Source organism: Macadamia integrifolia, unplaced genomic scaffold (genome assembly GCF_013358625.1).
Source record: "Macadamia integrifolia cultivar HAES 741 unplaced genomic scaffold, SCU_Mint_v3 scaffold22, whole genome shotgun sequence".
NCBI lineage: Eukaryota > Viridiplantae > Streptophyta > Magnoliopsida > Proteales > Proteaceae > Macadamia > Macadamia integrifolia.
Genome location: NW_024868566.1, coordinates 632,911 through 704,999, shown reverse-complemented (window position 1 = coordinate 704,999; position 72,089 = coordinate 632,911). Strand labels below are relative to the sequence as shown.

Genomic DNA, 72,089 nt, shown 5'->3' with positions numbered 1-72,089 from the left:
CATCAACGCCAAACCATCGCCTTAGCAGCGCTTTTGTCGCTTTAACGACGCCTTAAAAACTATGTTGTGCACATAACCCCTCTTGGCCAACTTCTACTTTCCTTGCTTTGATTTGGACAATATTCTATTTTATAAAGAAATTGACTTCTACTTTCCTTGCTTTGATTTGGACAATATTCTATTTTATAAGGAAATTGACTTCTACTTTCCTTGCTTTGATTTGGACGATATTCTATTTTATGAGGAAATTCCATTCGTGCCCCTTATCTTTAAGTGAGTGGAAAGAATCTTCAACAAAATCTCCTAAAATATAGGAGAGTGTAAATCGCACAAGGGAGGAGGAGAGAGAATGCAATACCCCATGTGGGTCCCTCCATCCTTGTTGGTGTCTTGGAATATTCCTTATACCCCTGGAACAACTGCATACGGGCTGGTTCTGCATCTTTGTTCTATTTTTGTCCATTATTCTTTTTCTGGCCCGAAAAGAATAATCGAGTGTACGGGTATCAAAACGAATGTGTACTTTTAATGCAACATGTCCATCTTGCTCAGAATTTTGTCCTCTTCGCAACCATGAAAATAAATGAGACCTCTTTACATGTAAAATTGGAGATATGGCGCCTGATAGTCCCTAAGGCCTTATAAATACAAAACCTGCAAAAAGAAAGAAAAACTCAAGGTAGCTTCATTCTAAGTATGTAAAAAATAAAAATGTATGCTTTATAACCTAGATTTCACACATAAATGTGCTCATCAGAATTCCCCCACACTTATTTCGCTAGTCCTCAAGCAAAATAAAAAGAATAAAAAATAAACAACAAAAAACCTAACTCACTTTCGTAGGAATCACGGTTGCACTTAGCATGTGCAACAAGCCTTTAAACCGCTAGGTCACCCCTAGCGGACGAGTTGTGTCTCGTGGGTGTTTGAAGTGAATATGCACCCAAAATTCAGAAAAAAGCAAATTCCAACCTTGGCTAAAGGTAAGGGCCATTCCGATTCGGAGCAAAGATAATTCCTCTTACACTTGATCTAGGGACCCCCACACTTGAATTTTTATTACCCCTTATCAATTCCAGGCACAAGCATATTTCTTAATTCGGAACTCACCTTGTCTCTTCCAAAACATCTTTATCTTAAGGCAAAACCACTTGTGAAGTAATAGGGAACCAAGGACTAAGGCGTTGGAGTGTTTTTGACCAAATATGTTACCAAGGCATTGATGACATTTGCACATACTTTCCTGTTGTGTGGTTTTTTCTTTTTTTTTTTACTTGAACTCTATCCTATTCCACTACTGTTGGCTTGAATGACATGGTGGAGCAAACACCAGACACCCAAGTTACACCTTGCCATTGCATTCTGTCCATTCCAATATTGCCCTCTCTCATTATACGATTCCCCCTTTCTTTCATTATTTTAGTTTCTCATATTAATGACCCTCTCTTTCTCCTCTTTATTACAGCCTGCCATTGAGTCTTCCCCCTTCCTAGTTTACCCTTGAACAATAATCTAAATTCCCACATGCGCCCACACTTCTTAACTGACCCATTTAAACATTAAGAACTTCCAGCTATTTACAAAAGTGCCACCCTTATGAACTTCAATCTAATTATTGGACTGCCACTCCATTGTAAACATCAATCTATTTACTGTTTTGCCACTCGATTCTAAACATCAGTATATTTACTGTTTTTGCCACTTAATCTTAGTCTTAAGTGCTAAGGTCTTAAGTGGGGCCACAGCATCCGAGCTTGGTCTTTTGGGGCCCACCTTCCCCACATTAAGGCCTCCCTTCAACATCAAAGCTTCACTTTCCAAGCAATGGAGGACTAGAGGCTGCCTGCACACTTACCTCCTTGGTAATGGTCTTTTAATCTTCAACTTCTCTGATAAGGACAACAAATTGAATTCTCATGAAGGTGGTTCCTGGAAGGCAGGGAGGAAGCTGATCTTTCTCCAACAATGGGAACATCACACTCAGCTCTACAAGATGGATCTTTGTTCAACCCTTCTTTGGATTGCCTTACCTAATCTCCCAGTACACTACTGGTGCGAGAAAGGTCTCAACTTAGTGGGATCAGTGGTAGGACATCCCCTTTACTCTGATGCTCTTACAAAAAAAATGGCCAGACATGCGTTTGCTCGAATTTGTGTGGTATATTAGCGGATAATCTTCTTCCTTTTATCACTCTCTTAGGAGAGGATTTTTTTGTTCCAGCAGGCTGTCTCATATGAATGGATGCCACCCCAATGTTTGATTTTCAAGGTGTTCGGCCACCATACTAGGATGTGCTCTCCTAAGGCCTCGACTGAAGCTTCCACCTCCAAAGACTTGCCCTCCTAGGATCAAGTAGTTGAGCTCCAGCTCATATCTAGAGCCGATATACCCAGACATTGCCATCTAGATGAATGTAATGGTAGTTCCCTAAGATCCAGAGTTTTTTCCAGATCTCGCGACCTAGTGGTGGCTGGAGAAGGCTCAGGCACTGTCAACGATAAAAAATGTAAAGTAGACCTTTGTTTCGAGAGCTTCGTCGGTCTTTTCCAGAGATTCTTCCTTAGAACCATTGGACTCTTGTGATCTTTTGTCCGTTAGATGCAACCGATTTGCCGTCCTCTAAGCCCTTTCGGACTCTGAGATGGACGAGGAAGATGCTAACTTTCCTGTCTCTGCGACCTATCCTCATCGTTCAGCTAGTCCACATCACACCAACCCTTCACCTGATAACCCTCTCCTTTCACCGACCATCCTTGCTACAGGTTTCCCTACTCTACATTCTGCCATCCCATCGTCTTCTATCGTCCCATATATCCCTCCAGAATATCCTCTCTCCCTCGATCCTCCCCCTCCATCGGTCTTATAACGCCCTTTTCTACCTCTTCTTATGGTGTGTTCCTCCACCTTCTCTCCTTCGAGTAGCAACCTCCCCAAACCGAATCTTCCCCCTTCTAAACCTCTCAACCATTCATCTAACCAAACCGACCATACTCTAACTCATCGAACCACCCCCATCTAAACAAATCCACCACTTACCCGACTCTTAAGACCCTACCTCCGACACCTAACCTAATTTCTATCCCTACCCATCCTATCATCAAGGATCCCTCTCCCAACCCGACTATTTCTCCCTTACTCGTCGCTATGCCTCATTCTCGAGATTTTGGTTCTCGCTCAGCCCTTCCGATCGGCTTTACTGCTTTTGGTTCTCGTCGGTTGGTCCCTTCGACCAAATTCGTAGGCAACTCCAATCGATCTCTGCCTACATCCAAGCCACGTTGTCTCACTCCATCAGCTTCCCCCAAGGTTCCTCTACGATCTCTGACAGCCACCTCATCTCGGTCCTCGCATACTTTGCTATCGCTCTCCGCCAACAATCTCTCCGCTAACAAGATCTCTGCCAACAACCACCATTCCACTCAAGCTACTATCTTCTCGGTATTTAGCTCATGAGGTTCTCTTGACTACATCCAGGTCTTGCCTGACGTCTGGTCCCCCCCATTTTGCCCTTTAGCCCCTGTAGTGCCTCCGACTGCTCCCTCCCATATTTCATGTTGATGTATCTACAAGGCATCTGCCCCATGCTATTGCAAGCTCCTCTTTCTATGGTTCCCAACCTACCCCTCTCAAGGAGTACAAAAGATGCCACAAGAGCCAGCCTTCTGTCGGCAAAGCTTCCAGTGTTACCAATATTGCTGCCTGCTCCCCTAAGCATCATTTGCCCTCTCTTTCAGTTTCTTAATGACCTCTTTGACAATTTGGAATGTCCGAGGCCTCAATTCCTCGACCTGGCATGCTAATATCCACTCATGGATCAAATCCTCTCACTCTAACCGTTGTTGCCTTCTTAAGACCCATGTCCTCAAGCTTAATGCCTCTCGCATCATCTCCAACATAGATCCTTCTTGGTCATTCACCTCTAATTGTGCCTCTTACCCTAACGGTTGAATTTGGATCCTCTGGAACCCCGCCAAGATCTCCATTTTGGTATTGTCCACCTCCCCCCAATCCATTCATATCTATATTTTGGATTCTAATGGCATCTTTAGTACTTTCTTTACTATGGTTTATGCTTTTAATTGTGTTAATGACCGTGCTCAACTTTGCCTTTGGGATGAGCTTGTCTACCTAGTGCCCTTGGTTGGATCCCTTCCTTAGGGCGTTGTTGGGGAGTTCAATGTTGTTAGGTTTAGTCATGAGAAGCATGGATGATCTTCCATTGACCTTGCTTCTATTGAAGCTTTCAATAACTATCTTGATGACATTGCTATGAATGAGTTAAAATGGTCTGGGGCCAAGCTCACTTGGTACAACCGTAAAAGTGGCCCCAATAGAATTGTTTGTAAATTGGACAGAGTGCTGGTCAATGAAGCCGGGATATCTTAATTTTCCCTCTCCCCATGCTTCTTTTGATCTTTCGGGAATCTCTGATCATAACCCCATTCTCCTCCTTATCCAACCTTACATCCCCTTTGGGCCAGAACCATTCAAATTCTTTGATATATGAGCAAATCATCATGTTTTCGTCCCTATTGTTAGATCTGCATGGGCGCTGCCAGTCCACACGTTTTCCTCCTCTCTTATTGCCTTTGCTCGGAAGCTAAAAAATGTAAAATCTGCTGTCAAATCTTGGAACTCCAATTCTTTCGGCAACATCTCTTCTAATGTCTCAACTTGTAGAACTAAGCTGGCTTCTATTTAGGGCAAACTCCAATCGGATGTCCTTAATTCCCCCTTGCTGAAGAGGTAAAAATTGTTTCTTCCGATCTTGCCTCCTTAATTTCTCAGGAAGAGAACTTCCTTCGCCAAAATCTAGGATCGAATGGCTTGAGCTCGATGATTTCAATTTGGCCTATTTCCATCGGTCGCAAGGCCCGTACTTATGCTAACTCAATTCTTAATCTTACTGATAGGAGTGGATCCCCTCTTCTTTGTCCCGATAACATTACATCAGAGGCAGTCTCTACTATTTAAAGGATCTTTTTAACCCTTTCTCCTCCCAATCCCCCGCCTCTCTTCCCCCTTTCTTCCCAATAAACTCATTTCTTGTCACCTCTTGCCTGCTTTCCAAGCTATCACCTCTAACGATGAAATCTTGTCGACTGTTAACATTTTCAATCCCAACAAAGCCCGTGGCCCAGATGGCTTCAACATGGGTTTCTTTGGTTCCTGTTGGTACATCATTCAAGAGGACATCATCAAGGTTATTCGTAGCTTCTTCCTTAATCTGGACCAAATGAAAAGAGTGAATCACACATTCACACCTTTTTGTGCTTCATCCGCAAAAAAGATAATGCCTCCCCAATGTCTGATTTTAGGCCTATCCCCTCTGCAATCTTCTTTATAAATTCATTGCAAAAATCTTGTCCAATCAGTTGGAAATCAAAGAGAATGAGTTTAGAGATGAGGGAGAAGTAGAGAAGACAGGAAGGAAGGAGAGAAGTTGAGTGGAGAAAGAGAGTGAAGAGTGCAAATCGTGAGTGAGTTATTTGCTCTTCTCACCAATATTAGGTTCAAGATAATATCTTAGGGAAATTACATAATCCCCCCTAGGGAGGTAAAAGGTAAAAAAAGGAAAAATACAATTTAGGACAACTTAATATAAAGACAGTTCCTAAAGGACCCCTATTACATAAACCCTCAAGCTGGAGAATATACGTCATACATCCCCAGCTTGCATAAGAGGGTATTGAACTGGTGAGGGATGAGACCTTTGGTGAAGATGTCTGCCAATTGATCACCTGTCTTCACAAAAGGTGTGCAAATGTTGCCAGAGTCCATCTTCTCTTTGATGATATGCCGGTCCACTTTAATGTTCTTTGTTCTATCATGTTGCACTGGGTTATGGGCAATGCTTGTAGCTACTTTGTTGTCATAATAAAGTCGCATAGGTCCTTCGGTGTCATGTCCTTACTTAAGAACCAATCGACGCAACCAAATGAGTTCACAAACTCCCTGAGCCATTACCCTGTATTTAACCTTTGTACTAGATTTAGCTACAACATGTTGTTTCTTGCTTCTCCATGTAACCAAATTACCACCCACAAAAGTACAATAGCCAGATGTAGATCGTATGTCAAAGATGGATCCAGCCCAATCACCATCGTTGTAGCCTTTTATCCTCGTGATTGTTCCTGGCATATAAAAGTCATTTTCCCGGAGAGGACTTCAAGTATCTGAGGACCAGTACACAGCATCCAAGTGCCCACTCTTGGATGCATGCATAAACTGGCTCACTACTCCCACTGCATAAGTAATGCCTGGGCAAGTCAGAGATAGATAGATCAACTTCCCCACCAGCCTCTTGTATTTCCTTGCATCAACAAGGGAATGACCACAGTCTTCTCCAAGCTTATGATTCTGCTCAATAGGAGAACTTTCCGGTTTACAACCCAACATCCCTACTTCTTTTATTTAACAGGTCTAGCACAAATTTTCTGATGCAATTGGGCGTGGGAAAATTTGGGGTTAATTCAGTATTTTGATTATTAATTTGTTTCCTTTTTGTTAGAGTAGGGTATCCATCAAGTAAGTTGGGAGATTTTATTTCAGTTGCTAATTTGGGTTAGTTTTCATGTTAATTAGTTTCCATTGTTAGGTTTTGATTTTCCCTTTTATAGCCATGTAACACAGTAGAGAAGGACATACTTGAATTGAAATTGAACGAAATAGCTTCTTTTGGTTGAAACCATGGCTGCCAAATCCCTTGTCCTCCCTCTTTGAAATTCTCTTATCTCTTCCTCTCCATTCTCCTACTTCCTCTTTATTTATCCTTCATCATCCTTATTATTCTCTGAGTTTCTTTCTTTGCCAGAGAATACTCTGTTTTGGGCGGTGTCTGCAAGCTAACAGATCCGAACCCAACTCCTCACATCCTCAACTGTTGTGGCTGAGGGTTGGTATGCTTGATTCTTATATAAGGGCGATTCAACTTGGAGAGTTTGGCATCCACTACTCAAGTGTGTGGTGAGAGTCGAGCTGCTATTGGAACCTGCAACTATTTCAGCTATATGATTTGATTTGCAGATGTTAATACTCCTTGTGCCCTTGACGTCCGCAACTAGTATTGCTGAGTTTGATAGAGTTGGAAGGTGCAACCCTTCGCCTGAAATTTCAGGCCAACCCGATGCCAAACCAGTGAGTCTCAAAGCCTTGCTGACTCCACCGCTGCTACCCTATTCCAAGGTTGAAGAAGACTTCAAACTCCTCTCTTAAATTATGAGTTTTCCTATTTCTTCTTTCCTTACTATTGCCCTTCCTTTAACCCTTTATCTAGACCCTGCCCTTAAGCTATTTGCCCATTCCTAGTTTACCCCTATCAAATAACTACTAATCACTTTTGTGTCCAACCCATCCCATATTTAACTAGCTAGACTCTGCATATTCTGTTTATTTACAAACCTGCCACTCCTTATTAGCAACTTTCCATTGTTTATAAGTTTGCCATTCCTTCCTAGACTTCCACCATTTACAGAATCGCCATTTAAATTTCAACTTGAATTATGTATTATTTTGTGGGTCCATTAGCGATCCGATTCCTTTTTTTGAAGTTTGAAGCCAGATCTGCATCATTTTCTCTGGCATATGTTGATTCCCTTCTTAGACCTTGACACTAAGAAATACTTCAAGTGTCCTAGATCTTTGATCTCATTTTTTTTTTTCCAAATAGTCTTTTAACATAGCTATTTCATCATAGTCATCTCCAGTCACCACGATATCATCAAAATAAATAATCAATGTTGTGATGGTATCAGTACCTCGCCGGGTAAATAATGTGTGGTCTGTTTGACTCTGGGAATATCCATTCTTCAAAATGGCTTTCCTTAACCTCTTAAACCAAGCCTTTGGTGATTGCTTGAGACCATAAAGTGCCTTCTTTAGAAGACACACGTTGCCATCAGTTGCCGGAAACTTGAAGCCAGGAGGGGGCTGCATATACACTTCCTCCTCTAAGTCTCTATGAAGGAAGGCATTCTTCACATCCAACTGATATAAGGGCCAATGTCTGTTTGCTGCCACAAATAAAAGAACTCTTATTGAGTTATGTTTGGCCACAGGAGCAAAGGTCTCCTGATAATCAATTTCATACACCTGACTGTACCCTTTGCCACCAATCTTGCGTTGTACCTCTCAATAGCACCGTCTGATCGATATATGATTGTATAGACCCACTTGCATTCAACTGGAATTCTTCCCCTAGGGAGGTCAACCAGTTTTCAGGTACAGTTCTTCTCAAGTGCCATCATTTTCTCAGACATGGCTTGTTTCCACTTGGGATCTGACATAGCCTTAGTAACAGTTTTGGGGATGGAAGCAAAAGAAAGAGCAACTATAAAAGCAACACCTATAAGAGAGTGAGCATAATAGGAAACAAACTGGGTTATAGGATTAATACAAGCTCTCTTACTCTTACAAACAGCAATAGGAAGGTATAACTCAGAGTGAGAAGAGGAGATGTTACCTGACTGAGGATGGGGAAGCTCAGGATGTGGATCCAAAGAGGACTCTTGGCAGGTCTTATTGGTCCTTATGTACAAAATATCAAATGCCTTCTCTGTACAAGGTCCACCAATATCAACAATATCCACAGTGTCAACATAATCCACCTCTTTATGTTTCCCAATATCAAAGGAAAAAGAAGTAAGAGGCAAGGAAGTAAGAAACGGAATGGCATCAACAGCCTTTTCACTTCACTTCCATTATTCTCCCCCTAAAGAGGATGCTGAGGAGAAGCAAAAAAAGGAACAGACTCAAGAAATGTGACATTTTTGGAAAGAAGACGCCTACGAGAAGAAGGGTGGTAACACTTGTAGCCCTTGGTAGTGGAAGAATACCTAAGGAAGAGACATTTGAGAGCCTTGGGAGCAAGTTCAATGAGAGGATTTGTTAACGTGCACATAATAACCATAACCAAACACCCTAGGAGGAAGGGAAAAAAGCTGAAGACTGAGAAGACAAGAGTGCACAAGGATTTTGGGAACCAAAGATTTTTGTAGGCATGCGGTTGATGAGAAAAGCAATAGTAAGAACTGCCTTAGACTAAAAAGTTTTAGGAACATACATGCCAAAGAGAAGACTCCTACCGACTTCTAACAAATGATAATTTTTTCTCTCAGCTGCCGCCTACCACATTCTATTGGGGTGTATCAACGCAAGCAAACTGATGAATAATACCATTGTCAGTAAAAAAGTCTTGGAGGCCCCCATACATGTTCTTCCCCCTTTATCAGACTGGACTATTTTGATCTTGGTTTCAAACTGGGTATAGACCATTTTATAAAAGTTTTTTAAGGCATCATAAACATCACTCTTTTGTTTCATAAGAATGGTTCAAGTACAATGAGAAAAATCAACAAATGAAACAAAATAACGATAGCCAAACAAGGAGGTAGTAGGACAAGGTCCCCAAACATCAGTATGTACAATGTGAAATGGAACAACAAATCTATTACCATGATAGGGCTAAGATGAACGGCAATGTTTTGCAAAAGTACATGGTTCACAATGAAATACACGAAAAGAAGGAAAAGAAGTAAATAAATGAGGTAACTATTCCTCACAACAACAAAAGAGGGATGTCCCAAACGTTGATGCCAAAGCATCATAGAGTCTATAGAACTACTATCACTATGGTCACATGCATAGGTTTGTGGTATAATAAAAAAAAGACAATTGCGGCTCAAATGGTAAAGTTCGCTCTCCTCACGTCCAGTTCCAATAATCCTCTTCATCACCAAATCTTGAAAAAGACTGTAAGAAGGGAAAAAAGTGATTCAACAATTCAAGGATTTAGTTAAAGTGCTCACAGATAGAATGTTCAAGGTAAGGTTAGGAACATGAAGAATGGAATTAAGTGAAATAGAAGGGGTAATGAAAATACTTCCTTTACTAAAAACAGAGGAGAGGGTTCCATTAGCCACTCGAACCTTATCCTTAACAGAACAGATGGAGTAAGAATCATAATAATGGGACATATCATGTGGGGGTGGTGACATGTATAGCAAAAGTTGAGGCATCCTGTGAGGTAGATAGACTATCAGACCCAGACAAGAATCAGCGAAGCACTGCAATATCATCCCTAGAGAAGGAGCTGGTATCTGTCTATGAGGGGCCTCTAGTATCAGTCTGTCATTGTAGCATGGGCTGTAGTCCCTCTTCTGTGGCCACCACGTGTGCCAGTAGATCCACCACATGTACTAGGAGGACGACCATGAAGAACCAACACCTCTCTCGAGTGTGCCCAGGTTTCCCACAATCACACTACCAGGGACACCTAGTAGAATCAGAACACTCTTCTTTTCAAGAGACCAATAGACCTTGGCTTCATTATCAGGATTGGACAATTGAAGGTCTCTGTAATGATTATACTCCTCCCAGAGTCCAATAACAATAGTATAGTAGTCAGAAATAGACTTATTCCCCTGCTTAATGGAGAGGGCTTGCTGAAGGAGCTGGTAGACCTTCACATAGTCACCTACCCTATCATAGGTTTTAGAGACACTATCCCAAATCCTTAGTAGTTTCCTTCCTGATAGATCTCCTACCTATCTCAGGCTTCAGGGAGAAAAGCAACGAAGTCATAACCATAGAGTTTGTAGTTTTCCATTTCTGGTAACCTGAATTTGCGACAATGGGAACCTTGATAGCCCTAGTAATATATCTTAGCGTCCCTCTACTCCGCAGGGATAGCTTCACAGAATGTGACCAGTCCAAATAGTTGGTACTATCCAACTTCACAAGAGAAATCTGAGTATTGGGATTATCAAAGAGAATCGAACTGGGGTTAGTACTACTCGATCCACTTGATGTAGCTTCCTTAGGTTCCGTGAAATCAGACATGATGTAAGGATACTCCTAAAATAACACAAATGTTGATCCAAATCAAAGGGGAAACACAAGTCCCAAATATCGTCTTCTCAAGACCTAAAAAATAATAATAATAATAATAATAAATAAATAAATAAATAAATGTATAATTCCAGCAAGCTAGTAAACCATGAAATCTTGATGGAACATCAATAAAATTCACTTCTAACCATGATTCTTCATCCCAGTAGCATAAACAAACATTAGAGGGTCAAGTACATCCATCATAGGCAAACAAATCACATAGTGTTAGCCATTATAGACCAGACAACTCACATAGAAAAATCGATACCTGGCAGCAAGGAGAGATTGTGGTTGTGTTCCAACACCACACCAAATCATGAACCAAGGTTTTGGGGGGTCAAAGAGGACCCTTGGGCGACTCCAACAAACTTGATTCCTACTCCAACCGACCTCAGTCTAGGAAGGAACAAGAAAAAAAGGTCCAGATCTGGGTACTGTTCATGGAGTTACTGTAGCAGCAGCAGAAAAAGGAGTTGAAGACCTTGGGCTTTCCTCCTTTGCAATCAATCTTTTAGGGGCGACTCCAATCGACTAGGTCCCAGCTCCAACAAAGCCCTGATGAGGAAGAACAAGGGCTGTTTCAAAATCTGGTTACTGTTCACAGGACAGCAGATCTGGTTGAGTTCTTCATGTATGGAGCATGAATAGCTTCAATCTTCACCAGCAGGCTATAGAATGTATTAATTCATCACCATGGCATGTACAAAGTATTCCCTGCTCTGAAACCCTCTATTATTGTTGGGTTCCAAAGCTAGGTTCAAGATCCTTGATCGACTCTCAAACCTGCACCTTCTGATACCAAGTTGGAAATCAAAGAGATTGAGTTAGAAATGAGGGAGAAGTAGAGAAGAGAGGAAGGAAGAAGAAGGAGAGAAGTTGAGAGGAGAAAGAGAGTGAAGAGTGCAAATCGTGAGTGAGCTGTTTGCTCTACTCACCTATATTAGATTCAAGAGAATATCTTAGGGAAATTACGTAATCCCCCCTAGGGAAGTAAAAGGTAGAAAAGGAAAAATACAATTTAGGACAACTTAATATAAAAACAATTCCTAAAGTATCACTATTACATAAACTCCAACACAATCGCCTCCTGACTATCATTGATCTCTTGGTTACCCTAATCAATTAGCTTTCATCGTCTGGAGGAGTATCTTTGACAACATCTTTCTCTGTCATGAGATTGCTCGAGGTTTCGACTGAAAATCTCACTCCCTGGCTACCCTTCTCAAGATCGATATTTATAAGGTTTTCGATTCCTCTCTTGGGAGTTCATCTCTGAAGTCCTACTTTAGATGTCCTTTCTCCCAGTTTTTGTACACTGGATTTTCTCCTGCATCTCCTCCCCCCTCTTCTCTGTTCTGGTTAATGGCAGTCCTGCCGTCTTCTTTCCCTCCTCCAGGGGTATCTGCCTAGTCTGCCCTCTTTCCCCCTTTCTCTTCTCTCTCCTTTGAAGCCTCTCTAGATTCATCCAATCAAGCATTGATCTCCGTTTAATCTCTCCCCTTCCTAAATGCAAAGCCCTCAATATCTCTCACCTGGCTTTTGGTGACAATCTCATGATCTTCTTCAGAGCTGACCCCTCCTACATTGAGATCTTCATGTCTTCTCTACGTCGTTTTGAATCCCTTTTTGGACTCTGCATTAATCTTCTTAAATCACAAACGTTTTTTTTCTGGAATCTCCTCTTCTTCCAAGGACCGTGTCCTTCAGTTGACTGGCTTCTCCCTTGGGTCCCTCTCGGTCAAATATTTGGGTCTTCCCCTCATCTCCTCTTGGCTCGCTGCCCATCAGTGCACTTCCATGCTTGATCTTATGAAGAAAAGGCTCCAGCTTTGGAAAGATAAGCTCCTCTCTATGCTGGCAGATTAGTGCTTGTCAAATCTGTGCTGTAATTTTGTTCTCTACTAGTCAGGTGTCTTCGCTCTTCCCCATTCTATCATCAAGGTTGTTGAGTCTCTCCTTTGCTCCTTCCTCTGGAAAGCGGTGGACTCTTCCAAATTTCTCCATCTCCTCAAATCTTCTGATGTTTATCTTCCTATAGCGGAAGGGGGCCTAGGTCTACATAGGATCAAGGATGTTAATTCTACAGGAATTCTCAAGTTGATTTGGAAGATTGCCTCCAAGTAAAGTAGCATATGGGTCTCCTAGATTTACTCCTATCTCCTCCATAAGGATTCCCTTTTGTTAGCTTCCCCCTCAATTGATGCCTCGTGGGCATGGCATAAGATCCTTTATGCCAGACCCACTGCCCTCTCTACTTTTTCCACCTAAATTGGAGATGGATCCTCCATCTCCCTCTGGCTTGATACTTGGCATCCCTCTGGTGTCCTCTCCTCCTTGGTCAATGCTAGATCCATCTATCTTTTTGGCATTCCTAGAGATGCCAAGGTGGCCCACATAATTTTGATTGATGGATGGTGTCCCCCTCCCTCTCCCCCCTCTGTCTGATCTCCAGTCTTCTCTCCCCGCTCTCCCCTGGTCATCATGGAAGAATGGATAGACTCTCTTGGATCTCCCCTTTGGCCTTTTTAGCTCTTCCACTGCCTGAATCTGGTTAGAAATATAGGCCCGGATATGGAAAAAAACTGTTTGGTTCAAAGGCCATATCCCTCGTCATTCATTTACTACTTGGCGTGCCCTTTTTTACTACCTCCCCACCCATTCCTTCTTATTTCACAGACACATTCAAGTTCCTCTTGCCTGTTGTCTCTGCTAAAATGGTACTGAAGATGTCAACCATCTTTTTTTCTCTTGCCTTTTTGTTCTCTGGCTAGAAGCGTGTTCTCCATTGCTGCTGGACCTCTAGAAGACTTGTCCTTCCCCTTGAGAGAGAATGGCTATAGGTTGATATGAATTTTTCAGGTAGCTCTATTCATTGTTGTCATGGAGTGCCTAGGCGGCGATTTGGCATCCTGGCGGAAAAAGAAGTTCATGGCAGTTCTACAATTTACGTGACTCACAAATGGCGGTCGCCATTGGCTGATAGGCGTCGCCATGACACTGCCATGGACGCCAGGTCACGCTTGATTCACTAGGTAGTCGATTTTTTGTAAAATGCAGGGTGATTTTGATAGGGCTATGTTAATTTTTGATGATTTGATGTTGCTTAATGTTGGTTTTATATGTTATAGGGTATATTTTGTAGGCTTGTAGCATGCTAAATAACTTTAGAAAATAGGAGAAATAAAAAGTAGCATACTAAATAACTTTAGAAAATAGGGAAAATAAAAAGACACATGGGCGATTTGACCGCAATGGCAACGCCATAACGGGCTATTCATCGCCAAATCGATTAGCCACCCTTCCATCGCCTTGAATCGATTTGATGCCGTGACAACTATGGCTCTATTTGTGACAAGCTAGTAAGCTTGCTTTTTGTGCCTCCATCAATCACATCTGGATGGAATGTAATCTTCATAGATGGACGTCCAACTCTAGATCTTTTGATATGATTTAGAAATCTATCTTTTTTCATGTTAGTTCCAAGCTTTATGTTATCCCCTCCCGCCCTGTAAGGGACTCCCTAAGGAACATGCTTATTATTGTCTCCTAGGGTCTGCCTCCTTCCATTTTAGTTTGAGTGCTGTGGCTGTGTGGCTTTGGGCTTTGTTCCCCCCCCCCCCCTCTTTCTCCTTGTATATTCTTCTTCCTCTTGGTAATTGAATTATTCATTCATCAAAAAAAAAAAACAAATAGGCTCATATACTTAGTCAACGTCCGTATTCTTTAAAGGATCTTCCTTGACATTCATATATTTCTTTTCTCCAAAATTTGAAATATGAAAAATCCTACTCAAGATATCATAGTTGAACTTGATGGTAGTACCCTTGACATAAAACTTGAAGACATCATCAGTTTCTTCTGTTTCTTTCATGTTGTAATGAAACGATTTCATCAGTCTTCGCTAGCACTTGTCACAAGTATACAGAATAATACTCCAACCTGAACCATCAGATCGTTCCCTGACACTAAAATTTGTGAGAGATTCAGCATTGACACACCTTCCTAACGAGATGGGTTTATTATCAAATGTGTCCCAAGCTATATCTGCAATGTCATCCTCAAACAACTCAGCATCGTCATCCTCAAGCTATATTTTGCATTTTCTAACAACGTGGCCATCTCTTATTTAACAACTAGAAGGAAAAGAAAATTTGAAAGATACAATCCATACGAAAAGAACACATAAGTAAATTAGTCAAATAAAGACATTATTTTTCAGTTTTTTTTTTCTTCTTTTTTGCTTTATGTCAAATTATGAGAAAATTATTATTTTTGCTTATATTAAATTTGTAGAATTGTTCTGGGCTTCCCCCTCACCCCTCCCCCCAAAAAAGAAATATCCCTGGTTCCATTGAGCCATTTCTGCATGTACCTCAGAAACTTAATGCTCTGAACCACATGGCATCTAGTTCCTCCTAAAGCTGTAGTTGGAATTTGAAACTGTAGTATATTTACGTGGCTAATACATGGGAGATCCTCAACCACCTTGATGGCCTGGCTAAGGTCCATATACATTTTATCTCCTTATAAAATAAGCCTAGCTGTTTCGTGGTGTGGAATCATGCACTTTAACAGGCTGTTGAGTAGTTGCTTATACAATTTGCATACTGAACCGTATCTTGGATCAACCTAAACATATGCTTGATAACAAAAAATATTTGTGTGCTTAGCAGGTGACGATTAAGATATGGAGTCAGCCTTGCATGAAGTGCCAAAATGTTCTCTCTATGCAGAGAAGCCAGTCTGAGTGTTTATGAGCGGCTGATTCTCATCTAAAATAGGCTTGCTGTCCAGCTCTTGGTCCTGTGATCATGTAAGGATTGATGCCAGTGTTTCTCTACACGTTGAAGTTTCTGGAAATGTTGGGTTTTGGAGGAGAGTCTTAACCTTTCAAGCAATCTTGATAAGATGGTCGATGTGTATTGGGGAGAGTTGCACCTCAACTTGGAGATCACTATTTTTGCAGTTTCCAGTATTCACGTCACTGTGGGTGGTGGTAACTCTTACATTTTGGTGGCCTCTTACTACCCAGTAGGGGGAACGATGTTTCTTCGATGTTTATGAGGATGTAAGCATTGAAGGATTTATATACAACCATTCAATGCAACTTCGTCGCCTTTAAATAGATCCGGTACTGTCTAGAGTAGAACGCATAGGCAATGTATTTGGCACAGTTACTATCATAGCCATCTTGTCACTCTATTTAGTGGTCATGATGCACTTGTTCATATCCCTGCAAATAATGTAGTGGGGCCTTCAAAAAGAAGCTCTTGCAATCTTCCACTGTCAGACCAGTGAACATTTGGCAGGTTCTTCGATGTTGTTAAAGTGGAGTAAATTCACGAGGATAGACATTATTTATTTATTTGTTTGTTTATTTTTATGTAAGAGTGGACATTATTTCAAGTTGGTGCTGTGTTGGGGCAAGCTCCTGAATTAATTGAGATTTATGATCCAGTAGACCTGAATTAATTGGTTTCACTGCCTCACCGCTAGTACCATAAATCTGGCTATTGATTGGTTGGATTTGAGTTGGATCACCCTCAATCCTATTTGAATCCAAAAGAGAAAATGTGTGGCCCAACAATGGCAGATTTTTCTTATATTGATTTAGATTCGAATTTGATAATCATGTCGAACATGCGATTTGATTGTTATAATGGTTTTCCGTCTGCTTCCTTCTCTGTAGCCGAGAAACAAATCCCAAAGTCTTCTAACTGACAATCCTGCTGCTTTTTTCTTTGTTAGAAAAATAATAAACACTGGATTGCCGAGATAGAGGGCATGTGAAGGGTGAATCTAATCTTTTCTCGCCCATGAATTACCAAAAAAAAGTGAATTAGTTTATGGTTTACCTGTTAAAAACTATTGATGAAGTCATTTCAAGTTGGCATTCAGAATTTCAGCCCTTGAGCATTAGAAGATGAGTTGCAGATCAAGGGAAAAAATCATTTTCATAAAATTTTTTCTTTTGCCAAATATAGCTCGAAAATACAATCACTGATGCCAGAATCATCATTGGAGTAATCAAAGTTGCCATTGATTTACTTAATGCTGACAAATTATAATATATGAACTCAGCAAATGCCAAGTAATTCGACTCAATCACTCATGGTATATACTATCAAATTATAAAAGGCATCACTCTGCCTATTATCCTAGCGGAAAACATTAAAATGACTATTTTTTATGAAAAAAATGTTAATAAATTAAAGAGGAAATTACACTCCCCTTCCCTGAACTATGGCTTAATATCAAGTTCCCCCCACGTACATTCATATATACCAATTCCCTGCCCTCTAGTTTGAAGATGCTTTCAATCGTCCCTTAAGTGATTGACGGTGTTAAATTGGAGTGTAAAAAGACCAATTTACCCTTTTGGTATCTAATCGTCCCTTTTGTTCTTCTAATCTTGAAGATTATAGAAGCAATCATAAAACCCATACAAGAAATTCTAGTAGCTGAAATGGGTTTTACTGGGATCTGATTTTGAAACAGGTGCCGGTTCGTAAATTCCTTGAAGAGCTATTTTTCAAGATGGGTGTTGGAGGTTTTTGAGTTTTGGTCATTTTCCTTGGCTTCTGCTTTCAAATTTCGGGTCTTGAATTCTCAAAACGTGACCTGCGACTCTATGGACCTCAGAACATTGGAGGTGAACGGCTTAGAATCAGGAATTGCTTCGTGGATGCAATAATGGTTCTTTTGATTACTGGGTTGGGGTCAATTGCTCTTCTTCAGACTTGGGAGTGCGAAATTCTACAAATTCGGGCAAAAGGGTTGTTAGTTTGGATCTTGGGAGAAATAAATTGAAATGGAATTAATCTGAATCCTTGTCTGGTCTTGGATCAGCTGAAATTCTTGAGTCTCTCACACAATTTCTTCAAAGGTACCATTTCTCAAAGAACTGCAATCATGTCTGAATGACTAAGCCTGTCCTCCTCTAAGGCCAGAACATCAACAAAATCACCAACACTCTCATCACTCAGAAACCCATTAACCCTTCTCCTGTGCTCTTCAATTATCTTTGCACAAAAATGTTTGCCTTCGAGACAAGATTTCAGCATCTTTTCCTCACTCCCTTCAAGCCCAACCAACCAGGAACAGGAGAATAATCGCTCCAGTTAAAGATCACAAGAAACTCATAGCCTTCAGTGACTAGTTTTACAAGCTCAACCCCATCTCCACTGTTCTTGAAATCATAACACCACCCGAACACACTCATCATCACGTTGTTGAGCGATCCATAATGCAGACCGACTTTATCTCGACTTCTCCCTTCAACACCATAGAAGTCTTAATCTCCTCCACCATTTTTAAACCGATTTCACACCGGGAAGTCCTGAAGCCAGCAATTCTCTTGGGACTGAACAAGTGAGTAGCAGAGATTCTCCTTAAATTCCTCCAATACTCACCGAAGGGAGTAAAACCCATGGCGTGGTGAAAGAGCAACCCATAAGCAGATTCATTAATGGGTCGATCTGAAAAGGCCGAACTTCCAATCTATTTCATTTGCAGAACTTGAAAGTCCTTGACTTCAAGCTATAATGATTTCTCTGGTGTGCTTCCTCTTGAGACTGATCTACTCTCTTGAGTATCATGACAATCTGAGAATCTGTTTGAGGGTCCATTGATACTGGTATCTGTAATAACCTAAGAGAGGGTGCCTTTGTGGATTCGTAGGGTTTCTACAGGTGGGTTCGTGCAACCTTTCCCTTCTAATTTTCTGTTATTTATTCTCTCATTATGAAATCAGCTATTCATGTTGGGTTCTGGTTCACCTTCTTCGTCTTCCTAACGTCTCTCTTATATATTGTACTTACCTGCTTTAAAGGTTGGTAGTAGAGGTTCTAGTTCTCGGCCTGTCGATGTCGTGAGAGAGAGAGAGAGAGAGAGAGAGCGAATTCATATGAGGGTAATTTTGGCATAAAATTACATGTTTGAATGATGATATCATCACTTGACATGGCTATCTAACAGAAAATGTAGGATTGAACACATCTTCAAACTAAAAGGGAAGGGATTGATATATATGAAAGTACGTGGGACACTTGATATTAAGCCATCATTCAGTGGAGGGGAGTGTAATTTCCTCTATGATATCATCGCCTTTTTTTTCTCTTTTTTTTTTTTTTAATTTTAAAAGCACAGCTGCTAACGCAGCCGGCTTTGGCTCCTGTTCAACAAGGCTGCACCCAACCATCGACCAACCAGTGTGTATGACAAGTTGGCAGCGAATTTAAATCCGACGGTTGAGAGGATTTTAACCCATTTTCCCAAACTAAACCCACTTAAACCCAACCCGAATACCCAAACCCAATCTGACGGTTGAGAGGATAAATTCAGACAAAAAAATATCTAGAATCTCAGACGAGATTAAAAATTTTCTGCATTGATAAATTCCAATGCTCCCTCTCGCATGTTAAAATTCAGTTAATGACCAAGTGACAAATAAGTTTCAAAAACATTAACTCCAAGAATCGGAGATTCCATCCCTCCCTACTCATAGACGAACTAAGACGACCGAGAGAAAAATTGGATGAACAGAACCCAATGCTTTCTTCTTACATAGTAACATGTTAAATTTCATGGTTGTAGCCAGGTCTTGGTACACTTCCTATAAAAAAATAAGTAAAGTTGGTATTAACCATCTTTGGCATGAAGTACACAACTCATGAAATAAAAAGCTTCTAACTACAGTCACAATTTGTTTAATATATAGTAGGGAATTACTATTAACCGGAGTTCCTTTTGTACAGTGTCAAAACTAGGATGCAGATAGTCTGACGACAACCTTAAAAAAACACTTGATTAGTGACATGGCAGCAAATAAAGTAATAAACTACGTGCTTGTTAAATCAAGCATATAGTCATTCCACAATTCAGCTGCAATAGAATCCCGCAATTGTGAAGCCATCTCTAATTGTTCCTCATCGCAAGCAATATCTACTGCTGGTGATTCAGTTGATGTCAATGGTTCCATCTCAACCTGCATCATTGGTTCTTCAACATGTAGCTCACCCTCTTCCTCATGCAATTTCAATAGCCAATCATCCCTTTTTTCCTTTTGGATATAATTATGTATTGCACATGCAGCTATTACCAGCTTCACCTGTGTCTGTAATGGGTAGGGAGGCACCGAAAGCAAAATAGGGAATCTCTCTTTTAAGACCCTGAAGATGCGTTCAGTGGTACTTTGTAATAATGAAAGCCGATGATTAAATAGCTCTTTCGCATCTTGTGGACCAAACCCACTTGGAAATTCATTCAGTGGGTAACGAACACCATGATATGGGGCAATGAAACCTTGCATATTAGGGTACTTCGGGTTGACAAGGTAGTATTTACCTACATCAGCAAAAGACCTCAGGCGCTAATAAAAATGAAAACTTGGAAGTTATGGTGAAAGTATAAACCAATATATAATACCTTCAGGGACACAAAGGTTGTTACGTCTAGTAAGTGCTGAACTCAGTACACGGGCATCTGATGCTGAACCTTCCCAGCCAGCAAGAACATAATGAAACCTCAAATCAAATGAGCAGCCTGCCAGGACATTTTGTGAAAGATAACCATTCTTGTTGCGAAATGGACCTTGCTCATCAACACCAACCATCACTGGTATGTGAATTCCGTTTACTGTTCCCACACAATCCTAAGTAAAGATATGGTAAGAGAATTTTAATTTCTTGGAAACATACAAACCAAAGTTGATTAGAATTGGATTACCTTGAAATATGGATAAAATCTGGGATCATTTAGGATTTCTGGAGGGATATTAGAGATTGGATTCTCAAAGAAATCTATAGAAATCTGCATAAGTGCATTCAAAACATTGTTAAAATGTCGACTAATGGTTTCACCAGAATATCGAAACCGTTCTTGAACTGCTCGAGTCCGTTGATTGTGGCCAATTATGAATAAGAATATTCCTAACTGCTCCTCAATCTTGATTCTAGTTGTATGACGTAGCAAACCTTTAGCTTGTAAAACATCACACAACTTATAAAAGACATGTTTATCCATACGAAAATTCTCACGACAAAGTTCATTGTGACCACTGAGTACTTCATCTATGAACTTGGTACTGTTGAGTGCTGAACTACGACAAGGCTCTTTTGTTAGGTGATTCACTATTACACCGTTCCTTTCATCATCAGAGCTGTCCATGACAACCGCACCCTCTGCACTCACATTACATAACAAAAATATCAATGCTATGGTGGAAAGAACTTAATATTTTTTCAACATCACCAAGATCACCAACCAAAATAAACTAACCAGAAATATGAATTAGGGAAAACCAAATTCAAACAGATAGTTCAAAAAAGTGATAAATCATTCAAAAACCATCCATAGAAGTAGTTTAAGAGAATTGGCTTAATGTATCACAATATCCAGCCCAAGCAAAATTCAACATCAACCATAAAATAGATACCAAAAAATAAAATAGAAAAGTGACTCAACAAAAAAAGATTCAACCCAATCAACAAGTGCATCCAAAAATCCCCATCTAGGCCACAACATGCTTAATGAAGTGCATAAATTAGATTACATCTGAAAAGCAATATTCAACATAACAAGTTTATAAAACCATACCGATTTTACAGATCCAGTCTAAAGACTCAGTTTCTCATAAACTTTTATTGCTTAAATAAATCCCATCCAAATAAATCATTCAACATAACATATTTAATAAGAACAAATGAACCATTCCAAAAATAATTAAAAAATTATCAAACTCATTTCATATAACATCCAGATCACACTAGCAAATGCAAGGTGTCAATCACCCAGGGTTTTTAAGTATATATCAGTGTGTATCGTATTGTATTGGCCGATACATGGGAAACAATGGGTATCAATACAATACTTTCCAATATGATATTCCTTTAATATATATATATATAAGGGTATTGCTACAATACTTTCCAATATGATATTTCTCTAACATATATATATATATATATATTGACTGATACTGGTAGATACAGTCCAATACCAATAACATACACTTGATACGCCGCTTTTAAATCTGCAAAACAAAAACCATGAGTGAGATACAAAACTAAGAGCAACCGAAGGCCTTGGAAACTTGTTTTTCTCTTCAATCTAAGTGTGGGGGGGGGAATCATCTAACATAAAATACGAACCTAATATTCACCCATTTCAACAAGTTTCAGGGGTTTTTAGTGCTCAAACCACGGATCGAAACATATTTGGGCGAAAAAGACAAAGTTACATGTAACCAGTGGATCGAATGGCATCACCAAGAGGGGGTGAATTAGGTGTGAGACTTTTCTCTACCATTGCTTAATCTCACAGCTTTGAGTGACCACTTGTTCAATGATCAACAAAAAATCCCATGAACAGAACCTTGACCCCTTGGTGATCAAACTGAAGTTCCAAGGAGATCAAAGTATTGAACACCTCTCTGAGGTGTAGATTGAATATCTTCCAGATATCCTTGTATCCATGTCCGGGAGATCAAAGTAATAGAAGTGGGGCAGGCATAGTAATCGACAAAGATCCAAAGAATGATATTATGGAATTTAAAAGATTTGGAGATTGGATTATTTCCATCAAGCTTGTATTGGAGAAAGAGGTTGTCAGCATAATTAGCGCTTATACGGCCAAAGTAGGATTGGATGAAAGTACTAAGTTACAAATTTAGGAGCACATGGATGGATTAGTGTAAAGTTTTGGTCAATGTGGAATGATTATTATAGGAAGCTACCTGAATGGACATGTTGGGAGGGATCGTACAGGATATTAAGGTGTGCGTGAAGGCTATAGAGTTGGGGAGAGGAATGATGAGGGTATATCAGTTTTAGACATTACGGTAGTTTATGACTTATCCATTATGAATACTTTTTTTGAAAAGAGAGGAAAATTTAGTTACCTACAAAAGTGGGCATCGAATCAGCCAAATAGACTTCATCCTAACTAGAAGGTCCAATAGACCGTAGTGCAAGGATGATAAGGTTATATTAGGGGAGAGCCTAAACACTTAACATAGACTGGTGGTACTGGATATGTGCCTCAGTACGCAGAAACGTAAGATAGAGGTACCTATTTTCCCTAAGATAAGGTGGTGTAGATTATAAAGGAGTTGCTTTGGATGCATTTTTGAGTGGTAAACAAGGAAAATAAGACTCTAAGGGAGACAACAATACAATGTGGAATAAGATGACGACCCACATTAAAAAGGTTGCTAAAGAAGTTCTAGGGGAAAACAAGGGCATGGTTTTAAGTATCGGTGCGTATCGTGCCGTATCGGCCGATACGTATCCGTGTCGGTAGGCATCGGCACAATACATACCGATACGCTACGGGGAATTTTGGGCCTCTTTTTGTGTATCGGCATATCGTACGTATCGTATTGTACCGTATCGGTACCAATACGTACGATACTCTACGATACGAACTTTTGAAAATCTAAAAATTCCCAAGAGTATCGGTACTTATCGGTACCGTATCGTGCAGTATCGAGCCGTATCGTACTGTATCGGTACGATACGGCTACTTAAGTGTGAATTTTTTGTTGTTTGAAACAAACACTTCACACTCTCACCAACAGTTTTCTAGATTTTTTATATGTTATGTAAAAACAAGTGTTCTACAACTTCCATGGAAATTTTTTATTTTTCTCAAAAAATATATATATATATATATATATATTTTTTTTTATTATTCCGAAATTAATTTAAAAAAAAGAAGAAAGATCCCCAAATTTTTTATTTTTTTTTTTAGAAAATTTAGTTCATTCAACGCTTAAAAATAATTACTAAATACATGATTTCAAATGAAACCCACATTTTTTCCCCAAAAAAGTTAGGGTTTCAATTTTTTTCTTTTATTTCTCAGATCTACTCAAATATATTGGTCCACACTTTGTTGATTTTTTATATGTTCTTTGAAAACATTTAATCTACAACTTCTATAAAAAAAATTAATTTTTCTACAATGAATGGGAGACCCACTACCATAAATATTTCGACTGGGGTAAATATTGTGCCTATATTCGACAAGTGCAGAATATCATCGTAGTTGCTCCTTTTGAAGAAGAAGGTCCTAGCCAATGATTTGAACCACCACGACACTCTTCACGGCACTCATCACAGTGGCAATGGCAATGAGGAAAGAAAAAACTGTAAGAAACTCAAACCTCATCATTTTGAACATTTTCAACTCAATATATTTGTCTATCAATACGATACCCTCTACATAAGTATTTATGCATTCTACATGTTTTATATAGCTTTTTTTAACTATTTTTTTATGGAAAAATGTATAAAAATGTGTTCCCTATCCATTTATGTGCGTATCTTTAGCGTATCTTAGTATATCCTCGATACGATACGATACCCTCCGATACGTATCTTAATTTTGATCGACCGATACGGCGACCAATACCGATACTTTAATCCTTGAACAAGGGTATTCGTCATGCCCCTAAGAAGACTTGGTGATGCGATGATGAGGTTCAGGCAACCACTAAGACTAAGAAAGCTAGTTTTAAGAAATGGCAAAGAACTAAAGAGATAAAGGATAAAAAGAGGTATAATGTTGCTAGAAATGAATTTAAGAAGCTTGTGGGGATAGCAAGGGTGAATAAATATGATAACCTTTATAATAATCTTTACACAAAGGGAAAACTCTATCTACATGATAGCTAAAATGAGAGAAAGGAAGAGTAGAGATTTCGATCATGTTAGATGTATTAAAAGTGATGATGGTAGAATGCTAATAAGGGATAAGGATATTATGAAGAGATGGGATGAGTATTTTTGTGACCTGCTAAATGGAGACAATTTAAGTAGGAATGGTCCGGAAGATTGCATTATTCATCAAGACACCACTCATCATAGATATATACGAAATGTTGGAGTGGCTGAAGTTAAAGAAGCAACCTTAAGAAAAATGAAAGTAAGCAAGACTCCAGGCTCAATATAATAAGTGTGGAAGAGCTTAGGATTATGTAAAATATCTAGGTTAACCAATATTTTTAACAAGATTATAAGCCCCAGGAAAATACCAGATGATTGGAGGAGTATTGTAGTTTCGATCCACAAAAACAAAGGAGATATCCATAGCTGCAATAACTAAAGAGGCATAAAACTAATGAGTCGAATTATGAAATTGTGGGAGAAGGTTAATGAAGCACACCTAAGAGGAGAAACTACTATCTCGAAGAATCAATTTGGTGTCCTACCACACAGATCCATGAAAAGCTATTTACTTACTCAAGACGCTCATGGAAAGATTTAGAGCTTACAAGAAGGATCTCCATATGGTATTTATTGACCTATAAAAAGCCTATGACGGAGTTCCTAGAGAGTTAATCTCTGGTATATACTAGAGAAGAAAAGGGTGTCGAATAAGTATGTGGATATGATTAAAGATTAAAGATTAAAGATATAAACGAGGGTGTGGCGACTAGTGTGAGAACCGCGGGAGGTTATGGCAGTGAATTCTCAATTACAATTGGGTTAAATCAAGGATTTGCTTTAAGCCCTTATTTGTTTGCGCTTATCATGGATGATTTAACTAGGAACAATCAAGACGAGGATCTCTGGTGTATGCTCTTTGCTGATGATAGTGATTTGGTGGATGACAAAAAAGCAGGGATTAACGCTAAGTAGGAATTATAGAGATCAACCTTGGAATCAAGAGGTCTTCGAACAAGCAGAACGCAGATGGAGAGTATGACGTGTAACTTCAATTAAACTAACATGGATGACGATGTGGTAAAAATTGAGAGAGATACCATAAAGTGATTATTTTAGATATCTAGGGTCAACTATAAATAAAGAAGGTGATATAGAGGACAATGTTTCACAGAGAATTAAACTGGGATGGATGAAGTGGAGAGGTGTGTAACCAACATATTTCTTTAAATCTTAAAGAACAATTCTATAGGACAGCCGTATAACCGGCTATGATGTATGGAGCGGAATTTTGTGCAGTTAAGAAGGGCAATATAGATAAGCTATGCAGCAAAGATGAGGATGATATTGAGATCATAGTTGATGTAGATAGGCAGGCTGGCCAGTATTACAAAAGAAGAAAGATGCCATTGAATCAGCTCCAATTGGCCTAGACTTAGGCTGATCAAACCAGCCCAATGCTGGTCTAATTTCTCTCCTGTGATTCTTAGTTTTGATATGATTTTCTTGTTTTATTTAAGTCAACTCCATGTCGAAGTCTTAAGTTTGTCTTTTAGGAGTCCTATTATGAGTCCAATTGCATTTTTTTTACTATTTTCTTAGGGAACAAGTCATTGTTTATTCAGTAGCTTAAGTCCTAAGCTAGGTAGGTTTCTTTGAGTCCTATTACATTTTCTATAAAAAGAGGCATTGCAGTAACTCAAGAGACAATTGATTATTAATGAAATTGCAGCTTTGTTGCTCCAAAATTCTGAGATAGAATTCCTTCAATAGCTGAGATAGTTGTGGGTAGGGGTGCAACAGGGCTGGGTTGGGCCGAGCTTCTTAAAACCCTAGCCCAACCCGGAGTCCCCTTAACTGGGTCCAAACCCGCCCTAACCCTGACTCCGGGCCACAAAACTTCAACCTAGGTCCAACCCTTCATGGTTCAACCCAACCCTTGCTTGCCCTGATTGGCCCTGATTTTTCAGGGTCGAGTCGGAATGACCCTGACCCTGGTTTGCCATCAAGGGTCAGGTATACCCTGATCTTAACCCTGCAAAATATAAAATAACTAAAATATAAAAAATATTCATAATAATTAAAAAAAAAAAAACACAAAGTCACAAATTACTTGTCATGAGGAGAACATCCTAAAGCAAACATTCAAATAATACAAATAACTCCAACTATTATGGTAAACAAAGAGAAAATCATCCTAAGAAAGCAAATAATCCAAAAAAAATCAATTATTTGTCATGATAAACAAAGAGATCATCTTAATAAGGCAAACAATCTGATGATCTCAAAACCCTTGTCATGTTAAACAAAGAGAACATCCTAAGAAAACAAAAAATCCAAAGTTAACATTAGGGGCAAAACCTATGCCCAGGTTAGGCCAAAATTCAAGGTATAAAAATCAGGGCCGGGTTCAGAGCGGGCTGGGCGGGCCAAAGACATCAACCCTTACCCACCCTGACCCTGACTCAGGGTCAAAAATTTTAGGGTCGGGCCGGCCCTCAGGGCCAAAATTTTTGGGTCGGTTCTTGTTCAGGATCAGGGCGGGTTCGGGCCAAACTTGCACCCCTAGTTGTGGGTGAGAGACCCAGGTTTGAGAGAGTCCACCCCACCCATATTTATCACACCTGTGCTCTTTCTCTTCTTGAGTGAGTTCTTTGAGTGTAAATTACTAAAAGCTTGAAGATCTAAGAAGCTCCAACAGATTGGAGTTCATAACCAGTCCAAGAAGCAGAATCGATCTAACTTTTTAGGGTTTTTCTGAGAAGAACTTTGAAAGGCTGTTTCTTCCTGACCTGAATCCTGATCACAGCAGGGTTTTGGGGTTTTGTTTGTCACCCTAAGAGAGAGACTTGGCCACCTTTGGAGGGCCATCTGAGGCCTGGATCTACCACAAGTTTTTCTCCAAGTTTCCTTATTTAAGACCTGAAATCAAGAACCTCTGTGATCTGTTTGAAGAGCCCTTTTAGGGCTTCATTCAGCACCCTAACAGCCTCCTTCGATCCAAGTTTAAGCCCCCCTCAGATTCTCCTACAGCCAACCACAGGTCTCCCTCTATTTTTCCCTGTTTTGGGTTTTGTTCCAAACCTGGTTTTCTATTTTCCCCTATTTGTGGTGACTTATTTGATTGGAGTTCTGGGATTATTCTTGGGGGTTAATTGTTCAATCAATAACCTTACACTGATAGTTATAAATTTTGACCGGAATTTCAAAGTTTCAAGCTAGGTCGAGACGAAACCAAGGGTTGAATAAAATTTGTTAATGGTTCCAACCAATTTCGACTTGTTTCGATGAAATTTCGCACATTTCGATTAGCTTTGACTGTGTTAGAAGTCCATCATGAAAAGGGGGGGATGAGTCCTGCACAAGCCGCAGGCTCCCCCCTTGGTGTTCTCCTAGTCCAACTAGAACTTGTGTCTAAAGCTAGTAAGCCTATGGTCGTTGTCTATTATGTTTTGGATTCCTATTCCTAGTAGGACTTTTATCTTACTTGTAATAGAACTTGAAATAGCTCATTTGAGCTCTATATAAAGGATAGAAGTGGGCAGCCCCAAACTAACCATTGGGACTCCCTTGCAGGCTTGTACAAACCGCAAGACTCTCTCTCTCTCTCTTTTTCTCTCTTTTATTTTACATGGTATCAGAGCCTTGATCCTCAAGCAAAAATCGATCAAAGTTCTTTCTTCTCCCATCAATAACAACCCCTTTGATGTAGATCCACACCTTGGGAGGACCTATCACAAGAGGAAAGCCCATCCCAAGATGTGGATCGCACCACTTAAGTAGTGGATCCAGGGGCCTACCGATTTGGTAGTTAGTGGGCCCATGTGGCCTACCAATTTGTTAGTCATAATTTAAGTTGTGTTTAATTAAATAAAGGGCCCAATGGGCCCATCGATTGTAAAGCCCATTAGGGGCTATTAGTTAAGTGGACTCACTCCATGTTGGAGTTTAATAAGTCCTAGTCTATTTCTAATTCTTAGTTCTAGTCTATTTCTAATTCCTAGTTGCGATAGGAGTTCATCTCCTAGTCTTAGTATGGCTGCTTGTAGCTAGATCTGCCCTCTATAAATAGAGGAGCTTATGTAACTTTATTTCTCAGATTTGAATAAAGAATATTTGAAGTCAATTGCTTAGAACAGCCGGGATAGCTGTGGGTGAGAAGCCCAGGCCGAGATAGCCACCTCCTCTCCCACTTTATCCATTGTTATTGCTCTCTTATTATCTCATTCAATCACCTCTTATTGCCTACTGTTACTGTTCATTAAAATCAGATCTGTTTTAGTCTTTAAACCAGAATCGATCCAGCTAAAGTGTAGAGACTTGAGGCCCACTCAACCGTCATAACTCTCACATCGGTTCTCTGATTGATAAGGCCTTTTCAGAGATTGTTTCTGACCTCCCAAGGAACACTCGATCCTCTTTGGAGGGTCATATGAAGTTGCTGAAGTTCTGCCCCTGCAGAATCCTACTTGTTCTCTCTCCTAAGGTCTAGAATCAAGGTGGTTTCATAACTCACAAACCAGCTGTCAGAATCCAACCAAACTTGGAGGTTTTTGTTGCCTTAGGAAGACCTACATTCGATCAGAAGCTCAGCTCCATCTAAGCCCAGATCAGCCAGCAGCAGGTCATTTTCTCTCTCCTATTGTGTTAGCTCTTTTTCTAGTTTTTGTTTATTGTTTTGCTTGCAACTTGTGGGGATAATTCTGGGTTGTTCCCTTCTGGTATTTCTATTCTTGTGTGGGGTTACAAATTGTGGGGGTTAGTTCCTTGTAATCTACTCCTGCATTACCCTTTCTCCATCACAGGTTGTTACTGGTTCTCCCTAGGCTCCACAATTTTTAGAGGGGGTGGTTTCATCCCCTAGTTTGCTGGATTTTTGAATGAAGGATTGATAAAGCTGTAATCAAACATATGGTGTGAAGGATTAGCTCTAAATAATTGCTAGTGGTTGCTGGTTTGGTTTTCTGGATTGAAGAATGAAGTATTCAAGAGAAAGAAAAATCGATTAAAGTTGTCAAGGTTTTGGCACTCTGCCAAAAACGGTTTTGGTCATATCTTTCTATTCGGAACTCAGTTTGAAAAACCCTTAAGAGGATTTCTTCCCCCACCTACCCAGCAACACTCGATCCATTTTTTAGCTCCATCAGAACCCTACAGCCCAAACCGCAAGATTGATCAATTACATAAGATCAATCGACTATGTGACTTATTTTCTGATTCTCTGTTCATTGGTAATTCTCTAACTCTCTTTTACTTTAATGGCTGACACTGAGCCAAAGAGTATTGTTACTAAGGTTATATCCTCATCCTCTCATAGAATTACAGAGAAGAAACTTGTAGGAGCTGCCAATTTTCAACAATGGAAGAAAATTCTACAGTTGGTGTCCGTGAACAGCAGGATCATCTAACAAAAGGGAAACCTGCTAAGGATGCTACGTGGGACACTGTCAATGCAAGTATTTTGAGCCAGTTGTGAAACTCAATGGATAACTCTATCGTTGATATTGTTACTCACAACAATATTGTGAAGGAGTTGTGGGATTATTTGAACGTTTTGTATTCTGGACAAAACAACATTTCCCGTATTTATGAGCTATCTCAGGATTTTTATATGGTTGATCGGAAGTGTCGACCTCTGTCTCAATACATTACTGATTTCAAGAGGATGTACGAGGAGTTGAACTCTCTACTCCCTATTAGTAGTGATGTTAAGAAGATGCAGAACCAGGGGGAACAGCTTGCAGTTATGGGTTTCTTGGGTGGACTTGGACAAGAGTATGATGTTGTCCTGTCTCAAATTCTTGGAGGTGTTAAAGTGGCCTCTCTTGCAGATACCTTTTCTCAAGTCTCACAAGTAGCTTGAGAGAATTCTCATGATCCTGCACCTACACCAACGGAGAGCTCCGCTCATGTGTCTTAGAATAATAATCGAGGCGGGGTTCATAATACTGGTAGTGGAACTTACAACACTTTAAATGGTTCAAGGGCAGCATGAACATGCCACCATTGTGGTAAACCAAGACATATCCAACGCTCCTATTGGAAACTTCATGGCAAACCTCCTCGGAAACAATTTGCTAGCACTAGTTACTGAGTCTTCTCAACCTGGACAATCTGAAGGAAAAATGGTCAAGATGACACATGAAGAATTTGCACAGTATCCTCAATTTCAGACTCCGTCTCCTCAACCTTCCACTGCTACTTTTGCCCAGACAGGTAATGCTACTATATGTTTTTCTTCATCTTCCTGACCCTAAGTAATTGATTCAGGCACATCAGATCATATGTCTGGTATATCAGGTATATTTTCCTCCTTTCAAGAGTCTTCTACTACTGTCACATTGGCTAATGGATCTGTTGTCAAAGTCAAAGGCACTGAAAATATTCGTCTCAACTCTTCTTTGTCATTATCGTCTATTCTTCTGTTACCCAGTTTTCTATTTAACCTTTTATCTATGAGTAAGTTTACTCAAATTTATAATTGTTCCATAACTTTTTCTCCTGATTCATGTGTTTTTCAGGATTTTACGATGAAGAAGACGATTGGTAGAGGCCATAGAATTGGAGGGCTTCATCTGTTTGAAGACAATTCTACTTCCGTTGCATGTTCAAGTATCCTCAGCCCCATCAAATCCATTGTTGACTAGGATATCCGTCTTTTGTAAAGTTTACAAAAGCTTAATCCTCATTTCCGTTCTATTTCCACTTTAGATTGTGAGTTGTGTCAGTTTGGGAAGCTTCACCGTATAAATTATCCACCTATAGTCAAAAAAGGTCTACGCACCCTTTTTCTTTGGTTCATTCGGACGTATGGGGGGTCCTTATCCCATTACTTCCAAATTAGGATTTCGATATTTTGTTACTTTTGTTGATGACTATTTTAGAGTTAGCTGGATTTATTTAATGAAGCATCGTTCAAAGTTACTTTCTATTTTTTGTGCCTTTGTTGTTGAAATTCAATATCAGTTTAACGTCACTATCAAGGTTTTACGAAATGATAATGCCAAGGAATACCTTTTTGGTCCTTTCTCTCAGTTTATAGTTGAATGTGCCATGATACACCAATCTTCCTATTCAGACACACCCTAACAAAATGGTGTTGTTGAGCGAAAAAATAGGCATTTAATGGAGGTTGCTCGGCCTCTTTTGTTTGAGATGAAATTGTCCAAACTATTTGGTCATATGCAGTCTCAAGTCTTAACTACTTGTTATCTTATAAATCGGATGCCTTCATCATTATTAGAGGGCGTTATTCCCCATTCTCTGCTATTTCCTTCTGACCCTTTATCTATTCTTCCTCGTATTTTTCGTTGTGTTTGCTTTATTCGTAATCATCATCCCAGTTTGTCAAAGTTGGATCCATGTGCTCTTAAGTGTATCTTCTCACGTACTCAAAAAGATTATCGTTGTTATTGCCTTACACTTCAAAAATATTTTGTTATTGCTGATGTATCCTTCGTTGAGTCTGTTGTTATGTCTGATATGGATGATGATCATCCCCTATATGTTATTCATATTTATTCTCCGCAGGTTATTGCAGATACAGTAGTGCCACCACCACCTCCACTAATGGTGCCACCACCTTCGACAGTTGTGCCTCCACCACTGATGCAGATACGCACCCGTGAAGCGATCCATACCCATCTGGGTTTCCGGATAGGGATGAACTAGATCCATATTAGTTTTGGGTCTAGTAAGATTTTAGAAATTTACTTTATTTAGGAAGATTGTCTTTGATTTTATTTTATTCACTTTATTTTAACAAATTAGGTTCACGTAGGATTTAGAGAGTCAATTTGCAATTTGTTTCCTAGTTTAGGCTAAATACTATTTCATTTGAGTTTCTATTTTATGTCTTTTATTTTTCCTTTAAATTAGTTGTAACCAATAGACAAGTCAGATTGAGGAAAAGATAAATTTAGTTGAGTGTTTGTCAAAAAAAAAAAAAAAAAAAAATTTGCAACAGTAGCAGTGCTCTTATCAACCCTGCTGAAACCCCTCCCTTTTGTTTCAGTTGAGATCCCCCTCACTGTTCTCAAGTTCCACCAGCCGGCGAAGAAAAAAAAAATTCTGCTGCAAACAAAGAAGCCGAACCAGAACCTCCCTCTCCAGGGTTCTGCCAAAAAAAATAAAAGAAGCAAGAAGAGAAGATGAGAAGAGAGAGAGACAGAGACATACTTGTTCCGAAGTTCTCCCCATCTATCGACTTCTTCCATCACCGCCTAGTATGCCTTCATGTAAGCCGATGCATCCCATCGACAGAAGCACCTCATCTGTTGGTGTTGGTTTCCATCTCCAAGAAGGAGACACTTCCCCCTTTTGTCGGTAACCCAAACCCCACCCCTAACTTTTTTTTCTCTTTTACTTTCTTTAGTTCTCTGATTTTCCCACTTTGCCCTCTCTATATCTTTTAACTCCTTTATCTCATATTTTTCCTTACTTTCAAGTATACCCCTGCCCATCATACGCTGCACACTATTTGTGTTTCCATTTGAATTCCCAATATTGCAATGCTACCATCCACTTAAGAATCTCAGTTATTTACCATTCTACCACTCACTCCATACTGTGACTATCCGACTATTGTAAAAAAAAAAAAAAAAAAAAGAGAAGCAACATTGGCTAATGGATCTAGACCTTTTATTAGATATCCGTCAACAAATGCAATTGATACGTGACCATAGTTGTCACGGCATCAAATCGATCCAAGGCGGTGGAGGGGTGGCTAATCGATTTGGCGATGAATCGCCCATTATGGCGTTGCCATGGTGGTCAAATCGTCCATGTGTCATTTTTTATTTTTCCTATTTTCTAAAGTTATTTGGTATGCTACTTTTTTATTTTCCCTATTTTCTAAAGTTATTTAGCATGCTACAAACCTATAATATATTCCCTATAACATATAAAACCAACATTAAGCAATATTAGATATCAAAAATCAACATAGCCTTATCAAAATCACCCTGCATTTTGCAAAAAAATCGACCGCTTAGTGAATCAGGCGTGACTTGGAGTCCATGGCAACGCCTATCAGCTAATGGCGACTGCCATTTGTGAGTCACGTAAATCGTAGCACTGCCATGAACTTCTTTTTCAGCCAGGACGCCAAATCGCAGCCTTGGCGACGCCATGACAACTATGTACGTGACAAGCTTGAGGAAATTCAATGACACTGCATGGACTTCAAATCCCAAGCACACTCTACCTTCAACCACGTGATCTCAGCCATTGAGCAACAGGTAGACAAGCCAGAAGATGAGCAATGAGATGGCATCATTGGAAATTGAAGATCAACTTGTGCAAAAAATTTCGGTTGATATCTTTAGTGAACCGATTAATTTTATTTTTCCGAGTCACTACTTCACCTATGAACTTCGCGTCGTGGATTTCATAGCATTCGTTCATGGTTTTGATGGTGAATTCATATAGACAAGGATGGATGTTGACCGATTGGTGTTAATTCTCCCATTCTACAAAGCCCGTGGACGAGTTTTTCTCAACACGGGGGGAATTGATGCAGATACGCACCCGTGGAGCGATCCATACCCATCCGGGCTTCAAGACATGGATGAACCAGATCCATATTGGTTTTGGGTCTAGTAGGATTTTAGAAATCTACTTTATTTAGAAAGATTGTCTTTGATTTTATTTTATTCACTTCATTTTAGCAAGTTAGGTTCACGTAGGATTTAGAGAGTTAATTTGCAATTTGTTTCCCAGTTTAGGCTAGATACTATTTCAATTAAGTTTCTAATTTCATGTCTCTATTTTCCCTATATATAGGTTGTAACCGACGGACAAGTTAGAGTGATTTTGATTATTGAATGAGAATTGGTTGAAGTTGTGCTTTGTGAGAGTGTGTGCTTCCCCCTCTACTCTGATCTTCCCTTTCTTCCCTAAAGCCCTCCATCAATCACCAGTCGGTATGATCATCTACACTCGTCATCCTTATACCGATTCTGCACCCCCTATCTCTACGGTTCCTACCTTGTCATCTTCGTCTACGGTCCCTGATCTAGGTATTTCCATTTCTGATATTGATGTTCCCATTGCACCATAGTTGTCAAGGCGTCGCCTAGGCAACAACTAGGCATCCAGGCAGTTTGCCTGGGGCCTAGGCAACAGCCGCCTTGTTGCACTGCGTGTCGCCATGTGTTTTGGCACTTATTTATGTCAAATATCATTCAAGTAAATGATTCATTTACTTAAGATATTATTCATAAATAAGCAAATACCCCCTATTTGAATCTAATAAAAATAGTTTAAAAATCAAATTCCAAAAGGATAAAAAGTCAACCCCCCAGTCCAAGAACAAAAACTGGATTTTGGTTATAGGGACGATTTTCAACTTTTAAATGCTGGGGTTTTTCTCAATTATGAAAATTTTATAAATTCTATCATGTTAAAACATTGTTAAAAACCAAAAGTCCGATAAAATAATATTTTGTTTTGATATTCATAAAATTATTTTCATTAAGGCAATTTTAACAGTATTCGCACACTTAAAAATAAGTTTGACTGAGGCATAACTTTGTCATTGCAACTCAGATTTAAGTAATCTTAGACTTGTTAGAAAGTTGGTTTTATGTTATAACTAATACAAAAAGTCTCATGTAAAAATAAAATCATTTGACCAGTCAAACTTATTATAGAATAAGAGCATTTCTCTAAATATTGATTTTTTATAACTTAATATGACTTAATGTTAATTTTTTATGATTTGATGTGGCTAAATGTTGATTTTTAATGACTTGATGTGGTTTAATCTTGATTTTTTATGATACAAGGATATATAACTTACTAAATAATGTTAGAAAATAGAAAAAAAAAAAAATAACACTTGTTCGCCTTAAGGCGGGCGCCTTCTCGCCTAAGCGCTTAGACAACCCTCCACCGCTTTGGTTCGCCTTGCCGTCGTGCCAACTATGAATTGCACAGCGTAAGGGTATTTGGAATTGTACCCAACATCCAATTTTCAATTTTGTTTCTTATTCTGGTCCGTCTCCCTCTTTTTATACTTGTCTTTCCACTTTGTCTCATCCTGTTCCTAAGTCTGTTGAAGAGGCATTGTCAAGTCCTGGCTGGAGGATAGCTACGGAAGAGGAGTAATTGGCTTTGGATACAAATCATACTTGGGATCTTGTACCATTACCTCCAGGTAAGTCCGTTATTAGTTGTCAGTGGATCTATGTTGTTAAAGTAAACCCCGGTGGTTCTCTTGCTCAATTGAAGGCTCGATTAGTGGCCAAGGGCTAAGCACAAGTGTATGGAGTTGATTATACTTTTTCCCCTGTGGCCAAGTTGACTTATGTTCGTATTCTGATATCTCTTGCTGCATCTTCTCACTGGCCGTTATATCAACTCGATGTGAATAATGTTTTTCTTCATGGTGATTTACATAAAGAACTTTATATAAAGCCACCAGGGTTTGTTGCTCAGGGGGAGTCTGGTATGGTGTGCAAACTAAAGAAATCGTTGTATGGTTTAAAGCACTCTCCTCGAGCATGGTTTGGCAGGTTCATTGATGTGGTTCATGAGTTTGGTCTGTCAAGGTGTGACAGTGATCATTCAGTGTTCTATCGGAAGTCCGGCACAGGAATGATATTTCTTATTATTTATGTTGATATTATCATCATTGGAGACGATATTGAAGGGATCCAAAGTCTGAAAACACATCTACAGCAGAAGTTTCAGACCAAGGATCTAGGACGGTTGAAGTATTTCTTGGGTATTGAGGTTGTTCAGTCAAGAAAAGGTATTTCCATCTCTCAAAGGAAATATGTTCTGGATTTGCTAACATAGACTAGAATGTTAAGGTCCAAGCCTTTGGATACTCCTATGGATCCGAATGTGAAGAAAGTGGTGATTTGTTAGATGATCCTAAGAAGTATCGAAGATTGATGGGAAAACTTAATTATTTAACAGTGACTAAGCCTGATATTGCCTTCCCTATCAGTGTTGTGAGTCAGTTTCTCTCATCTCCATGAACATCTCATTGGGATGTTATTCGTAAATTACGATACCTCGAGAAGGCTCTAAGTCGTGGTTTGCTTTACTCTGATCATGGACATGGTCACGTTGAGGGTTTCTATGATGCCGAGTGGGATGGATCTCCTGTTGATAGGCTATGAACTACTGGGTATTGTACGTTTGTTGGTGGTAATCTTGTGTCTTAGAAAAGCAAGAAGCAAGATATTGTGGCTAGATCTAATGCAAATCTGAGTATCGTACCATGGCTTATGTCACCTATGAGTTGATGTGGGTAAAGCAGTTGTTGATAGAACTTGGGTTTGAATGCACTTCATCTATGTAGTTGTGGTGTGATAACCAAGCTGCAATCCATATTACGTCTAATCCAATGTTCCATGAGAGGACAAAACATATTGAGGTTGAACTTCAAAATAAAACGAAGACTTTGTAAGTTTTATTAAGATCAAGAGTAATCATATGGTTGGTCAATGATTTAGATTCAAAAGGGAATTCCTTGTTCATAGATGTTCATTTGCACGTATATCTTAATATATCACATATCAAAGACTTGTGGTTCTCTTAAAACCCAACTGAACGCACCCACAGGATCAAGGAATTAATATGAGAACTCTAAAATCGTATCCGGCGTGAGTCACCAGATCTGGTCTGAACTTGGGTATGGAACTCATGATAGGAGAGGATTCGGGGGCAAGACTAAATTCTGGTCACCAATGGAAGGTCTTCCTTCAATCCAAATCTGATGGGGTTTAAATCCACCTAACACCAGGTTTCAGAAAACGAGCAACAGGCCAGAATTGCATACGAGGAGTAACAGCTCAGAATTGTAGGAAATTCAACAAAATCAAATCTAGACTCTCAGTCTTGTTTACATCTGATTTCAAGATGTAGAACAATAACATACTAAAAGATCAAGCCCCACTGATGGCCAAATTTAAAGAAATGATAGAATTTCAGTTCAGCAGGAACATCAAACAGAACACAACCAAAATAGGAGAGAGAATTAATAACAGATCAGAAATTCTGATCTGACTCAAAGTCTGGCCGACAGGTCTTTAAACAAGGGAAATCACCTCTAAAAATCTGACACATCTGATGGACAGATTGGGAGATATTGAGGAGTTTCAGTCTGATACGGAGGTTCAAAGTAAGAACATACAATGCCCAGGTTGGTCCGAGATCACTGGGGTATCAAAGAGGGAATCGATAATGATAACCAACAACCAAACCAGCAGGATATAAGTATTCAAATGGCCAACTCAGAAACTGAAATTGAAAGAACAGATGCAGGAAAAAAAAAAGCTCTGACCCGTATTTCAGCAACCAGAAAAATAAGAAAGGTAGGAGAGACAAGATATTATCAATGGCATCACCACCAAGAATCTAGGTTAGAATCACCACTAACCTACCATTCCATCACCACAGCAGTAATATCGTGGACTATGCCCAGCAGTTGCTTTATTTATAAAAAAAAAAGGACAAGTACCCACAAAAACAATGAAATAAAATAAAAAACCAAATAGGAAAGCCCCCTTGGTCAGGAGTCCTGATGTAGCAGTGCTCCGATGGATCGACCCAAACCCAGACTAAGACCCAAATCCAATTTGGGTTCCAAGTTACTGATTTGGGTTCAATATGATTAGGATATTCTAGGATTATATTTTATTTGAGAATATTTGTTTCCTATTTGAGTCCTTATTTGCTTCTAATTTTGTTAGCCTAGGTTTAGGAATTTTATTTCTATTTTAGTCTTTGACTTTAATTAGAAAGTTTTAATTTTATTTTATTATAAAAAGAAAATTGCAACGCCACCCCCTGAACTTTGGTCTTTATTCAATGCCACCCCTTGTACTTTTCGAAATAACAAAGACACCCCTATTAATTTAAAAAATATCAAATCCATCCTTGCCATTAGCCATCCCTGTTAACTGACGGAATATTTGTTAGTTATTTTGTTAAATGTCCAAAACACCCCCCACTCAAGGTGAGTTGACCATCTTACCCTCTGCAAATCCCAACCCCTCTCTACAAATCCCTCCCGTTCTCTCTCGATCTAAGGTTAGGTTTTCTGTAAAATTTTATGGAACCTTAGATGCTTGTGGCAGTGGTGGAGGAGGTGTAACCAGAGACTTAGACACTTGCGGGGATGGATCACTAACTGGTGGAGGATTGTGTGGTGATGGTGTTTCTGGTTGATTGTTTCGAGCTCGTGGAGGAAGTGGTGGTGGCGCTGGAGGAGAAGAGGATGTAACAGAATGCTTGACTTCAAGAGAAGAAGCAATTGAAAAACGCGATTTGGGAGAAGACCTTCGAGAGTGAGTAGAAGTAGAAGAGAGAGAAGCAATACTAAAACTTGAGCTTTTAGTGGGAGTGCTCGCACGATGACTGACCTTTGGCCAAACCTGAAGTGAAGCAGGTACACAAGGGCTCTCACCATTACTACTATTCCCATTCCCATTCCCAGCTATTGAGCCCTGAGGACTGTAGTAGAAAGTCTCCTCGTCAGAAGACATGGCTTGAGGTGGAGGCAGAGGAGGAGGAGAAGTTTTGCGCCGTGGAGCCTTGCTCAGGGGTGGTAAGGGATGAAGTTCTAGGCTTGGATGGTGCAGCTTTGATATTCGCATGGAGCTTAGCTTGTGGTAAGGCGAAATCGGAGTATTGTCACGCTAATTTCACCAAGTATTTCTCTAATGGCTTCTGGGCTGATCCAACCTTGTCGACGGTTTTCGAGAGCAGGAAGCCCTGCTACTTCAATAGAGGCGTAATGGTTATGGATCTCGACGGATGGAGACAGGGCAGTTATAGGAAGAAGGCAGAAAAAACTACAGTTGCAAAAACAGAAAAGTATTTACGAATTGGGTTCACTTCCTCCATTCTTGCTGATTTTTACTGGAGATGTTGAGCCCACTGACCACCGATGGAATCAACATGGTCTTGGTGGGGATAATGTGGTGGGCAGTTGCATAACTTTACATCCCGGCGGCGTTAGTTTGCTGCATTGGAGTGGTAAGGGGAAACCATGGACGAGACTTGATGAGAAGAAACCATGCCCTCTTGATTACATTTGGGAGCCTTACGATCTCTACAGACCTCAACTACAATGACAAGAAGTAGAAATATTGGTGTCATTACAAATGTCGATTACTTTGCTTGCTTCATTGTAATCAGAAAAAGTTCGATTCATTTTTCTTTGATTCTTTTTTGACATTCAAGAAAATTCTCTCTCATTTGTATAAAGAAGAGACTAGAAACAAAACCCTTCAAGATATTGAGATTGGGTAATTTTTTCTTTTTATATTCATTTTTTGGAGGTGAATTTGATAGTCTTCCTAGTTCCCATCTCCCATCTCCATTTGAGAGTTTCTTTTCTCTCTGCTTTTCCATGAGAGATGTTACCCTGTTCATTCCTTTTCAAAATTTCAACCCCTGGATTGGAAAGGGATTTGATGTCAATATTAGTATAATGTTATGGGTTTGTTTGTATGATTACTATGAAGATTTATTCTCTCTGAATCGTTTGTGTTTTTGCTGATGAATTTGGTTTGATCGACTCTGCAGAAGAATCAAAGTTTGTGCTCTATTATTACAGGCTCAAATGCTGAATTGGGGATATAAGCTTTCATCTCAGAACAAGAAGCTCCATTACTTTTCCTGCACCATGTGGAGAAAGGAGGGAAATGGTGAGGCTCTAGCACCATATCCACTCTGCACCATTTCCCATGAAAAACTATACATTTTCAAGAATACGTAGGATAATCCATTCAGAACATGGAACTATAAAACTATGGAACTGATTTCGTTTTAAGTTCCGCACGCATCTAAGGTTCCATAGAATACTACAGAAAACCTAACCCTAGATCGAGAGAGAACGGGAGGGATTTGCAAAGAGGGGTTGGGATTTGCAGAGGGTAAGATGGTCAACTCACCTTGAGTGAGTGGGCATTTAACAAAATAACTAATAGATATTCCATCACTTAACAGGGATGGCTAACAGCATGGATGGATTTGGTATTTTTTAAGTTAATAGGGGGTGCCTTTGTTATTTCGAAAAGTACAGGGGTGACATTGAATAAAGACCAAAGTTCAGGGCGTGGCGTTGCAATTTTCTCTATTATAAATTAGACATGTAATTCAAGGGAAGAGTGAGTTGATTAATGAAGAATAAATTGATCTTGAGAAACCAGCGTGGCTATCCTCCTTCCCCCCTCCCCCCTCCCCCCTCCCTTCCTTCTTCTTGGGGAATCTCTTCTTTTCCCCTTCTCTCTCTTATTTATTCCTTGTCCAGCAAGGCACCCCTCCCCCTTTTCTTCCTCTTCCCCTGCGGTCTCTCTATCTCTCTCTCTTCTTCTTTCTATTTCGTTTCTGGTTTTCTGCCATTGTTTCTTGCATTACCTGAGAATATTCAGTTTTGGGCGGTGCCTGCAAGTTTTTAGATCTAGGTCGAGTTCCTCACATACATTACTTTTGTGGCTGAGATATATTGATCAAGAAGCCCCTTCCTTGGGTGATTCAAATCCCTGTGTTCCCTGTCTCAATCAAATCCAAGAGCAAAAATACAAGTTTATTCTGGTATTAAGAATGACCCAAAACTGATTGTTAACTGATTGTTTGCAACTAAATTCTACTCTCCCATGATTTCATGAACACTTAACTCCAATCTGGACTTCCAATTTGAAATCATTTTTCATTTTTCTGGATTTCTACATCTAATATTAATTAATTTTAACCATGTCTATCATAGCAAATGTTGATAGGTGATCTATCAGCCATTGTCTATCATAGAAAATAATAACATGTATCTATCAAACAAATAATAATAATAATAATAGCACGTGGACAATCATTTAACAAATCAAAATATCATCACTGACATGGTCTGATCAAACAAGAAAATCCACAAAATATAGCAGTTTATTTGTTGAATGCATAGAATACATAAATTCATCACCTAAACTTTAAAACACATGCTAGAAGAATATATCAAAAGTAGAAATGAGACACCTCCAAGTGGGGTAGAACAGTGGTCAATTTTACACTTGGAAGAGATGATGTGAAATTACTTGCAAGGAAAGAGGTACATTTTTGTCCTTGATCACATTTGGGATGTCAATGCTTGGGAAGGAATTAAAAAACCACTACCTTGTAATGCTATCGCTAGAGTAGTAATCACAACTCATATATTGCCTCTCCTTTAGGAGAAAAATTAGTTATGTCCATCTTGGTCCTTGTGGTGATCCTGTGAAAACTGCATTGACTCTTCATTAAGTCATCAATACCTCAGTCTCTCACGGTCACACCCATGATCATATCAAAGCAATCCCCATGGTATTTTCTTTCTTTGACAATCATGTGAGATAAATTTACAGAGAGAGAGAGAGAGAGAGAGAGAGAAAGGGATGCATCCATTTCACTCAGAAAATACTTACATAGAAGAGTAGACTGCTGAATGGAGAAGGATAAGTAGAAGAAGAAGAGAAATGTCGCCTTTCTTCCGCTACAATCGCCCTCGGGTTTCAACAACCCATAGGAAGAGAAATGGAGAAAAGAAAGGAAGCAAGGGGTTTTAACTATACGTGAACAAGGGGTTTTATGCAAAGAGACTAAAGTTATTGTGGCCGGCCACTGGGGACAGAGACGGAGACAGAGACGGAGACGAATGCGGCAAGGGGCTAGGGTTCTGCCTCCCTGGTTTGCATTTCTTAGAGAAAGGAAGAAGAATGGTTTGGGGCTTTCTCATAGGAAGGGAAGAAGGGTGGATCGGGTTATTTGGTTTTGTTTAAGAAAAAATAAAAAAGTAAGAAAATAAACCTAAACATATTATATCATATACTATATATATATATACTTACTATTAAAAAGTACGTACTCCTCTCTTTGGTATACTTTTTCAAAAAGACAAAAAAGACCATCGATAAAAAGTATGTACTCCCTATCTTTGGTACACTTTTTCAAAAAGACGAAAAAGACCATCGACCTCTACCAAAGAAAATTTCCACATACATATATATATATATATATAAATACTAGATTTCACGATTTCATGAAACCTAGGTCAGCACTTTCCAGTCTTGATAGAAGGATACATGGAACCATGAACCAGGTCAATGACTTATTCAAAAAAATAAAAAAATAAAATATATATGCAATAGTAGTTGGGGAATATTTCTTTGTATCGACCCAATGCTTCCTAATCTATCAAAGTGTCTCTCATCGGGATCTAAACTAAAAACATCTTAATCATGTGTGGTTCAGCCAAAATATAGAAGACATGAAAAATGATCCTAATATTATGGCACTTATGTTTAGGGGAGAGAAAAGCAATTACCCCAAAATGAAGCACTTCAATTGAATCTGAACAATAGATGAAGATGAAGATGAAGATAAATCCCAAGTCAAAGATCAATAAAAAATTGAAGATGAAGAAAACCCTAGTTACAGATTGACATTGCAAAAGCACTTAAGAAGACATGAGCATATTTTGCTTCTAAGAGGACAGGAGTGATTATACATATTGAAGATAATCTATTAAATACATTAAAAGCTTAATCCATGCCTCAAATGATACAAATAAATGAAATTGAATAAATTATTATTTTGAATACAATTTTCTTCAAGTTTGTGGCACAAGAAAAAGGTTAGTAGCGAAGAAGATAAGTAAAAAAATATATAAAAGCTAAAGATAATTAAAGACAAACTCACTTTGTAGGGCTGATTTGTCTACCATTGAAAATTGAAAACTAAATCCCTTGGTACACACCGAACAATAGGAATTGAGGAAGTATTCATTTTGCAACCTCCTATCCACGAAAGTGAAATTGACATTGCTTTTGATGCAGTTGCACGATAGACTTAGGAAAAAAAATCTTTTGATTTGATTTTCTTTTGTTTTAGAAACAATTTCTTTTAAATTAGCTAGCTTCTAATTTTAGAATAGTTTCCATTTTCAAGTAGTTTCCATTAATTGTTTGATTTTTCCTTTATATTAGTCATGTAATAGAGAAGAACTCAGTTTGGAGATTTGAAGTTTTTGATGAATAGAGATTTGATATGAAAACCATGGCTGCCGTGGGCTGTTTTCCCCCTCCCTGACTCTCTGAAATCTTCTCTCCACTCTTGTTTCTTCTTCTTTCTTTTCTTCTTCATCTTTTCTCTATTCTTCTTCTTCTTCTTCTTCTTCTTTTTTCCCTGCTCTCTTACTCTATTCTGGGCGAAGGCTGCAGCCCACTGAAACTTGGTTTTTCTCTCTTGTGAATGGTCTATTTGACCTAGAATTTTAACCGTAGATAGCCCCTCACTGAGCAACTAAACCTTTATAGTTTCTTGCCCTAGATCCAATTCTATTGTGAGAAACAAAATCTACAACGCAGGCTACCTGAAACTACTGCCTAGATCTGAGTTGCAGAGGAAACCTACCTTCTTCAACTGTTGTTTGATGTGTTAATCAATTGGATCAAGAGGCCATTGAGTTTCCGACATTCGTTTGTAATTTCATATCATTCCAAAGCCTGAGCCATGAGAATAAATCTCCCATGGTATCAAAGCAACCTCCGCTGGTTTTGGGTGTGTTAGAAGGTTGAAGATGACTCTTCAATCGGGGGTTATGTTTAGACCTTTTCTATTTCAATGGATTTTCCCATTATACCCCTATAAACCCCTTTTATACTAATTTGTCCTTTAGTTACCTCTAGTTCCAACTCCAGCCTTGAACAATAATTCAATTCCCACTTGTCCTCTCTTCTTAACCGACCCATTTAAAGATTAGAAGCTTCTGATTATTTATCAGATTGCTATTCCACTTTTAAACTTCAGCTTAATTACAATTCTGCCATTTAGTTGAAGCTTTATTTCAATACAATTGTTATTGGGTGTTGCCGTTGTTTTATTGAGTGTTTAAGTGGGTCCTAAGCGATCCGATTTCAGCCCTTTGGGATTCGGATCCACATCAAGTGGTATCAGAGCAAATTTTCCCACAGTTTTTCTAACCATGACAGGTCACATGACCAATGCTAAGTTGCACAAATTGTATCGTGAGTTAGCCGAGAACCAACAGAATATTGATGCTAGGCTTGAGAGGACTGAAGCCAAGTTTGATAAGTTTATGGAAGAGATGATTGCCTTTATAAAGAGGTCCGACAAACGAGCTGAAGAAGGATCCTCTACATTACCTCCTCAGCTCAACACTTTACGGATCGAAAATACACCTCAGAGGCAACAACCTGATCCAGTTGTTCCCTAGGATGTTACCGGCAATTTTCTGACAGAGATTATGGCATCAAAGTTGAGGTTCCCGAGTTCAGTGGTGAAAAGGGACCTGAGGAATTTCTTGACTTGCTTACCAAAGTGGAGAGAATTTTTGCGTATAAGTCTCTTCCAGGCGTGAAAAAGTGTGAACTCATCATCACCAAGTTTATTGGGTATGCATGTTCATGGTGGGATGATGTACTACATGCAAGGTTTGTTAGAAGACCTGGACCCGTTACCAATTGGGAGGTCATGAAGCAAATCCTGACTGAAAAATTTGTTCCTCTTAATTATGAAAAGGTAATGTTCCATAAATTACTTAACTTGCAACAAGGGAACAAAGATGTGGATTCATACACCCTCGAATTCCACAAACTATCTTCAAAGTGTCGACTTCAGGAAACAAACCAGCAACAGGTGATGCGATATATCAGTAGGTTAAGTACTGAGATTCAACTTGAGTTGGCTAACATTGATTTCAGGTCTGTTGATGTGGCAGCGGCTCATGCCAAGACAACTGAAGAGAAGTCCATTTATTGGAAGGATATGCTCAAGACTTCTTCAGTTTATAGACCTCCACCACATATGGAGGAAAAGAAGCTTAAAGCTCGCAGAGCTGAAGAAAAAAGGTCAGAATTCAACAAGGATAGTGTTGGGGTGAAGAATATCATATGCCATAGTTGTGGCGAGAATGGTCACTATTCCAATAGGTGTCCCAACAGGACTCGTTCTGTGAACGTAGCAAAGAAGCAGCCGACAAAGAAGAGTGAATATGAATCTCATTTATATCCTTATCCCCTCGAGGACGATGATATTGCCGATGATGAAGATGAGGATGTAGAAGCTCATTCAGCTAGCCTTTCATCCTTTTCGAATAGACTAATTGATAAGGCTCCTCTCTTCAGACAGAAGAAGGGTACTTTTCTGCACGGCTCCGACCATACTGATGTTCATGCAGTTGTTGATACTGGGGCAGGGGCAAATTTTATATCTACTGAATTCGTTCGAGCACACAACCTTCCACAGAACAACTTTTCAAGAAGATTTACGTGAGAGGTTTTGGACCCACAGCTCGAGAAGAGGTCACTGCAGTTGTTCGAATACATCTACAGTTTGGGCCACTACAATACCATGTCACCTGTTTGATCACCCCATTGGCACATGCGACATTCTTCTGGGGTGACTTTGGCAGCGACATGTAGGAATTCTCTACGATGGCGCACGGAACACCATCAAGGTGAAGCAAGGAGGTCGTATGTACTTAATGAGGCCACATGCATTATCAGACATGCCACGTCGTCGACTGACTCCAGCTCCAGTGACGTCAGCCTACTCTCCCTCCTCTTGGTGTTATGTTCCCATCTTCTGCTTCGAGATACGTGCCACCTCATCAACGAGCAACTTACAAGGGTATCTTGGGAGCACGACCTAACTCGACGTAGTCGAGTTCTTTTAAGACCGGGAGAGCTGATGCAATTACACGATGGACTTAGGAAAAAAAAATCTTTTGATTTGATTTTCTTTTGTTTTAGAAACAATTTCTTTTAAATTAGCTAGCTTCTAATTTTAGAATAGTTTTCATTTTCAAGTAGTTTCCATTAATTGTTTGATTTTTCCTTTATATTAGTCATGTAATAGAGAAGAACTCAGTTTTGAGATTTGAAGTGATGAATAGAGATTTGATATGAAAACCATGGCTACCATGGGCTGTTTTCCCCCTCCCTGACTCTCTGAAATCTTCTCTCCACTCTTGTTTCTTCTTCTTTCTTTTCTTCTTCATCTTTTCTCTATTCTTCTTCTTCTTCTTCTTCTTTTTTTCTCCCCGCTCTCTTACTCTGTTCTGGGCAAAGGCTGCAGCCCACTGAAACTGGGTTTTTCTCTCTTGTGAATGGTCTATTTGACCTAGGATTTTAACCGTAGATAGCCCCTCACTGAGCGACCAAACCTTTACAGTTTCTTGCCCTAGATCCAATTCTATTGTGAGAAACAAAATCTACAACGCAGGCTACCTGAAACTACCGCCTAGATCTGAGTTGCAGAGGAAACCTACCTTCTTCAACGGCTGTTTGATGTGTTAATCACTTGAATCAAGAGGCCATTGAGTTTCCGACATTCGTTTGTAATTTCATATCATTCCAAAGCCTGAGCCATGAGAATAAATCTCCCATGGTATCAAAGCAACCTCCGCTGGTTTTGGGTGTGTTAGAAGGTTGAAGATGACTCTTCAATCGGGGGTTATGTTTAGACCTTTTTCTATTTCAATGGATTTTCCCATTATACCCCTATAAACCCCTTTTATACTAATTTGTCCTTTAGTTACCTCTAGTTCCAACTCCAGCCTTGAACAATAATTCAATTCCCACTTGTCCTCTCTTCTTAACCGACCCATTTAAAGATTAGAAGCTTCTGATTATTTACCAGATTGCCATTCCACTTTTAAACTTCAGCTTAATTACAATTCTGCCATTTAGTTGAAGCTTTATTTCAATACAATTGTTATTGGGTGTTGCCGTTGTTTTATTGAGTGTTTAAATGGGTCCTAAGCGATCCGATTTCAGCCCTTTGGGATTCGGATCCGCATCAACTTTCCTCCTTTGAGGCACTTTAGAATGTGAAGCCTATAAATGGGAAATGGAGATGTTCAATGCTCAATATTTTCTGTTAATGCTTCCCCTAGATTACAAACATATGTCAGGGACCAAGAACCAGTTCTAAGTCCCCAAAAGTTTCAGAGTATCACCAGGTGCCCTTTTCTTCAAATATTATTCAATGAAAGAAGTAGATAAATTGTGGAACTTTGTGTACCTAACCAAATTAAAAGACACCCCTACTCAGCTAGAGTTATTGGGTTTGTCTAATTGCACAACCTATCTTTGATTTTTAATTTTTATTTCAAAAAAGGGAACAATCCAAATTGAAGAATGCAAGGATCTTGTGGCTAGGACTTAGGACTTGGACTTAGGAGCTAAGAAGAACATTCAAACACCAGGTGGGGATGATAGATTTTCAAAGCAAGGGAGAATGGGATACTGCCAAAAGTATATGCGGACAAGTTGGTTTCCAACACTCCCCCTGAGCTTAATATTGACATATTGATTCTGATAATCCAAAACTAGGAATCTAACAAAGATTTATAAGAGATCATATAAGAACATGTTCCAACTACCTTGTTCAGTTTTAAATCAACATGCCATAGAGAATCAAACTTGAATATGTGAATAATACGAAGGGGCAGCATGCAACTTACGTTTGATTCCCATAATTTAATCCCTGTTAATTCCGCTAATGACCTGAAAATCAAGCTCAAAATTTTATATGTTAAAATTGATTGCAAAACAACAAAGCCATAGGAAGAGGGGAAAAAACACACTAGTGCAGGCTTCAACCAAGAAAACAATTCACCCGACGAAGCTAAGGAGAGAATCCGCAGGAGTTCCTATTCAAAGAATCAAAACTCAAAAGGTAAAACCAAAGTGAAATTAGTGCAATACACTAAGGCACTATTATTTGCTATTTGCAGAAATTTATAGCAAACAATGCGAGGTTCAGAGAGGCGAATGGGTTTGGTCATTGGGTAGTCAAAAGACCCCCACGTGACTTGGGGGAGGCGTAGATGGGGGTAGAGGAACAATCTTCTAGAGATCTTCCTTCTCCGATCACCGAGGGGTAGGGGTGTCAATTCCTAAACCGAACCGGTAAAACCGGCCGGACCGAACCGATAACAACACGGACCGAACCGAACCGAACCGAAGCCTTATTGGTTCGGTTCGGTTTCGAGTATTGCAACCCCAAAACCAAACCGAACCGCATCGAAAACCGGATGAACCCGAAACCAAACCGAAACCGGCTCAAAACCCAGACCGAAACCGAAACCAAACCGGTAAGAAACCGAAACACTCCAAAATTCATTAAAAAAATCAAAATTTGCATAGTTTTGTATACATTTGTATGGAAACTCGAATCCAAACTAGACCAAAAACCAAAACCAACCCGGTTACAAATCGATTTAAGAAACCGAAGTTCAACAGTTCAACATTTGGTTGTTTCCTAATGGCTCCATACCGGTTTAAAAAACCGATCCAAACCGAAATGAACCTGATAAATCCAAACCGGTACCAACCCGAACCCAAACTGCACCGAAGCCGACACCGGACCGAAACCGATAAATCCTTAATGGGTCGGTTTCGGTCAGTTCCAAAGTCACACCGAAACCGGTGGAACCGGACCGAAACCGCACCAACCTGGACCGTTGACACCCCTACCGAGGGGTCTCTATCTTTTAATTTCAAAAAAAAACCAATACGACATGAAAAACCCGTGTCTGCATCATGGCCCCTGCAACCCACTGTCATCCTCCCCGCCAGTGAATCAGATGATGAAGAATATGCAATATTTTTCTGCCATGGGGCTAGGAAAATATCAAGGAGTTCCAAAGTAGCCTAATTTGGCAGTGAACAAAGGAAAGAATGGTCTCGGGGACACTCTTCTGACCACCAAGCGGCAGAAAGTACTGAGGATGTCTAGGAAGATCTCTGTCTCTTACTACCCTACTCTCAATGGGTATTTTGTAAAAGGAGAGGATTTCCCTTTCTGCGGAAATGTGGATCCATGGTTTGATGAAACCGCCTCAAAGATGCGATCAGGATTTTAAGTATTTTTCCAAGACGAGTTCGACTGGGTGACTCATGAAATGGAACAACAAAAAATGCTAGTAAATGAAAGTGATCAAGACAGTTGCATCACTGGGATAGCAAAAATTGCATTGATTGAGATTGGGTCTTCCTCTAATGACCCTACAACATTGATCCAATCAAAGAAACTTCTTCCATCTCTATGTGCCCTAATATCTCTCTTGCATAATGAAAATAAAAGAAAATAATCAAAAGCAAATAAGAACCCTATGAACTACCATGATAAGTTTCAAGTCAGATTTGTTACCCTTTACTTTTCTGGTGGTCTGGTTGTTTGAGTTGCAAAAAGAAACTTGAATCGAAGGAGAAGGGAGTATGCTGCAGTTTTGTAGAGACGAAGTCGTTGCCTCAGTGTTGAGACACCACTGCTTCTTCTATCACAGACAATGCATGAAGAGTTTGCAACTCTTAGAACTCAGGAATCAACAGAGTTTTCCAAGGCTTGCACATTGAAGATAATTTAAAACACTGCAAGGAACGGGATTCAAGAAATGGGTTGGATGGGTGAGGGTTGCACAGAGAATGAGGAGGGGCATATATGGGGAGAGGATTACAGAGATTTTTCAAGAATCTGAGAGGAGGTAGTCGATTGTTTCAAGAGTTGAGGGAGAGGAGAAAGTCGTTTGATAGAGTGCTAGGGCATTAAGGACGCAGCGATTTACGGAGAGGGAAAGGGACCTTGCGAATACGATTGTGTTCGAGCAATTGCGTTTGAAACTTGGAAGAGTATTTAATTATTAAAAATTCGATACAAAATAATAAGGGTACCGATAACTTGGAAAAATAAAAAGATTTTAAAGTTAAAACGAAAAAAAGAAAAATAAAGAAGAAAGGGCAAAATTGTCAATCGAAAGATTTGTCACTTCGTGCTTTTATATAATAATATAGTACAGTATAGTACAATATAGTAAGTAGAATACTATCATATTATTATTATTATTATTATACTAGTAAAAAGTACGTACTCCCAGTCTTTAGTATACTTTTTCAAAAAGCCAGAAAAATCAATGACATCTACCAAAAAAAAATTTCCAAATGACCAAAAACACCAAAACAAATTTCAAATGACTAAAAAACCCCTTAAAATGGAAGAAAAAAATAATAATTATCTCTCCAAACGTGGAGAAAGGGGGAAGTAATTTTTGCTATTAATCCTCCTTAAATCTCTCTCTCTCTCTCTCTCTCTCTCTCTCTCTCTCTCTCTCTCTCTCTCTCTCTCTCTCTCTCTCTCTCTCTCCATATTTAAATCATTGTTGGAAAACTAGGTTCTGACTAGGAAAACTAGGCCGAGTTTCTTTAGTCAGTCTTTGTTTTTAAGTTTTATGACATACTCAACCTTGAAATGCCTAAATCAGATTATGAAAGACAATTTTCCAATCTTAATTGTCTTGCCAATGCAAAGGCTGAAATTGAGATTGTAAAAGAATTTTTTGTTGTTTAGAGTTCTACTCAAAATAATTTCAACAATCTTTGCAAAATATTCATTTACTCTCCCTCTCTCTCTCTCTCTCTCACACACACACACACACACAGAGCACTTGATTACACGTGCATTTGCACGTGCAAGTTTGCTAATACTATTAAAAAGTACGTACTTCCTGTCTTTAGAATATTTTTTCAAAAAGACCATCGACCTCTACCAAAAAAAAAAAAAATTCCAAAGGACCAAAAGACCCCTCGAAATAGAAGAACAAAAACGTGGGCATTCTTACTACTATGAAAGCCCTAATTCAGCTTGCCACCTCACCTCATGGTTACCCCTCATAACTAAATATTTAAATTCAATGTTAACATTCCTAGAAACCCCCAAATGTTGGAGACAAAATTGTGGTATACTTTTTCAAAAAGACAAAAAAGACCATCGACCTCTACCAACAAATTTTCCATATATATATATATATATATATATCATACTACTATTAAAAAGTACGTACTCCCTGTCTTTGGTATATTTTTTCAAAAAGACAAAAAAGACCATCGACCTCTACCAAAAAAAAATTTCCAACGGACCAAAAGACCCCTCGAAATAGAAGAACAAAAACGTGGGCATTCTTGTTATTATGAAAGCCCTAATTCAGCTTGCCACCTCACCTCATGGTTACCCCTCGTAACTAAATATTTAAATTCAATGTTAACATTTCTAGAAACCTGAGACAAAATTGTTATTATGAAAGCCTTAATTCAACTTGCCACCTCACCTCATGGTTACCCCCCATCACTAAATATTTAAATTCAATGTTAACATTCCTAGAAACCCCCAAACGTTGGAGAAAAAAATTTATTTGGGGTAGGGAGGTTTTAAAGGAAATAAACCCTAATAACTAGGAATCAAATCATGGGCACATAATAACACACAATAGGGGGAGGTTTAAAAAAATAATAATCATAATAATAATAACAATTAGGATTCAAATAATTTTCTCCTCCTTAAATCTCTCTCTCTCTCTCTCTCTCTCTCTCTCTCTCTCTCTCTCTCTCTCTCTCCATCCGTATTTAATTTTGTAAATCTCTCCATAATTACCTCCTTAAATCTCCCTATTTTTTCTCCCCCATCTTTGTGCTCCACATTTTATTATTATTATTTTTTGTAATGGCATAATAATAAAATCCCCAAATAATGATCCCACGAATTGATTCCTAATTATTAAAGATTTTTTTTTAAACCTCCCCCTTTACAAAATAATTATGGAGAGATTTACAAAATTGAATATGGATGGGAGAGAGAGAGAGAGAATTATGGAGGGTGGTGAGGGAGTGAACAATTATGGAGAGGGAAGTAATTATTAGGTTTCTCTCTCCATTAAAAAAAAAAAGATGTTAAACCATTATTTGGGGATTTTATGCCCCCTCTCTCTCTCTCTCTCTCTCTCTCTCTCTCTCTCTCTTGACAGTTTACATAAATACTATCTCTACAACTCCAATAGAAGAGACTACTGGGACAGATTTGAAATTGCTGAGTTTAGGATTTGGAATCATAAGAGGGAGGAGTCTGCAAAACAGAAGAAAACAGAAAATAACAGACGGAATCATCTTGGGTGCTATTCTGACAAAGGAATAATAACATTTCCTACTAACTTGGTGCAAACTCTATTCTGTGTCATTTCCTACTAACAGCATTTCAACTTTCCTATACTCTATTTGTTATAGGTATATTCAAAGATAAAATATTCTTTGTAACTGTTTCAAGGACGCCCACCTTAGAGAGTCCGGCCTGAGTAAAGAAAATGCAATTAAACTATTTCATTACCTTCTGGAGGAGAGAAAGCCAGAGCCACCATTGTTGGTTCTAGATGATGTTTGGGACAAATCAATTTTTTTTGCGTCATATTTTGGTTATTCACGATCTTGGTTAATTGTATCCTCTTGATCTAACATGTTTTGTAGGGGGACCTTTTCTGTTTATTACTTGAAAAGTAAAAATAGAAACCTCAGTGACCGACAAGACCAGGATCCTACAACAGGATGAATGTTTATCTTGCTCTGGTGTCAATTCAATAACCAACCCCTTCCCCCCTCTAAAAAAAATAATAAATACAGGGGTTGTAGGGGAAGATGAATTCTTTTACCTCAAAATACGGATTACTCCTTGGGTACAACCAAGTTGTAGCTCTGAATTCATTCTCTTAGTTTTCATTTTTTTAAGCAATTAATTTTCATTGATGTATACTATACACCTCTGGAATGCATCAATTGATCAGTGAAACTAATGCATTTCTTATTTTCCGTATATTTCTACCAAGTAGGATTAAGAGCTGGGCACATCCACAGTGATGACCAAGCAAAGGATTGGAGTTACATGATCCCTTATGTCATTGTCAAATGTGCTTACTAACTAAAACTTGGTGAGGAATATGAAGGGGAATTGTTGGGCCTCTGGAGATTCTTATTTTTTGAACCTGAAGCATTTTGTCTTGTTCACATATATAGGACCCTTCCATTAGTGAACTATAGGCAGGAATTGTATTTCCCACGCAGTGAAAAACGAAAATAATTTTCATTAGGCCCAAAGTTCTACGGAACAGAATGAAGTAATATTACAACAATCTCTCTCTCTCTCTCTCTCTCTCTCTCTCTCTCTCTCTCTCTCTCTCTCTCTCTCTCTCTCTCTCTCTCTCTCTCTCTCTCTCTCTCTATATATATATATATATATATATCGGGATGGTGAGGTGGGACTAACAGAAGTACCCAAGTGATTGATAATAGCATAGTAAAATGTATGCGCTTACTAGCAGAGAGAAGGAAGCTTGAAGGAGACTACCCCACATGTATTTTACTATATATATATATATATATATTATATGCGAATAATACACATATACACATAATACTCCAACCCTTAGAATTCACATATAAATATGTATCAATGGTAACAAAGGAAAAGACAAATTAAACAGTAAAAAAATGATTTTTTTTCAATTAAACGTTCAAATACACATTTAATACTTAAACACAACTTTGCTAAGTATTTTTTGTTGAGGGTTTATAGGGTTTTAAGCTTTTAGAGTTTAGGGTTTAGGGTTTAGGGTCCAAGTTCAAATGAAGTCATTAAGGTTAGTCACAACCATTGTTAGCAAAAAGGGGAAACGACAAAAAAAAAAAAAAATAGATGTCGGGATGGGTTTTAAATGGAGAGAAACAATGAATGGTATGGTAACAAAAAAAGGGAATGGCAAACAAACGGAAGCGAACGGTACATGTATTAAATGTAGTTTTCAAAAACACGAGAATGAAAAAAGGTCGTATACTAATATAAATTGAGAAATTATTACTTGTATAACTGCATCTAATGTTCTAAACTACAAGGAAGCGAAGAAACAGAAAAACCATTGAAAAAATTGCAGTTAATAAGAAATTCAAAAAGGAACTACTTCAAAGAACATATAACAGAAAGTCAATCGAAAAAAAAAAAAACAATAGTTCAAATAAGCATATGAAAAAGTACTACAAGATGTGGCATTAAAGAAAGGGAAAAGAAAAAGCAAAACAAAATTAATCCAATAGAAGCAAGGAACTCCATGAGAATTAAACCCTAAAATTAAGACATAAAGCAGCAGCACCACAGACAGACTTACAACATAATAAGCAAAAAAAAAAAAAAAAAAAAAAAAAAAAAAAAGCAGAAGTTGAGCATGCTAATGAATCCCCAAAGTGCAAGACCCTAAATTCACATGGCCACCCAACCGAAGTCAACTCTAACACGAACACCAACACGGCATGCTTGCAGAAAACAATAAAACCTTCAGAGACATCAGGCAAGCCGCAAGTATTCTATAAGAGCAATCAAATAAACCATTCTATCGAACCCTAGCGCTAAAATGAACCAAAATAGCATTGAAAGTTAAGTCCAACAGAAGCAAACCTCACAATAAAGCATAAATCTCCTAGTTACGGCCTAGCTTGAGGAACTGGCTACGGCGTCGTCTCTGGCAGCCTAGCTTGAGTTCTAATTGATTGTGTGGCCTTGTGGGTTTCGGCCTGTATAATGAGATTGAGTTGCGGCAGGCTTCTTCTGGTCTTCTGATCTTCTCTATTGGCAAGAATCAGAAGATCAATCGAGAAATAATGGAGCACTTGAGCTTGAGTTGCGAAAGATCTCAGAGAGTTTTCCAGAAAGGAGCCGCTGTAGGAGGATAGGATAGTTGAATGAGAATGTCAAAATTATAAGATCATCCCACTGTATCATCAAATTAGACTTAGGCCCTTATTATCAATCACTATCAAAGAATATACCTTATAGGTTGATGTCAGCAATTATATTTTATTTTAAATACTAAAATACCCTTCTTAAATATGAAGTACCTAAAATACCCTAGTAATAAGTTACTATTTCTTTCGCTTAAATCAATAGATTTGCAACAGCAATGGCATAGGTGACGGACGGCAACCTTAAGCAAGTGGTGTAAACAAAGTCGAGACAATGGAATAACAAATAATTGAATTTATCTTTCATTCTTTTAACACCCACCAATATGATAAGGGTTGATCCCCCTCTTGTTACTTTTCCGAGATTTTTCTTTAGTTTTTTTGTACGTTTGATCCATTTTCTTCTTTAGAAATGCCCTCTGCAGATGTTGAGTTCAGATGCTTTGTTGGCGGCCTACATGGGTAACCAATGACCAAGCTCTTGAGAGGGCATTTTGTAATACCCTGCTTTTTAAACCGGGTCTGATTAAGCGATTGAACCGGTTTAACCATGCAGGAACCGAGCCAGAGGAAATTAGAGCGGGTTCCTTATGGGCTATGATGGCTCGGGTGACCTTAAACACCGGCTGGCCCGACAAGTCCGAGCCAGTGCCAGAAGAGACGGGAGTGCCCAAGCCGTGTACATGCACCTACCATAAGGCTATGTACGGATAAAGCAGGTATTATATCCATATTTTAAGGTATATACGTATGCTACATCGTATGCCTGGGGCAAAATCCCAAGTTTCGGCCCTCAGGTGGGTAGGACAGGTGGGTACACCCACCCACCTGAGTGACCCATCCATGTGCACTGTTCACTTATTAGGAATTATATATAAAGCTTTATGATTTTTCTTCTTTCCATTTATTACCCCCGTACGTTGGTGAGAAGAGTAAAGAGGAGAGAGAAAAGAAAGGGAATAAGAAAGGAAGAGAAGAAAGAGGAAGAAAAGAGGGATTTTAGCGGCGCCGAAGCTCGGTCTTCCCATTCCAGCGCCGGGAGAGTGATCTTCAACTCTAGATCTAAAGTTAGAGGTAAGCAAAGTTGGGTTTTGTGAACATTCACCATATCCAAGCTTTAAACCCTTGATTGAGTATGGTTTATTGAGATCTTGTAAATCCCCTTTGAAATGATGAATCTAAGGCTTAATAGATGATTTATGTGTTGATCTTGAAGGATTTGAAGAGACATTGACAAGGTGGAAGAAGCATTGTGAGTTTGAAGTGATTTAGAGGGTTTGAGGTTGTTTTTGAGCAAAGAAGGTAAGATGGTTTCCCCTCACTTGAATCTAACCTAGATCTAGGTTAGAACCATCCTATAGGACCTTGAAAGTGTGAAGAATGCGTCGGGAAAAGCTCCATTTGAATCCCCAAAGAATGGAGAAAGTTGGGAAGAAACAGGGTATTTCCCGCCAAGACCGGTGGGTACAACCGGCGGGCTCCTACCCACCTGTGGGTACCCACCTGAGAAGGGGGGGCCTTCGGGCCCAACCGGCGGGCCCCTACCCACCGGTCCTAGCAGGGGTCCCTGGCCCTACCAGCGGGTACAACCGGTGGGCCATACCGGCGGGCCCCTACCCGCCGGTCCCAACCGGTGGGTATACCGGTGGGCCAGACTACCCACCTGCCTGACCCACCCGTGTGGCCCCGAAGGTGATCCTTATGTCCGATCGAACCCAAATCGGACGTGTGACCTTCTTTTGACATTATAAAAACGATTTTGACATCGGATTTCATTAATTTTGATCCTAAAATGGTGAAGTACTAACCCCGCTCAATTATGTTAGGTTCACCAAATCCTACCCGATTCGCACCGGATCTTACCCGTACCGAACGGAAATCTTTGTACGCTACAAGTAAGTGGAGAGAGGACGTTTGGCCTTGTTTCAAGGCATTGTTTGGCATTCATTTAAATATATCTAATCTAGTCATGTCATCATGAATATGCTATGTAGATTAGTCATTCCACACATTGATGCGCATATGTGCTATGTTTACTTTTCAATTGCCAATTGAATGAGATGTTTATATGTTGAATGTGGACATCATGGTGCATAATGCATTGATAGACTAGATGCCGTAGTCGGCTTGGAAATGAATGCATTGGTGGCCCGTGGAATGGGACACGGTGGCACTATGCAATCGTACTATTGTCATATAGGAGCATGCGGTATTAGGATTCTCACCACCCCGTGCTACGACCCTTCCCAACAGGGGTTAAGGTGTTGGGTTACCATTTTGGGGGAAGCAGGGGTCGCGGTTGTCGGACACTGTGGCAGTTAGGCATTACGCCCGACGAGTCATGTAGGACAGTCGGCAACCCCGGTGGTACATTCAAGAGGGCCAATCGTACTGCTTTTAAATTGCTGGAGTTAACACCTTTATTTTCAGTCATTTACATTTCTGTTGAGAGCCGGTGGACGACATTGTCTTTACTTTTTCGAGTACTCACGGTGGGCCTTCTCCGACAGCCCTATGGGCGTATCACGGGAGGGAGTTCGCGGCTCGTACCCGGAGTATACGTGCACTGTGGTTGTAGTAGCACTAAAACCAAGGACTTAATAATGTTGCTTAGGTGGATGTGATTTAAAATGTATAGCATGGCATGTAGTGCATATGATGTGTTGTGATGTGTGGACTGTTGTGTGTGGTCCATCTTTCTACTTACTGAGCTAGTAAGCTCATCCCACGTGTACACCCTTTTTAGATGATTTTATAGGTCATACATCTGAGGAGTATGGGGTGGGTCCCACAGTCGAGTTTCCTGAAGAGGACTGGTGGACCCCTGAGGAGTTAGAACACGGCGCCGACTGCTCGTGTGAGAGTTGTGCTACGGGACAACACTTCTGAGTCCGTGTTGAGCTCCACTTCTGAGGCCGAGCTGAGCTCTTTTATGTGATGCCGAGCTGGGCTCAACCCTTGACGCCGAGCTGAGCTCCAGCCTTGAAACCGAGCCGAGCTGTGCACTCTGACTGTTTTGATGATTTCCTATATATACTTGATATATGAATTGTACTTTTATTATGTAATTATCATGCCTTCGGGCCCACATGTATATAATTATTGTATCACAATTCGGGTATCAAGTATATGGGATTTATTCACAGGTAAAACTTAGTCTTCCGCTGATCTGGTGAACTTAGGTTAGTGTGCGTATGCTGTGGTGGAATACAGTATCTGATGATCCTGGTAGGTTTGGGTTAACCGGTGTTAACTCGGTCACCGCTCCGGTTCAGTGTGAACGGGGTGTGACACACAACCTCCCTTTGAACTTGAGAATCCCGTTTTCAGTTACAAAAAAATCTAGGTTCTTTTGGGTTTCTTCCTAGCATTCTGGTATCAACTTCTGTAACTCTGCATCATTACCCTGAGCTGTAGTGATCCTATCCACCATACTAGGTTGTACCACCAATGCCGATGGTGACAAGGTGACACCTTCTACTAATAGCTCCAAGTCTAGCTTCCTGGCCTCCTCTATGAGATGTTCATTGGTGGTTAGTGATGCAAGAGTCAGTGACTGGGATTTCCAACTAAGTGCATCATCTACCACATTGGCCTTTCCTGGGTGATAGTGAATAATACAATCATAATCCTTCATCAGCTCTAACCAACACCTCTATCTCATGTTGAGCTCTTTTTGGGTGAAGAAGTACTTGAAGCTCTTATGGTCACTGAAGATCTCACTCTTCTCACCATGTAGGTAGTGTCTCCAAATTTTCAGTGCAAAAATCACAACTACCAACTCCAAATCATGGGTGGGGTAGTTCTTCTCATAAGCCTTCAGCTGACGGAATGCATAAACAATAACCTTCCCATGCTGCATCAATATTCAAACCAATCCTAGCTTGGAGGCATCACTATACACAACCATACCACCTGTACTAGTCGGAATAGTCAAAATTGAAGCTGATACCAACCTTTGCCTTAGTTCCTTGAAACTCTTCTCACAAGCATCAGACCACTCAAACTTTACACCATTTCATGTGATTTGGCTCATCGGGGTAGTAATGCGGGAGAATTTCTCGATACACCTCCTGTAGTATCCAGCCAATCCCACTACGTATGTCTGCTACACTCTTGGGAGTCTTCCATTCTAAAATTGCTTTCACCTTGCCTGGGTTAGCTTCTATACCTTTGTCTGAAATAATGTGGCCGAAGAATGCCACTTGTGACAACCAAAACTCACACTTACTGAATTTGGCATAGAGTTGCTTCTCCCTCATCCGTTGCAGTACTAACCTCAAGTGAGCAGTATGTTCCTCTGCACTCTTAGAGTAGACAAAAATGTCATCAATGAATACAATCACAAACTTGTCTAAGACATCCTGAAATACCTAGTTCATCAAATCGTAAATGCAGCTAGTGCATTAGTCAACCCAAATGACATCACCAAGAACTCATAAATGTCTATACCTTGATCTGAAGGTTGTCTTACTGACATCACTATCCTTGATCCTGAGCTGGTGGTAGCCCGATCTAAGGTCGATCTTGAAGAATACCTTGGCACCCTGCAACTGATCAAATAGATCATCTATCCTTGGCAAAGGATACTGGTTCTTGATGGTTAGCTTATTAAGCTCCTGGTAATCAATGCACAATCTTATACTTCTGTCTTTCTTATTGACGAATAATACCGGTGCCCCCTATGGAGACACACTAGGTCTAATGAATCCCTTCTTCAGAAGGTCCTGAAGTTGCACCAACAATTCCTTCAACTCTGTGGGGGCTATGCGGTAAGGGGCCTTTGACACTGGTGTCGAGCTGGGGAGTAGGTTTACAGCAAACTCTGTCTCTCGATCAGGTGGAAAACCTGTCAAGTCATTCAGGAATACATCGAGAAATTCCTTCACCATATCTAGCTCGGTCAATAGCCTAATCTCTATCTCAGTATCCATCACAGATGCTAAGTAGCCTTGACATCCCTTATCCAGTAGCTTCTTCATCTGGAGTGCGGATATGATAACCTTCTTGGGTTTCTTGGGCTTATCCCCTTAGAACACAAATTCATCATCATCATGAGGTCTGAAAATGATAGTCTTCTCTACACATAACACACTGGCTCTATATGCAGACAGTCAGTCCATTCCTAAAACCACGTTGAAGTCGGTCATTTCCAACTCGATTAAGTGAGCATTCAACTCATTCCCACCTATGGTCACTAGACAAGGCTCATACACATAGTTCAGACCTACTATACTTCCCGTAGGGGTGCTCATAGCCAAACATTGAGTCAATCCCTTGGGTGAAATTCTCATCTTCTTTATAAATGCCAATGACATGAATGAATGAGAGGCTTTTGAGTCAAATAACACATGTGCAAACAATAATGATATTAATAATGTACCTGTCACTACACCGGGTGTAGCCTCGGCATCTTCTGTAGTCATAGCAAATACTCTGCCCTGTGGTCTCTGGCCCTGTGGGGGTTGTACTGGTCTAGGGGCTACATATGTCTACTGAGGCCTAGGTGGCATAGTGTATGGTGCATCACCTGACCCCCAGTGGGGGCATGTCCTCGCCATATGGCCCGATTGATCGTAATGAAAGCACCTTGGGCTCGATCTTGAAGACTGAGATATAGCACTAGATCGGGAGGACTGGGAAGTCTGACTAGCTTCAGGCTTCCTGAATTGCACTGAAGTTAGGTTGATATAGGGCACTCAAAAAGGTTTGTTGCCTCCCTTAGAATTAATAATCCCATTGGCCTCTTTCCCATTCCCTGCTAGGTCGTGAAGTTATCTCTATGCCAGTCTTCAATAGATTTGGCCACTTCGACCACCTCAGCATAGGTTTGTAATTTCAACCCCTCAATGGTTGACCCAATACCTGGCCTCAACCCTTTCTCAAAATTCTTCGTTTTAGCTTTGTCACCTCTGAGATGCTCAAGAGCAAAATGGAATAGCTCCTCGAAGCGTTGCTAATACTCGAGCACAGACCGGGAACCTTGAACCAATTGAGAGAACTCACTCTCTCTCCTATCCCAGAAGCTTTCTGGAAAATAGTTCTCAAAGAAGGCCCCTTTGAAGTCTGCCCTGGGGTTTGGGTTACTATCCCTCAGAATAGGCTCAGTGGCACTCTACTAATCATCCGCTTCATTTTGTAATTGATAGCCCACACACAAAATTTTTTGCTCATCAGTGTAGCCTATCAATCTAAAAACTTTTTCCATTCCACTAATCCATCTTGATGGATACAACGGGCCTTGGCCTACCTTGGAGAAGCATAGGGCCTAAGCCGTTGAAACTTCTCCATCATTTTTGTCAAGTCTGTCCATCCCTCTATATGGGCCTGGGCTTGATCTGGCGTCGGGTCTTGCACCTGCCCATGCACTTGTGCCCCACCAGATGTTTGAAGGGTAGTCGATCTAGCGGGTATTGGAACGGGTGCCTGTGGAGTAGGAGGTGCAGGCGGTGCATTATGGGCTTCCATTGTCACTTGGATCCTATTATTGATCACAGTCAAAAACTAGTTTTGCCTTTTTTTAACTCCCCGCATCATGTTATTCATGATGGATGCCACGTCCTGGGCTGTAAGTACCGACGGAGCTGGGGTGCATTACGGGGCCTACCCCAATTTTGTGCAGGGGAAGCGGGAGTTGACGGGTGTGATTGGGATCAGGATCGAGTGTTTCGGCGTGACATGAATCCTGTGGAGGAATCCGATTAGTGTACATGTATGTACAAGGTTGCATATAATTGGAGCACATGCATACATAGTGGGTCCCACACGTATACGATAGGAAAAATTTAGGGTTAGAGCATGCATAAGTGGGGTCCACGCATATTAGGATCCGATCGCACACTTATCCCAAAGGGGCACACTATTAAAGTAACAAAATAAAAATTTAGATTTGAAAAATAAAATAATTTATTTTCCAAATTAGTCCACCGGAAACAGGGAACTTCTCACTAGAAATATGGCATAATCCATCGGAAATATCAGTGTTTTTTCCAGTGGACAAAACAGAGAGCAATTTGGGATTTTTCACTTCACTGGAAATAGGCACTGAAAGCATGCCCAGTGTTTCCGGTGGTTCCAAAACGGCTATAAATAGGCTGGGGTTTGGGTTTCATTATACAAAACCCTATTCTAGCTTGTGGAAAAGGTGTGGAAATGGCCAAGGAGGACTTTTCAACCCATTCCCTACCTTCCTCTCGCTATCTCACGATCGATCGGTGCCGCATTCGCACCAAAGGTATGTTTCTCCTCTCTGTAACTATGTGAGCTTTACATTCAGCCATTGAACTAGGTTTTTCATTCTTAATCATTAGGAATCGTATTGCAACGATGTCTGGATGCTGTCTATGTACCCGACATGCCGTTGAATAAGAGAAGCAAGACACGCCACCGCTTAGTTCAACCCAATCTTGTTTCGCTCTGTGGCTGAGCGAGACCGTTGGGAACTCTTCGAACACCACAACCTACAATGCGTGAACATTCTGTCTCTACCAATGGCTTGATGAAGTCAGGTGGTACCGCATCTTGAAACCCAACAAGTACTACTACCCTACACTGGTTAGGTTATTCTATTCCAACCTGCAATGCATGAACTACGGTACTGAAGAGATGCTGATCACCTCCTATGTGAAGGAGGTGGAGATCTCCTTTGACATGCGGTAGTTGGCCAATATCTTGATGGTCAACAATGTCGGTGACCTAGTGTACTGCCCGCCTCGGACTCTAGCATATGAATTTCAGAGTCCTGATACCTTTCAGGAGATAAAGGACATGCTGACTAAGGAGGCCAAGGGATGGAACTGTTCGTCAACTATTTTGCTACTACAAAGGTGGTCTATCATACAGTTCAGTTGAATGTCCTTCCCACTTGTGGACACTATGATGAGGTATCCGCATTACAAGCCTATGTGACCTACTGTGTGTACATGGGGGCGTAATACGTCTTCCTTACCTCCTTATGTGGACCATGGTACTTCGGTCCGAGGGAGTAGATCACCGAGTGAAGCGCCTGTGCTATGGAAGAATACTGACTGACATCTTCTGCCGCTTTAGGGTGGACTTGGAAGGAGAGGCATGCTTGGGTGAAGAGGTCACAGACTTCAACCAAGATTCTCTGAGGAAAATGACAATAGATCTAAGGGAGGTGACACATATTCCAGGAGAGGGTTAGCAGCCTATGGAGGTAGAGGGTGGCAATGCAGGTGAGGTTGGCGACGATGCCGGTGGTGTTGGTGGTGCATGAGGAGAAGCTACTGGGGTTAGTGGGGTTCCACTACCTGATCCCTAGGCTATGTGTTCTATGACTGCTTCTACTTCTCGGGGCACTAGGGGTGCTAGGCCTTATGGTCTCAATGATGTTATGGCCCACCTAGACACCACCACATCACTGATGAGGAGCATAGATGGTTGCCTCAACAGTATAGACATGACCTATTGTCTTTTGGATAATAGAGTAGCCTCCCTAGAGGCACAGATGTAGGTGATAGTCTTCCATCTTGGTAGTCCGGTGCCTCCTCCAGGAATGAATGGTCTGAACCAGGCCCAGGGCCAGGGACAAAACCACTAGCAGCAGCAGCAAGAGCAGCAGGAGTAGTGGCATGTTTGCCACTGTAGTTTTTAGGATTTCCTTTTCCATGTTCTATTTAAGTTTGATGTTTTATGTTTAGTTGAACATTCATTTTATGTCATTTACATACCTAGTCCTTAGGCTAGTTAGGCTTTCCTACTTTCCGTACTTTAACGTTTATAAAAGTGTAAGCTGTGTAATCAAGTTCTTTATTATAATGAAATGGCTTTAACACCTATACTTGTCTCCTAATTGTGAAATTTCTATTATTTTTGTCTTGAGATTTTTGTTTAATCCTAATTTCCCCAAGTCATGGTTCGATCGAGATTGTGAGTTAAGGTAGAGCTTCGCACTCTTACATCAAGCTGTCACACCCCAATTTCAATAGACCCAACTTCCCATTAAGAATACCGGTGGTGTGAGGAAGACACATACCTGTCTCAAAAACCTATCAGGATCTCTAATAGCAGTACCTTAACATTTTCACAATCTCACATCACAAACTAATATAAGCAGCAAAATCAGAGTATAGTAGTGGAATTATAAATAAAATGGGGAAATATCTAATGATACTATAATAGCAATAATCGAGTTATTCTGTTACATTCATCCATGACATATAATATAATCTCAAAAAAATATACAATCCACAGTTATATCCAAAAGTATCAAAGTATGATGTACAATCTCACGGTGCATTGTAAGCACAGTGATCGTAAGCATAGTCCTGATCGTGCTCTCCCACTTCTGGCATCCACCAGTTGCTCACACCATACTTTGACCTAGAAGATACTGGGTCACCTGCCATCGGCACCATAGTACCTGCATCATCAACTAAAAATGAGTGTATGCATGGGATGAGCTTTCCAACTCGCTCAGTGAGGGGTGGGGTCAAGCACATCCCAGTAAGACAATAGCAGTAATAATTTATGATGCAAGATTGTGAAAATTAAACACATAGTCTATGATGCTCGTGATGTAGTTCATTTATTTATTATCCACCTAACAATACAAACTAAGATTGGTAAATGCTACTATGGTGCATTAGGCTGTATCCTTTGTCTTAGAACAGCCATCACTACGCAAGGATACAAACCCTAGGCATGAATAAAAGCCTATCGGTCCCCGTATGTAACCATGGGTCACCTAGAAAACCCCTGATAACCCCCTCCTGGCAGTCATGACACCGGTACATCATCGGCCAAGCCAGACAGGTTCCCACCTCCGATAACAATCGCATTGTACCACGTGTGTGGCATTCTGAAAAGGCATATCGAACATACCACAATGGGTTATCCAACACTTCAACCCCTGTTGGCAAGGATTCTTAGCATAGGGAGTGATATCTAACCACATATATGTTACATGCTTTTATAGTGATACAGTTAGTATGAATTACAAGATACCGGTAAGACCTTGGCCACAAAGTGTAATCCATCTCCAAATACAGTCTCGAGTACACGATACCAGCGAGACCTTGGCCACAAAGTGAAACTCGAGACCGTTTATCCAATCTAGCATACATATCACAGTTGAGTATGGACTACGCGACACTGGTACCAATTCTTGGCCATGAAGCACATCCATTTCCAAATGCAGTCTCGGGATACACGATACTAGTGACAATAACTAACTCTAATGCACATAATCAATGCATGAATGCAACATACATAAGATAATCATGACATCGGTACCACCTCGACCACCCCAAATTTTCTCACCCACACAACCAAACACACGGCGATCATGGTACCAGTACCACCTCGGCCACACTAGATCCCGTCAGACATCTCCATATAATTCATATCATAATCGTAAAATGACAAATGTAATACGTCATCATCGTATTTGAGCAATTACAATTAAAAATATAATTCTAAGCATGTGAGAAATTTAATGATATTAAACATTCCAAAAATAAACACAGTCCATCCCTCACCTGGTTTATATTCAAGTGTGTTAGGGTTCAAGTACGGCTACCGATCAACCAACTCAATTCTGATTTTGGCATTCATGTGCGTCACTATCCTAGAAATAAAGAAAACTAAACATCAATACGTGTCAGGAATATCGGGAGGGACCCACTTGGGTCACCCCATAAAGGTACAGTTAGTGTTTCCCAGTGACAGTAATTTCACCGAAAACACCCACCAAAAATAGGATATTTCTACCGAAAATATCAGTGCTATTTCCGATGGTGGTGACAGAGAGCTCAAAAACCTCTGTGATCACCAAAAATATGCCCCGAAAGCAGACCCAATGGATCCGGTGGGTTGTTTCCGATGGTGGTTCAAAACAGTCCACCCATTTTGGGGTTTTCTAGCTCGAGCCCAATCACCGAGATTTGTTCCGTGGAGTTTGTAGGGGATGTTCCTAGCATCATTCTAAGCCAATAAAATCCTTATTCCACAAAGTCGTTTGGGAGATACGTCAATCGAACGATTGAAACCCTAGTTGGTCATTTGGCAATACTTGTTGCTGAAGCTCACCGAGCTTGGTTTAAGCTCGACAACAACACCAGGAGGGTAGAACACGCATTCTACAATCTCAACATGGTTTGTACACTAAGATTCCATCCATACCTAGCTTTTTCTAGGTAAAAATGAAGAGAAAGGGTGGTATGGGAGGTTGTACTTACCTCCGACAGTAATTCCGGTGACTAGGCGGCAGCCGACACCAAGGTAAAACTCCTTCCCCCTTCTTCCTTCCTCTCCTCTCTTATGTTTGGGACCTTACGGTTGTTTGGTTATGAGTTAAAGTGGACCATAGGGTCTATTTGGTTGGACCCTATTCGGACTGATTGGGTTAATACGACTTTCGAAGCTCGAGAACCCACCCACTTGAGTTCAAAATACGTTCACATCACGCATAAAGAGTGGGGGATGATTTGTGATCATCCGACAACGCAAGTGGCGGTACCCACAGGCATCGACACCATAACAGCATCCCATTATGCTCACAAAAAATAGCCCATTGGATTCAGGCCCAGTGGATCCGGTGGCATATTTTCGGTGGTTAAGATAGCTTGTCAAGATGTCTTGACCGCTTACTGTCTTATAGCTGGTCTTGCATGGGTGGTTGCCCTCGGCCATGCTCAAGGCCTTTCGGCAACACCGATACGGGCGAGATTCATATTTGAGGAGTCGAGTTACTTACCGTCTAGGATCATAAGGTACGAATCCCCTCCAGTTAGACTGGCATGCGATGCATGAACATGTGGGATTATCTCTCCCCCCTTGGGCAATGGGCGGCCGTGAGCTAAAACCTGACCGTTCTTCCGATCTCTAGTCCGAGACCTATCACAACAGTTCAAATTAGATTGAGTTAGGGCACGGGTGTAACACCTAGATAGAATAGTTGGCTACGAGTGATGCGAATTCTTTGGCATCTCAAGCACTCCTCCCCCTCTGGTCTTCTCATGGATCAGACAACCAACATTCAGTTTCAGGCATTTACTGATGTCGATTGGGCAAGCAACAATGATGATCGTCGTTCCACTGGTGGCTTATGTTATGTTCCTTGGACCCAACCTTATTTCCTGGACATCTCCCAAGCAAAAGACTATGGCCCGCTCTTCGACTGAATCCGAGTACAAGGCTCTTGTGGATGCAGCCGTTAAACTCATATGGTTGGACTCCCTATTTTTGTGAGCTTGGATTTCCTGTATGTGACCCTCCTATTTTGTGGTGTGACAATATTGGGGCTATCTACCTATCTGTTAATCCTGTTTTCCACGCTTGTACGAAGCATGTGGAAATTGACTTCCACTTTTGTTCGTGAGTGAGTTGCACAACGTCAGTTATCAGTTCAGTTCATCTCAACTCAAGATCATCTTGCGGACATACTAACCAAGCATCTCTCTGGTGGTCGTTTTGAGTTCCTCAGTGACAAGGTGAAGATTCAACCACCCGCCTCTCCAACTTAGGGGGTCACACCACATTTTGCATGCACTGAATCCATATCTTTCGATGCCTTTACTTGTTAATGTTAGACTCTAAAATGACTAATAGCTTCCATACAAAGATCAATTGGGATTGATTCCCTCCCTTGTATATCTTCTATGACTAAGGTTACCTATTGTTATATATTGTAATGTTCAGAGCAATAATAAAGCAAGTTAGAATTCTCTTAATTATCAAGGTGGTGGGGGAGGGGTGGTGAATGAATTATCAAGTTTTTAGACTAGGGAAGAGTTGATAAAACATTGGAGTAAGGAATAAGTCGGGGAAGAGTAAGATTATAAGAAATCTTTTACTCATATATTTGATCTAAGGCCAAGGGGGGCTAGCAACCAATATTTGTTCGGGGAACTCGCAAGAGAAGAAAAGGTGCCAGAGAGGCTTATGGTGGTTAACGCAAAAGGCACAAATATCATTCACTTTAAGAAACCTATATAAGATAGATTTCAAAAGAAGCAACAAACCAGTTAGAATTTTCCACAAAGAAACGTAAACTTTAGGATGACTTTAGGATTCGAAAACATTTTCTGAATTAAAGATCCTTACCCTACATGCTTGCACATGACCTAACAAAAATCATCTCTTACTGCTAGCTAGGATATTATTCCAAATCCAAGATCCATTCCTTAAAATATTTAGTGTGCAACACCTTAGCCCATGGTTGGGACAAGTTAACAGCCAATCTCCAAGCCAGCTTAAGAATCAAGGCTTTGTAAAAGACAAGACAAGATTCAATCATTGAGTCCCCTAGATTATGGGAAGACAAGTACAGCCCCAAGGTTTAAGATCATGAGGTTTAAAATTGCTACTTCCACCCCCCCCCCCCAACCAAAACCTTGATTGAAATTTGTCTAACGTGTTGGCAAGCCCTTTTGGAAATAATAAATAAGACATCCGGTGGGTAGGCATAGAGTTAAGAACTGTTTTAATCAAAACCGTTCTTCCAGCTTGTAAGAGCAAGGATACTTCGAGTCTGAAAGTCTGAGTGGTGAGCCCGAAATCTTCGAGTAGGTGGAAATAGGTAGAGTCTTAGGAGTCCGGATCAGGTCCTCATACGAGAATGGTTCTCATACGGTGCATGATCCACATATGGAATCTATTTGTTATCTCTCTCTCTCTCTCTTCTTACAATAGGTTTTCACATTGAGTGGGTTCCATGTGGAGATCAGACACCATATGAGAAGCATTCTTGTAAGATGACCTAATCCAAACTCGACTCCTTGCCCTAGGTAATGGGAAAAAATCCTCAATTCTCTTTATTAGTATAGCAGAATAAAAAGTTCTCTAGAAAAGAGGAGAGGGACTTAGGTTCCTACTAGGCTACCATGACAATACCACCTGAATGCCTTGATTGGTCTATTCAGACAATTTTTGTTTTGTTTTGTTTTATTTTTTTTGTTTTTTGTTTTTTGTTTTTTTTTTTTAGTTTTTTCAGTTTTTTGTTTTATTTTATATATATATATATATATATATATTTAGGCCCCAAGGAGAGTTGAACTCATGACCTCTTAATTTTGAGGTGTTGGTCTTTGTCAACTGAGTAAATCAACTATTTGGTCCACGATGTATGTGGATTTTTCCTTGATTATCATATATTTTTTTTCTTTTTCTTGAATTCAATTTTCCTTGGATTTTCAAAACATTAGTTAAATATGTAAGTCAACCAAGTATTTCATGATGACAATCATCATTGCAGATTCTTAAAATATTTGTGAAGGAACAATTTGCGGTATGTTCAATTAGGGTAGCCAAACCGTACGAAAATGTGAAAGGTGAAAATGCGAAAGGTATTTTATCCAATAATGAGGTTGCTTAAACCAGTGATGGAACGCAATGATAACCAATAAGAATATATTAAACTATGTTTATTCTTTTTATTCATTTTGAGAGTGACCAGTGAAGCTAGGATAGCTAAATTGGGCTCCTTCAATTACAATTGTTGTGAAGGGGTGGGTTCTTGAAACTTTAAAACTAGTAAAACCCAATTTTCACATTCTTTTAATATTTGAGCTGGAAATGCTTATTTTTTTGGTTTTTTGTTTTATTATTTATTTTTCATCTTTTTTGAATTCTGATAAGATAACTTGAGAGCATGCTATGGATGCTTCTGCTTCATTTCTTTTTGTTGGAAGTGCTTAATTTGCTCCATTTGAACTTCTATGCTATAATATGTCTACAGGGAAAAGGACAGAAAGCTAGTACTTTGACACACTAAAGATCTGCTTGAGTATAGATAATTTCTAAAGTGTTTGTAATGAGGGGACCACCATAATCCATCACTATATTCTCTGCCAGATATATAATTTGAGTCAAACTTGCCTCCATCGATCATTCACAAATGTCCTGGTTGAGCTAATATTTTATACTACTACCTGTCTATCATCCATGCCAAACACTTTAATTACTCCTAATAACATGGGTCAAATGCAAAGTCGATGCAGATGGGTTGTTTTACCACAACAAAACCAGCCGATGGCCCTTCATAACTGATATTTGGCCATTATGTAGTATTAGTTTGGATGTTTCTTTTTGTTTTATGGGAAGAGATCAATGGGAGATCCACAACAGAAACTATTTACCTCCTAAGGAGGTTTATAGAAGTTTTTAGAGCCCATAGAAAGGACCTACATATGGTCTTTATTGACCTAGAGAAAGCTTATGACAGAGTATCGAGAGAGCTAATTTGGCATGTCCTGGAGAAAAGAAGAGATAAGATCAACTATGTAGATATAATCAAGGACATGTACGAGGGAGTGGTGACGAGTATCAAAACGACAGAGGGACAATGTAACGAATTCCCAAACACAATTGGGTTACACCAAGGATCTGCTTGAAGTCCTTATTTATTTGCACTCATTATGGATGACCTAACCAGGCACATCCAAAACTCGGTTCCGTGGTGTATACTATTTGCTAATGATATTGTGTTGATAGATGAAACTGTGGATGAAATTAATACTAAACTGGGGCTATGGAGATCGAGTTTGGAATCAAGAGGTTTTAGGTTGAGCAGAACGAAGATAGAATATATGATGTGCCTCTTTAGTCAATCTAGAGGAGGGGAGGGAGTAGTGAAGCTTGGGGAACAGAAATTACCCCGGAGGGATTGTTTTAAATACATGGGGTCTATCATTGACAAAGAGGGGGATATAGAGGATAATGTTGCCCATAGGATAAAAGGGGTGGATGAAGTGGCGAGGTGCGTTGTGAGTGTCATATGACAACAGAATGCCTTTAAACTCAAGGAAAAATTTTACAAGACAATTATTCGCCCAGCTATGACGTATGAAGCGAAATGTTGGGCAGTCAAAAAGAGTACTTTGAATAAACTGAGTATTGCGGAGATGAGAATGTTGAGAGCATGTGCGGTAAGACCAGGAGAGATAGGGTAAGAAATGAGCGCATTAGAAATGATCTGGGGGTTGCACCAATCCAAAACCTATGGAGGCCCCAGTAAGGAAGAGTGACCAAATTCATTTGGGGGGAGCTAGAAAAGGTAGGGGCAGGCCAAAGATGACTATTAACGAAGTGGTCCAAAACGATATGCAAAGTGTAAGGCTGGACCTAGTATGACTTCGGATAGAGTTTCATGGAGAGCAAGGACCCGTATTGCGGATCCCCTATAGGGGATGTTTCCATGATGTGCCTTTCTATACTACTATACCTTCTTCTATTATCTCCCAAGTTTCTTCTTTTTAACCTCTCTTTTGCTTCTTTACCTTTTTTTCTTTTTTCTATATCGGATCCATACAGCCGACCCCATTCAGTTGGGATAAGGTTATAATTGTTATTGTTGTTGTTGTAGATCGATGGGATAAAACCTATTCTTCTAGGCCCTCTGTTTCTTAGGTCTCTTGTTGTTATTATTATTATTATTAATTTTATTATTATTATTATTATTAATGTTTTTTTGGTAACTTGGTTAAGCTTTGGAACTTCTTTTTCCTGACTAGCACTTGAAGATCTGATAATTTTTTAGTTTTGTTTTCCAGGTGCAAGTTATCCTCTTATCAGATAAAGAAAGTTTGTGTTCAAACCCAAACAATAGCTCTTTTTCCTATTGTTTATAAGGAAAAATAGAAGTAGGTTATTTGGTGTACAACAGGTTACATCTGTTTCAGAAACTACATGTTAACAACAAAAGAATTGAAGGTGGCGGGGTGTACACTATGCAATGATTGATTGATATCAAAGATTAAATAATAAACTTAACTAGAAATGAGAAAAAAAAAAAATCAGATTTAGAGAAACCAGAATGATGTGGTGTACACTAGGAAATGGTTGATTGGCATCAATGATTAAACAATAATCTGAACCAGAAATCAGAAATAAAAAATCAAATTTAGAGAAACCAAATTTGAAGAAGCAGACTTGAAGTAGGACTGTTCAAAAAAAAAAAAAAAAAAAAAAAATCAGTTTAGAGAACCAGAATTTGGGAAATCACAT

At 39.8% G+C, this 72,089-nt stretch overlaps 1 protein-coding gene across 2 annotated transcripts; it reads right to left on the bottom strand.

Moving 5' to 3' along the window:
* Positions 1-19,445: 19,445 nt before the first annotated feature.
* Positions 19,446-55,140, bottom strand: LOC122066039. 2 transcript variants are annotated; one of them, XM_042629864.1, is made up of 5 exons: positions 54,838-55,140; positions 48,035-48,077; positions 20,618-21,072; positions 20,318-20,543; positions 19,446-20,236 (listed from the first exon to the last, which is right to left on the bottom strand). In XM_042629864.1, exons 2-5 carry the CDS (start codon positions 48,045-48,047, stop codon positions 19,731-19,733), a joined length of 1,200 nt encoding a protein of 399 aa, XP_042485798.1. In that variant the 5' UTR covers positions 48,048-48,077; positions 54,838-55,140; the 3' UTR covers positions 19,446-19,730. The 2 variants fall into 2 exon arrangements, with proteins under 2 accessions (XP_042485798.1, XP_042485799.1); XM_042629865.1 differs by lacking the exon at positions 48,035-48,077 and having other exon boundaries at positions 54,838-55,139.
* Positions 55,141-72,089: the final 16,949 nt, after the last annotated feature.

Coding starts and splice junctions, on each gene's coding strand:
- LOC122066039 (XM_042629864.1), bottom strand. Junction 20,544..20,617: donor GATTTTATCCATATTTCAAG/GTAATCCAATTC, acceptor ATCTTTACTTAG/GATTGTGTGGGAACAGTAAA. Junction 20,237..20,317: donor CAACCTTTGTGTCCCTGAAG/GTATTATATATT, acceptor TTGCTGATGTAG/GTAAATACTACCTTGTCAAC.